The sequence below is a fragment of the Phodopus roborovskii genome, unplaced genomic scaffold (genome assembly GCF_943737965.1).
Source record: "Phodopus roborovskii unplaced genomic scaffold, PHOROB, whole genome shotgun sequence".
Lineage (NCBI taxonomy): Eukaryota > Metazoa > Chordata > Mammalia > Rodentia > Cricetidae > Phodopus > Phodopus roborovskii.
In genome coordinates, this window is record NW_026126563.1 from 12447781 (window position 1) to 12519375 (window position 71595).

General features: G+C 46.3%; 1 protein-coding gene and 1 long non-coding RNA gene across 4 annotated transcripts; one reads left to right on the forward strand and one right to left on the reverse strand.

Moving 5' to 3' along the window:
- Positions 1–6363: 6363 nt before the first annotated feature.
- On the reverse strand, positions 6364–38863 carry Gata6 (GATA binding protein 6). Of its 3 annotated transcripts, none has more exons than XM_051202030.1 (7): positions 38808–38863; positions 36346–37502; positions 32449–32615; positions 29017–29142; positions 27490–27577; positions 27297–27400; positions 6364–7758 (listed from the first exon to the last, which is right to left on the reverse strand). In XM_051202030.1, the coding sequence occupies exons 2-7, from the start codon at positions 37463–37465 to the stop codon at positions 7600–7602; spliced, it is 1764 nt and encodes a 587-aa protein (XP_051057987.1). In that variant the 5' UTR covers positions 37466–37502; positions 38808–38863; the 3' UTR covers positions 6364–7599. The 3 variants fall into 3 exon arrangements, with proteins under 3 accessions (XP_051057987.1, XP_051057988.1, XP_051057990.1); XM_051202031.1 differs by lacking the exon at positions 38808–38863 and adding an exon at positions 38181–38249; XM_051202033.1 differs by lacking the exon at positions 38808–38863 and adding an exon at positions 37975–38090.
- An 80-nt stretch (positions 38864–38943) lies between these two features.
- Positions 38944–40616, forward strand: LOC127234940 (uncharacterized). The gene is made up of 3 exons (XR_007835663.1): positions 38944–39086; positions 40253–40353; positions 40464–40616. It is a non-coding gene; the product is annotated as an uncharacterized LOC127234940 (long non-coding RNA).
- The last annotated feature ends 30979 nt before the right edge of the window (positions 40617–71595 follow it).

Below are 71595 nucleotides of genomic sequence, written 5' to 3' on the forward strand. Positions count from 1 at the left end.
ATGTGCTGGGGTAATGGTGGCTCAGAGTTTGTAAAAGTGCCCAACCAATGTGCGGTCTAACATGAGGCCCAAGCCACAGGAGGCGACACTTATCACTGCCTGGATGACCAGGAACTGGAAGCTGAATGGCTTAGAGACCTAAGGTGGAGCCAAACACAACTGACCAAAAAAAGAAAGCCAATAAGCCAATGAAATTATTTCTTATGATATTCTACTATACTCATAGATCTGTGCCTAGTTCAATAGACATCAGAGAGGCTTCTTCCGGCAGCTGATGGGAGCAGTTGCAGAGACTCTCACTAGACATTAGGCAGTGCTCTGGGAACTCTGCAGAAGAGGGGGAGGAAGGATTGTAGGAGCCAGTGTAGTCAAGGACAGCAGGAGACCATGACCCACAGAGTCAACTCTAAGCAGGGCTCATAGGGGCTCACAGAGCCGGCATGGGTCTGTGGCAGGTCCTCTGTATACATGCTGAGCTTGTTTAGCTTGGTGTTCTGTAGGACTCCTAACAGTGGGAGAGAGGGTAACTTTGACTCTTTTGCCTGCTCTTGGGACCCTTTTCCTCCTACTGGGTTGCCTCATATAGCCTTGATATGAGGGCATATAAGGGTTTGTGCTTAGTCTTACTGCATCACTGGGAGGTTTGCTTTTTTCTGAAGGGAAGTGGACAAACACTGGGTCTAGAGGCGAGGAGATGTGGAGGACTGGACGGGAGGCTGCAGATAGGATGTATTGTATATTAGAGAAGAATAGATTTTAAAAACAAAAGAAAATACAAAAAGAGCAGATTGGGGAAAAGACACAATTATCCAGAATGCTGCTGTAGTCAAGCATATGCTGGGAACACTGATCCAAGCCTGTGATCCTCGGCTGCCCCACAAGTGTGTTGGGTTCAAGGGCTACTCTGCTTCAGAAAAAGCAAGTGCAGGTTCAAAAGATGGTTCGGCAGTTAGGAACACAGGCTGCTCTTCCACAGGACCCAGGTTCAATCCTCAGCACCTACAAGGTGGCTCATAACCATCTCTAACTCCAGTTTCAGGAGGTCCAACACCCTCTTCTGGCCTCTGCAGGCCTGAACATGGCACACAGCAAAACATACATACACATAAAGAAATCTTTAAGGCAAGGAGAAGGAAAGAAATTAACCCGAAATTAAGAAGTATTGTACAACCAGAAAGAAACTTAACCAGAAACATACACAAGACCTGTGTGAAGAAGGAGGAATAAAAGGGTGATGTGCACCCTTAATTTCAATATTAGCAGGAAGGAAAAAATTAGGTTGCCATTTGGGAAAACATACGGTTGAATTAATACATATTCTACATGGTATAATAAAAATTTCACATGGAAAAAAATGCAAACCAGCAGCCTAGGAGATGGGTCTGCTGGTAAGAGCTCTGTCCCACAAGCTTCATAACTCATGTCAACATACCAAAGCGGTGTTGTGCATCTATAATCATAACACTCCTACTAAGAAATGGACTTGGAGACAGAAGAATTACCTGGAAGCCCTCTGGCCAGCTATCCTGGGGCCCAAAAGTCCTCAGAATGAGGCAAGAGAGAAACAGCCAGAGCTGTCCTGGCCTGCATATGCACACATGCTCTCTCTCTCTCTCCCTCCCTCTCTCTCTCTCTTTCTCTCTCACACACACACACACACACACACACAGAAACTTACTGATTAATTTTTAAAAATAAATAAAGAAAATATATCAAAAAAGCACATTTTTAAAACCAATCTTTAAAATCTTTATTAATTTTTTTTGTTTTTGTATGTACGGTGGTATGCATGTGTGGATAACTCAGGCTGTTAGACCCTTTACCCACAGCCCTTAAAAATATTCTTAGCAGTAAGGAAGCTCTTTATAACCCTGTATAAACTCTCACAGAGGTTCTCAATCTTCCTAAGCTGCCCCTTCAATACCATTCTTCATATTGTAGTGACCATCAGCCTTGAAATTATTTTCATTGTTACTTCATAACTGTAATTTTGCTACTGTTGTGAATTGTAATTAAATACTGTGTTTTATGGTGGTCTTGGGTAGTTCACTCAACTTCCAAATAGGTCAAAACCCACAGATTGATGACAGCTGCTTTAAAGCCAAAAACACCACTAAATTGAACTATCTTTTTTTAACAGAAAAGACCAAATCTGTTCATAGACTGATTTATAATTCCAGAACCCAAAAGGGTGAGGCAGCAAGATACTGAATTTGTGTTACACAGCAAGTGACAGGCTAGCCCGAGCTGTATGAGCACCTGTAAGGATTCTGGCATTATGCTGGCCTGACCCTGTTAACTGGCAGAATGCCCTCAGGCAGTATCCTGGTCAGCCCAGGTGCAAAGGACCCCTATAAAACAAAGACCTCCGCCCATTTCCGCTTTCTTTCCCTGCTCTCTTTCCTACTGTTCTCCTAGGGCAGAAACGACTTTTCCTGTCTCCTTCTTCCCTTTCTCTCTATGAGTCTGAAGCCAGCCTGATCTACATAGTGAGTTCTAAGACAACTAGGGCTATATATCATAGAAAAAGAGAGAGGGAGGGAGGCAGGAAGAGGGGGGAGGGGAGGAGAGAGCCCTCCAGGCTCTGGGTGTGGTTTTATAGTAGGGCACCTGCCTAGCATCCATTAGGCTGTGGATTTTATCCCCAGCACTGTAGAAAGAGAAAGGAAAGATTATCTGGATATGTGTGCACACATCTGTAATCCCTGCATTCAGGAGGTAGAAGCAGAAAGATCACTGTGTTTGAGGCCCACTTTGTCTACATAGGAAGTTCAAGTTCCAGGCCAGACAGAGCTCCAAGTCAAGTCTGTGTCTAAGAAACAATTAAAGCACTGTGAAAGGCCCTTTAATCACTCTTAATCACAGGAAAAGGCATTCAAGAGAAATACTAAACAAAACTCAAAGATACTAGAGGCTAGATCAGAACGGTTGATAGCAGGTCATGTGACTAAGGGAAAATAGACATTCTTGCACACTGCCAGTGGGGGTTTAAACTTGGATAATCTCTGTAAGAGCAACTTGGCACAGCTAGGAGAGAAGTCTGGCTGGGGTGTGGCTCAGCCATGCCTTAGCAGGGTATAGCTACACCAGCCTGGAGTCCCAGCTCTCAGAAGGTGGACAGCCATCCTCAGCTACACGGCAAGTATGAGGCCAACTCAGGATCCAAGAGACCCTGCTCCGGTAAGTAAATGGTCAAAACGCTTGAGTCAGCCACCCTAGCTCTAGAAGTGCATCTTAGGTTCCACTTGCATATTGTGAAATGACAAAAATGTGGTATCAATTGCAGCATTACCTAAAGGCAAAACAATAGAAAACTGATGAGATAATGAGCACACATACACTAAGAGAAAAGCTCAGAGCAGTGTTCAGAGTCTGCCACCACATCCATAAAACTGTGAAATGGGTGCTGTTACATGCCCGTGTGTGCACCCCTAGCCAATGGGCTTCATCTATGTGACCACTAAGATGGGCACCGTGGCTCAGGCCTGTAATCCTAGCACTTAGCTGGCTGAGGCAGTAGGTTTGGTGCAAGCCAGAGGCCAACCTGGCCTATATAGTAAAAAGCTCCAGCACATAGACACGCACCTGGGGAATGGGGGTGGAGAAAAGAGGAGAGGGGGGAGGGGAAGAAGGGGAAGAGGGAGCAAGGGGTAAAAGATGGAAACAAAAAGGGAGATGAATGGAAAGGAACGAAATGGAAGAGAAACAGGAGCAGAGACAGCCAAAGTGCAGAAGTGAAGCCAACCATTGCCTCTATCGCCTGGATTCTGTTTTAGTCAGGCGATGTTAGCCAGGTGGTGGTGGTTCATGCTTTTAATCCCAGCACTCAGGAGACGAGCAGAGGGATCAATGTGAGTTCAAGGGCAGCCTGGTCTACAGATTGAGTTTCAGGGCGGCCCAGACTAAATAGAAAGAGAACCCCATCTTTTATCTTTTTTTTTAATCTTTTTATTTTATTTTTATTTATGTTTTATTTTTTAAGAACCCCCATCTTTAAAAAAATAATAATAATAACAACGACCTAAAGCTAATTAACACAAAGGCCAAAACGTGTAGCTTCCCTAACCTTACACAAACCCTGTAAATCCAGATGCTGGGGGGGGGGGTGAGGTATGGACCCACGGATCAGTGCACATCTTTCAACTACTGTGTGCAGTTCTGCTGCGCCCAGAGTCACTGTCAATGAGGTTATTAAAGTAATGATAGCAACAGTTGTGTAAACTGCAAATGCACTCACCAAAGGAGATAGAGCCCAAAACACCACTGCCAAGATCTTGTAGAAGTCAAGGGGGGAGGGGGTGAACACAACAAAACTCAAAGGACTTTGCACCAGTGAGAGATTCTTATATTTTTGGGAGGTGGAGGCAGAAGGACCAAGAGTTCAAGGCCAATCTTGTCAAGTTAGGAGGTAATGTGGGCTATGTGAGAGTCTCCCAAAAGCCCAACCACACTAAATGAAAACAAACTCTCAAACTCCAAACAGCCAATCCTCCCAAGTGCCTGGAGTACAGGCCTGCCCCAGAGTGGCCACCTTTAAGTGGACATGGAAAGGTAAGGGGTTCAAATGTACGCTGGGACCATGGGACCAGGCTGTAGACTTTGTGTGAGTCCCTTCTCTTGCCTGGTATCACACATCTAGGTTTTTTTTTTTTTTTTGGTCTGAGACAAGCTTGTTTGTGTGCAGAACTTGGTATAGGAATCAGCACACAGGCTGGGGAAAGGCTTCCTTGTTTTTTTGTTTGTTTGTTTTGTTTTTGTAAGATGCTGGTTATGTAAACAGGAAGATCTGAGTTCAGATCCCAGTATAGCTCAGGTGTGTGAGCTGAGCATCAGACAGAGAGGCAGAGGTTTGCTGACTGGTACATTCTAGGTTTAATGAGAGATGCTACCTCAAAGCTAAGGTTATTTTATAAGATCATTCCCAAACAATACAGGAAATTGCCTAACATTGCTCTCTCCAGCCTCCCCATGTGTACACAGCAGCCAGTGTACCCTTTCCGACATGCATGCACCACACAAACACATCACTCCAGAAGTGTCACATGGATTTACTATTTCCTCAGGCTGGCCTTGGAATGTTAAAGGAAAAGAATCCATTAAAAAAAATAGCTGAATATGCTGGGGATATATGTTGGCAAGACCGGCACACAAAGCCTGGGCTTGACTTGCAGCACCACAGCAAAATGGAAGCAGGGTTTGGTGGCACAAGCCTGTTAATCCTAGCATTCAGGAGGTAGAGGCAGAAGCATCGGTTCAAGGCCACCCTCTGCTACATAGGCAATTCCCAGCCATGAGACTGTCCCAAAGATAAACTATTTCTATAGCTATATATAAAGTGCACAAAAGGTGTCGTGTTCTGTTGTAGAAACTGGAACACAGCAAGTGTTATCTAAGTACAATTGTATTTCCTCAGTCTGTTAAAGGAGCAAACACAAAAATATTGAGAAAGCCCATAGACGGAGGTGGGGGGAAGGGAGAGGAAACTCTGTGATAGCTAAGAAGACACAGAAGGGAAACAATGACAAATTAGCTGTTTCTAAGAAATAAAGCACACACTGAAAGACACTGAACTGATGAGCTAAGCAAAGCAAAGCTGGTTTTTTGTTTTTTTTTTTTTTTTTTTCTTCCCCTAGTTCTGCAGACCCAGAGGCTGCCAGACTTTTCCATTTCCCGGTCTGGGTCCATATGGATGTGTAAATTTTCTCTGAAGGACTGCAGACCAACAGGGTCACAGTGAGGGGCAGTGGCAAGTCTCACCAACCAAACCATCCTCTTGAACCTGATAGGATACATTCTCCCTGGACCTCCAAGACCAATGCTTGGCGTGGAGAACAGGACCGTTCACTGATGGTCTGATTCCACCAGCTTCCCTGGTTTGGAGGGCCCTTTCAGACTTGGAGACTCCAAACAAACTGGGCTACAGGCCCACTATTGCCTTAAACACAATATGCCGGTAGGACTGTGGGTCACACATACAGATGGAGGCAACTCATTCTAAAGCTGAAAAGATGTCTGGACCTTAAGAGATGGCCATTAATAACAGAAGTGGGAACATTTCTGCTAAACAGTTTATCTGTAATTGCTATAGTGTAACCACTCATTCACAAGGAACTCCTGGGCTGGCTAGGATGTTGTCATTTGAGCAGTGGTCCTAAACAGAATGCTCATAATCTCAGACAGTGCCGTCGTTGCCAACCTAAAAGGGAAGTGCTAGCTCACTGCACGTGCTAATAACATCAAATAAACCAACATGCTCCCAAAGGTCTCAAGGCAGCTTGCAAACACCACGGGCACTGTGTTCTGTGTAACCATTTATAGACACACAGCAACAAAATTAAGATGAAAAGGAAGGAACTCACTGTACAGAACACAAAAACAATTCCCTTTTTATTTCTTAAAACTCTGGTGAAATAGGTTTCCATACGACATCCCATTTAAAAAAAAAAAAACAAAAACAAAACAAAACTTAATGTAAACCAACCTGTGGGTTAGTCACACGGTACAGACTTCAAGAGTGTTTACAGATGCTTAGAATATTTACAAATGCTGTTCTTTAGGTAGTAAAGGTTTGTTGCAATTTCCAGCACTTTTTTTCCTCGGTAAAAGAAAGGGGGCTGTGTTGGTGTAGTGTTCTTGTATAAAAATTCATAAATGGAGAAAAGGCAATTTTCCTGAGAGAAGATTTGTTCTTGAAATTTTTTTTTTGTTATTGGTTTTTTTTTTCTTTTTTCTTTTTTTTTTTTTTTTCTTTTTCTTTTTTAAACAATTGGGAATACAGAAATGGGCCGTGGGTGTAAGAAGCATATGTCTAAGTTAACATTTTTTTTTAAATTATTTTAAGTACCATTAAGTTAAAATGTTTACATTCATTATAAAAAATGCTGTTAAATCTTATGCAAATGATTTAACACTGATTGCTGCAACGCAAATTGCACTTAAAAAAATTATTGTGTACATGGAAGAAAAATATCTTGTTTGCTACCCTGTTTACAAATTCCAAGTGGCCTCAGATCAGCCACTACAATGAACGCTGAGAAACATCAGTCAGCATCTGTCCGTTATAATTCGGTCTTGCAAACTAATATTCTTGTCGAGACCCCAGGACTGCATTCAGCCTCCGGGATGTACCGAATGGCTTCAATGCTCCTCTCCACGAATGCTTGTGAAATGTGCACATCAATCAGGTATGAAGAAATTCTGGGATAACCAAGGTTGATCACAAGAAGCGCATGATTTGGGGTAATTTGCATAAAACATTTTAAATCTTTCAGTCTTCCTTAGCAGACAAGGCCTCAGTCACTGGTGCAGTTTCTGCCACTGGTGCGGGCAGACCCAGAGGCAGGCTGGCTGGAGGTGGCCCAGGCTGGCGGGAGCAGGCCTTGTACCTGCCATGATGTCCCTTCCTGCAGGAGCTGTCTCTTCTTACTTCAGCAAGCTTCTTGGGAAATATATCTCTTTCAAAACAAAGGCACGGAAATCATGCATCGAAGGAATGTTATGTCTGCATTTTTGCTGCCGTCTGGACCGCTGGACAAACTCAGGCAAGGGGCACGAGGCCCTCAGAGCCCTCCTGGCCTCTTGTCATTTGTCAGCACCATCTCAGGCCAGGGCCAGAGCACACCAAGAATCCTGCCGTACGGAGGATGTGACTTCGGTGGGAGAGGACAGGCTGACACCTATGTAGAGGCCATCTTGACCTGAATACTTGAGGTCACTGTTCTCGGAGTTGGTACCCTCTCCTACTGCAGAGGCGCCGGCCTGGTAGAAGAGGAGAGCAGAGAAGGAGAGACAGTTAAACATCGATCCATTAGCTGGCCCAGTCCTCCGGCCTCAACCTCTGGGAACAAATGATATGACGGGGACAACTAAGGCCAGAGTTGACCCAGAGAACCCAGGAGGAATAAAGCCAGTTTCGTCCTTTCTTGCTCAGTGCCAGCCAGTGCCGTTCGCCTGGCGAGACGCACATGTGACAGAGGACTCCAGTTTGTCAGAGTGATGCGTGAAATACCAGAGAGGTAAAACACTATGTAGGTGTAGGTCAGACACTGTCAGAACCTGACATACACATTACAAAACATCGTAGGATGAACCCAGACAACTGGAACATTTACCTGGAATCCGCTTAGACTACAGCTTAAGGGACAAGTTTGGAAGTATCTCAAAACTCCAGGCATAACCATATACTCTCTAGTCTTCCCAAATTTCAGGCACCCTAAGTTCTTCCATTAGGGCTCTGTTCCATACTGTATACTTGAAACAGGTTATGATTCCTTAAAACTTTTTAAATATTATTTTCTGGAAGCGCCACCCCTAAAATTCCTCAGCCACACTGATGTTCTGGCTATTTCTCAGAAACTCAGGGCGCAGTTTGAACAGGGGTGTGCTAGGGTTCTGTGTGGCCTGGAGACGATGCAGTCCTATGGACGCCTTTTCTCAAGGGGGCTCTGCATTGTTTCCAACCCTCACATACCTGCGTGGAGCTGTAAGGCAGTGCTCTAGGAGAAAACTTTACCGGTCCAGTCATGTGACCTGTCTCCTCCTCACCCAAGCTTTCCAACAGGACAGACCAAACCCAACTATCCACGTCGTCTGAGTTACTCGGGTCTGAGCCAGGGGGACTGAGAGTTCAAGGTCTGGGGTTAGGCGTGAATGCCTGTAAGCCCAGCACCCAAGGGTCCAAGGCAAACCAGGCTAGCACAGTACGTCCTAGGCCAACCCAGACTATGAAATACGACCCTGATGCTCTCTATTAAGATATCTCTTTCATTGCTCTTCCACTGCATCCCTCCCTGCCTTTGGAGCCCACTCTCCACGGTGGGATTCCATGCTCAGTCTTAAAGCATGGGAAGGGGACCTGGCCCTGCCCCAATCTACTGTACCAGGCTATGTTGACTCCTCATGGGAGCCCTTACCCATACCCATGAGGGATAGACTGGGGGGGGGGGAGGACTGGGGGGGAGGACTGGGGGGGAGAACTGTGGCTGGAATGTAAAATGAAATTTTAAAAAATTGAAATGGAAAAATAAAAAACTACAATTAAGATTAAAAAATACAACCCTGAAGGGAGAGGGGAAGACAAAAATACAGTCCATTCGGGGCCAGTCTTGGCAATTTAGCAACATTCAAAGTCAAAAGTAGGCATGAGAAGGGAAAGGATGAGCAAGAGGGAGGAGGGGAGGGAAAAAACGGCACACTTAAAATTTAAATGTAGTAAGCATGAAACCATTTTGTAATGTGCATGTACAAACGGAGTGAAACTTCACGAAGTTGTTGAGATGTCAAAACTTTTGTGTTGTTGGTTTTGCTTTGTTTTGTTGTTTGAGATGGTTTCTATGTGTAGCCCTGACTGTCCCGGAACTCGCTCTGTAGGCTAGGCTGGCCTCGAATTCGAGCCACCCATGCCCAGTTTGAGATATCCAAAATTTAATAGATATTCTTGTGAAATTGTTGAGATAACTGCAATAATGTTGCCAAGCAAGTGGATGCTGCCGATAGCACGGCACTTGTAATTCTGAGGAGTACCTTCAGATCTTAATTCCAGAAACTCCATTACAAGCAAATCGAGGGCGGATCTACATTTAAGTGACACAAGACTGAGAGCCAACTGTCAAAGAATCCCTTGTGTTAGAAAGGCATTCTACAATAGGATCAGAGGATACGGGGAGATTTCCGTTACAGCCAAATTCTCACCAATCTGCTTAGTCCAGAAACAGCAAATCTGCTGGTTTCTGGCTGTGCCTGAAATGCAGTGTGCTTGGACTGCCCATATAGCAGGGTTGGCTGAGCACAAGGCTGGGAGCTCCCAGGAGCCAGTGTGTAAGGCTGGGCAGCAAGGAGCTTAACCGCCTGTCCTAGCTGACAGCTTAAGACCAGTGGAAGGGCAAGAGTCAGAAAAGGAATCAGAGGCCAAAGGCTTCTGGGTTAGGACCGAAATCAGCCTGCTTGGTGGGGACAGGTTGAATTCCAAAGTTCTGGGTGGGTCATGCAGAGGGTGCAGCGTCTCCCTAGGTCTCCTGTGTATACTGATTACCTGGCTTAGATATGGCTCAGGAGGTCATGTCTGTAATCACATCAGCATGCTGCCTTACTATGTGAGCATTACACAGGGAAGCTATGTTCTCTAATATTTCTTTATTGACATGTGTATGTGTGCATGTGCACATGTGTGCAAATAGATGTGTTCTCCACAGCATACATGTATCAGTCAAATTTACAGGAGTCGGGGTTCTCTCCTACTACCCTGGGCCTTTCCTCATTTAGCCCCCCGCTACTGTTACTAGTGAGATAGGGGTCTTCAAGAAAAGGGGTCTGCGTGAGATGGGATGGCTTGAGAATGCAGAAAAGAGAGATATGGCTGGAGAGCAGACTAGAAAGACTGGTATCAAATGCCCTGAGCCTGATTCCTCATCTATAAAATAGATTATCCAGGGCTGGAGATAGATGGCTGAGCAATTGAGAGCACCGGCTGCCCATACAGAGGTCCTGGGGTTCAGTTCCCAGCACCCACATGGTAGCTCCCAACTGTCTGTAGCTCCAGTTCCAGGGGGCTGAACACCCTCATACAGATAACACATGCAGTCAAAATGCTACATGCATAAAAATAAATGAATAAATAGTTCTCTGGGGAGGGAAGGAGGACAGAAAGGGAGAAAAGGAGGGAAATAGTCGGGTATGGTGACATATACCGTTAATCCCAGCACTCAGGAGGGAGGCAGAGGCAGGCTGATCTTAGAGTTTGAGGCCAGCCTGGTCTACAGAATGAGTATCAGGCTAGCCAGGGCTACAGTGCTTTTGTTCCTGGACAATGATTATTGTAGTCACCTGGGCTCAGGGGAGAGAATACACAGGAGAGAGTATCTTAACAACAACTTAACAACAGTACTTTCTATGTGTGTAGCCTTTACTACAGTGGAGACTTTATATACAGATGTTAGCCACTAACAATGACCGACATAGGTGCATTTAGATGTCCATTTCATTTTACTTCATTTTTTTTTTCCAGACAGCGTTTCTCTGTGTGGCCCTGGCTGTCCTGGAACTCTGTAGACCAGGCTTGCCTCAAAAACAGCAGTGGGAGTAAAAGCCAAGGGCCAAGCTATGCACTTGTCTGTCTGTCTGTCTGAGAAAGGGGTCTTACTATGCAGTCCTAACTGGCCTGTAATTCACTATTTAGACCAGAGCTCTGTTGTTCTTTTGTTACAGTTATAAGAATAAAAGCTGGAGAAGGGGTGGGGTTGAGTGGTCCTGGGTGAGGGTCCCAAGTGAGTGGGGTCCCAAAGTAAGGGACCACGTGGGAGAGCATAGCAGGTTCCAAAGGGTGACCGAGGCAGAGGGAATAACACGCCAGGCAGAGAGAGCTTGAATGAGGAGTTTATTTAGGAAGGGGAGTGAGGGGGAAGGGAACAGAAGAGGAGAGGGGGGGAGAGGGAGAGGGAGACAGGGAGGGGGAGTGAAAAAAGGAAAGCAAAAGCGATCATAAGTGGGCAGGGGTCTGGCATTTAAAGGGGTCCTTTGCACCTGCCTGCAGACTAGAACTCTTGGAACCCTGGGCTGACCAGAGCACTGCCTGAGTGCATTCTGCCAAGTGACAGGGGCAGGCCAGCGTAATGCCTGAATCCTTACAAGCTCTACCTGCCTCTGTCTCCCAAAGCTTTGCATTTTAATTTTAGTGACCGTTCTTCAGGAAACACAAGACGCTCAACAGCTGCTCAAAAGGACCCTTGGGTCCTGGCATTATTTTTCAAATAAATCATGTTTTAAAAGAAAATCTTTGGAGGCACAGTTCTTTGGAGTCTGGGGCTGGAGGAATACCATGATTTGGAGGCCAGCTGGGATACCTAATGGGATCCAAGTCAGCCTATGTTGGGGTCCTTCCTCAATGAAACAGAGAAGAGGAAGCCTCAGGCTTTCCCACGCAAACACAAGAGCAAGGAAACAGCCTTTTTAGTACTCTTCTATGTCTGAACAATGACTCCAAGTTTCTGAGTAGTAACTGTCTTCTCTGTGAATATTAAGCTACATAGGTAAGATCAGTCCTGAAAGGCCCTGCCAACCCCGAATGAGGATACGTGCTCCTGAGAAACATCAGCCCTGTGGGAGTTAAAAGCAACAGCTGAACCTTCCAGGAAACAAAGAATCATACCTTTCCTCTGTGTGTGTGTGGGGGGGGGGAGAGGAGAGGAGGGAGAGAGAGAGATTATGGGGTGTGACTATGCCACACCATGTATGTGGGCAGACAACTTCATGGAATCCATTTTTCTCTTTCTCTCTCCTTCCAACTTTATATGCTTTCTAGGAATAGAACTCAGGACACCGGGCTTGTACTGCAAACGTCTTTAGCTACTGGACCGTCTTGCTAGCCCTAAGAACAGAATACTTAAACATGAACTACAATACAAGAAGTCTCGGGGCTCAGATGTGCTGCAGTGGGGGATGCTCAGGTTTTTCTGGCACCAGAGGGGAAGAGGGAGTCTTTATAATGCTTCGAAAGGCTGGTGTCAATTAAATATGCCAGTCCATTTGTCTGTAGTCCTTGAGACTACAGTTTGATTTTGACAAAAGGCAATTAACATTAGTGCCCAGGGTCACTGAGAAGTTTATGCCCTGCTGAACTCTGCAATTTCACCTCTGGAAATTCATCATAAGGAAAGGAAAGGTGTTACAAAGGAAGCCATCCATTACTGGATGTACTTAAAATAGTTGAAATCCTGGGAATGGTCTGGAAAAGCTGGGTCATCCGCTCCATCAACTGTTATGCAATTAAAAATAATAAGATCACGTAGCAAAATGGAAAAACTCCCGTCATACAATGGTAAGTGAAAAACAGCAGGACATGAATTAATTCTATGTCCCGCGCAATAAGCCTGAGTAACACAAGGGAACCTGGACAGCTGAGAGGACTAGGCCCATCTGCCAGCTGCTCCTCCTTGAGGATTCACCTTTAACTGTTGTAACACAGCAGGCTTCAGAAACCAGAGGCCTAAGTTAAAGGTCAGCAAAGTAGATCAAATGAGAGAATGGGCGCGAATGAAGGGGCTACTGAATGGGGAGAGGCCAGAGGGTCAAGTGCATCCCCGAAACCAGCAGAGGCCTGACCACCCAAGCCTGGGGGAAAGATACTGCTCCAGCTCCAGAGCATCTGTGTCCTGCCTGGAATATTCTCACAGCTGGGGAAAATGGCAGGAAGAGTCACTAACTCCCCTGAAGAGACCTAGCTCACTACTGGTTTCCATCTTAGTCCTTTCCCCTCTTAGGTCTTATTCACGGAGCGTCTGAGGGGAAGAAAAAATTCAGAAAGCATTCATGATAACCTTGGAACCAAGTCTGTCCATGCATATTCACTGAGTATGGGTCATGCCAGTTATCTCTACACTTCGGAAATGGTGGCTGTGAGACCAGCATGGACTAATATAGTAAGGCCCAGTCTGTCTGTCTGTCTGCTTCTCTCTGTCTCTCTCTGTCTCTCTCTTTCTCTCTCTCTCTCTCTGTCTCTCTCTGTCTGTCTCTGTCTCTCTCTCTCTCTCTCTCTCTCTCTGGCACAGTATCTCATACCCAGTACTGAAGCTGGGAAAGAGACCAGCCTGGGTTTTGTCGAACAAGGAAAAGAGGGGAGAGCTGGGCACCGTGGTGAACCTCTGTGATCCCAGGACCCCGGAAGTGGAGGCAGGACGATAGGGGTCCACGCTCATCCTCCTCAGCTGTACGCTGGATTGGAGGCTACTATGGGTTATGAGACACTGTCCCGCCAGGAAAAAAGAAAAGAAGGAAGGAAGGAAGAAAGAAAGAGAGAGAGAATGAACCTGAAACAAAAAAGCAACAACAATTATCCGGTAAGAGTCTTAGTGGTGACACACGCCTTTAGTCCCAGCCCAAGGGACAGGCAGGCTGAACTGAGTTCAGAACAACCAGGGCTACATACTGAGACCCTACATCACAACAACCAAATCAAAGAATGTCCATGAGTTAACCATTTCCCACATCTAATTAAGCCCTTCAAAGCACTTTATCAAATGGTGGGCCTCTCGGTATAGCAGAAGGCTCTTCTGGAACGGAAACAAATGTTCCTGAGGGAAAACAGAGAAGAGCACTTATGGATACCCAGAGCCTAACTGTCCTTTCTCCCTCCCCCAGGCAGAAGCCCCCCCCCTCCCAGATCAAAGTGCAATGAGGGTGGAGTAGAAATCTGTTCTGTGTTTCCATTCACAGCTTATCTGCCCTCCACCCTCCCACGGACAACTGAAAATGGAGGCACTTCCTGTTGAAAGGACGCGTTATCAGCGCCAGGCTCTGCCTGGGCTTAGCATAGCAAGCAGGCAGGGTAGGTGGGAAACAGCCACACCACCAGGCTGGAAAGAAAGAAGTGCTTGCTTCCAGGGAGAACTTGAGCAGCATGGAAAATGTTCATTAGCCGGGGAGGCAGAGGGAGTCGGCCTCACCCACCGGCCTCCTCGGAGGATAAAGCCACTCTGCCCTGAACATGGCCAGGAACGTTAGTAAAGACAGGCTTGGCGCTCCCAGGCTGTCAAGCGCTCAGTGTCTATAGCAGCCGGCTCCTGGCACTAATGCTCTTTCTTGTCCTTGCTGTCACATGGTTCAGTGATGGATAACTAGGGAGAGCCTCCATGGGAATGGAACGGGAAAGACAGGCAATGCGCTGAGCAATCCTGACAACCTCAGTTCAATTTATAAACCACGCAAAAAAAGGAGAAAACCACTCTTGAAAGCTGTCCCCCACAGGGAGGGCGGAGGAGTACTTATAAACACAGCACACGTACAGGAAAAATTCCAATTTGAAAAAGAACAGGATGCTGGGCCCAGCGTCGCATGCCTTTGGGGAGGCAGAAGCAAGAGAAGCTGTGAGTTCCAGGTGACCCTGGTGTACATAGTAAGACACTATTTGAAAAAGAAAAACAACAACACAGAGTTAAAGGCAACAGAAAAAGAAAGTTTTCTGACTTAAGAAATTATATGTGCATAGGCACTTTGGAGATGGGGTTGTGCTATGAGCTCAGGCTAGCCCTGACTCACTCACCTTCCTCCTGGTATCACAGAGGTGTGCTACTGTATGACCCTAAATTTAATTTTGTAAGGAAACCCCCCCCAAAAAAAAAGATGTTAAAGAGATAGCTCAGTTAGTTGAGTGCTTGCCAAGAGTACAAGAAACCCCAGGTTCAGTCCCTCCCCCAAGTGAGCCAGGCCCCTGGCCTGTAATCCCAGCACCGGCAAGAGGGAGGGTCAAAGGGCTCAGGGGTTCAGTGTCCTCTCAAGCAGAAGCCAGCAGGAGTGGGCCCCAAGGGGCACTGTGTCTGTCAGACCAAGGGCACAGAGGAGCTCCACTCTGCAGATAGAAAGTGCTGTGCCCAGGCCAAGGTGCAGGGAATGTGGTCATTCGTGCCCAGAATGGGGCCTAGTGGACATCACACTCTAACCTTCAAGACCTTGATGCCTCCCTGTGCATCCTCAGTCTGTGGTCTTGACTCCTGTGTGAGGGGAAGCCAGTCTTCACCCCGCCTCACCACCCCCCGGTTAAACTCCTGTGGGCTCTAGCTCCATTGTGCAAAACAAAAAGTTACGTCTGAATCCCAGCAAAGGGAAAATACTTGCTTGGAAACCTTCACTTGCACTAGAAAAGTAAGAAGGATCGTTCAGGCAGAGGGGAAAATAAGACAAGACTCAAGGGTGACTCGGTAAGTCCCTTCCCAAGGTGACATGTAACAGTCATATTCCTTGAGGACATCTGAGAATTGTCCCTCACAGTACAGTCCTAATTCTCTATAAAAGCTTTAGAACGCCAGCCAGTCTGAACACCTCCCTGCCCAACAAGCAGCCAGTAACCTCAACCGCTTACCTAGCTCAGCATGCTGATTCCTTCCTGCAATGTCACTGTTTGCCCTGGGATCCTGGCTCCACTCACGCTGTAGGCCACCGCCCTTCTCTAGAGAGGAAATGATTCTGGAGCCAGGAACCATCCATGGTGAGGAAGGCTGCCAGTTCAAGACTATGCTGAGAGGCATCTATACACTGCGAGGATCTGCCCTTAACTTGAAGTCAATCCGGAAACACTCTCAATCAAAGGCTTGTGAAATCAGAATGGATTATTCTATTTTAGTCATTAATGAAGCTGCACAGGACCCTGAGGCAAACATTTAAAACCCTGTGAGTCATCGTCTTCACGGGCTTTTCAGGAGCTGGGTGAGGATCCTAAACTCTGGGCTTCGGTGCAAAAATACGCAAGCGAGGTCAGAAGACCAGACACACAGCCACCATGGCAGGAACCAAGGAGACACTGTGAAGATGCTATCGAGAAATAGAAATCTTGAAAACAAGGCTACTTCGTACAACACAGGAACCCTACATCCTTATGATTCCCTTCTAGAGAGTAAATATCTATTTTCGGAGTCTTGGGGGGTGGCATTCCATGAAAACATTGCTGTCAACATTCAAGCTTCCATTAAGTGCTGCTATTCTTCTTGGGCTTCAAAGCAATCTGTGCCATCTCCCATTTATGCAAAACAATATTCCTAAGGACCAGATGGGGGGAATGACTCTTCCCATGAAGGAGGACAGGCCTTGCCAGTTAGTTCCCTGTGGTCACAGGGAGCTGCAGCTAGCTCTTGGCTGTCCGAACCTGCCTCCTCCCAGCAACTAATCCATGAACCCCAAAGTAAATTTCAGATCATATCCAGGCTTCACTACAAATCAAGTACTAAATTTAGTGACAACATTAAACATAAAGTCTTGGTTCTTGATATAATAAAATATGGCTTGTTGTAACGCTGGTGGAAAATTATTGTAACTATGGTGAAAACTGGCCATGCCAACATATCAGACAGGCAGCAGGCTGGAGTTGATCCCCCAGAAACATCAGGTACTGTCTTGGAATTCTGTTCATCACATGACATGGCTGGTGACGGATACTTGTCACTGCTCTTAGGAAATAGAAGCAGGAAAATCGTAGAGTTCCTGGCCAGTCTCAGCTACACAGCAAGTCTGAGGCCAGCCTGGCCTATGTAAGATGCTGTCACAGACACACAAACTAGGTAGGCCATCATAAAGCCAGTTATGACAGTAGCTGAATTACAAGCCATTAAGCTTGACAACACCTGTCTATAAGGTACCTGAAAAGTGTTGGCAGTTCAGAGAAAACAGGTAACCCTAAACATGGGTGGTGCCATCAGACTGTGTCTAATGCAGGCCCATTACAGGTAACCCTAAACAGGAGCAGGGCCAGACTGTGTCTAATTTAGACCCATTAAATCTTCATTTTGCTAGTAACCCTTTTGGCAGACACCCATGAAATACATAATAAATTACTTCAATTCCAGTAAAAGAATTCATCTCAGACCACCCTAAGCCAGATTTCGTGTGTTTAGCCTTGTTTTCCCGTAACATTATTTCATTCTGTGACAATTTTGTATAATTTTATAGAGGGATTTAAAAAAATAGGTAAAGAATCTTTAATTTGGGTTCCAATCTTTAATTCCCAAATTAAAGATTAAAAAAGAATCTTCAATCTTTATTAACCCTTAATAACATCTGCCTGCACTTACTCTGGCTTTTAGAACTGAGTGGCCAGGGTCGCTTAGGAAATCGGCCTTAGTTTCAAGGTAACTGGGTGGACGCGCGTGTTACAGCAACACGAGACCTGTCTTTAACAGACACTCAAAAGCCGAGGCTATTAAAGACATAGTGGGCGTTCTTCTTCCTACTCCTCCCGTAACATACGCACACACTCTCTCACTCACAAGTTTAGAAAATGAAAGTATAAAAATCCAACTACTGACTCTGCTAGGGTGACTCTGTGAAGGCCAGTGTGCTCTCGTAGGGTTAGAAGTTACTAGAAAGGCTGAGAAGCAGCCGAGTGAGAGGTGCCTGGTACATAGGGAATGTGAAGATAAAATGCCAACAAAATATTTATGCTAATGGTTTGCAGCATGTGGCGAGTGGGATATTAATAACTGAGTTGATTGGCCAGGCTTTACAGCCCTGACTTAGATAGGAGACGTTAGTTCCAGTCCCCGCTTCAACACCCGTCTTGTGTGTGACCTCAGGGAGTCAGCACCCTGCTTTATAAATGACACAGACAGTTACAGTGCCCAAGCCCCGTGCCCACGAGCCTACTGAAAATGTCTGTTTAATGATTTCATAAAACTGAGGGCTGTCTCGGTGCTCAGTAGGAAAAGGCACTTGCTAGCAGGCCTGATGATGTGAGTTTATTCTGTGACATCTGCATATGGGGGGGGGGACTTCTGCAAGTTGTCCTCTTACCTCTCTATGCAAGCTATCGTCATATGCGCATACTCATGCACACTCTGCCATCAAAATCAAAATCATAATTACCGCACAGAGCAATTTCCTGTTTTGTAATACTCTTACAAATAAAATAATAATTTCTACCTAATATCTCCCCTCTTCATCTACAATTCATTCTATTTTCTATATGTAAAGACTTAATTTAGATTGAGAGGATCTGCTTACTAGGCAGTGGTAGCACACACCTTTAATCCCAGCACTTGGGAGGCAGAGACAGCTGATCTCTGTGAGTTTTCGAGGCCAGCCTGGTCTAGTGAGTTCCAGGGCAGCCTCCAAAGCTACAGATAATCCCTGTCTTTAAAAAAAGAGAGAGAGTGTTCATTGGTAAAGTCCTTGCTTAGAGCTCACACGGGTCTTGGGTTCAACTCCTAGTACTGAACACAGAGCAAAGCTTAAGGGTGCATGCCTGCAACCCTAGCCTTTGAGGTGGAGGAGGGTGGAGTTCAAGGCCATGGGCTGCAGAAATGGCTCAGTTAAGAGTGATTGCTGCTATGTCATGAGGACCAGAGTTACAGTCCCAGAAACCATTAGACACCACCCGAACACCTGTAACTCCAGGCCCAGCCAGGGCTTCCCAGACACATGTGCTGGCACATTTGCACCTCTGTGCACACACAAGCACACACACCTGTACATGCAATAAACTTTCAAATGGGGCTGGAGAGATGGCTCAGTGATTAAAAGCACACACTGACTGCTCTTGCAGAGGTACCAAGTTTGGTTCCCAGGACCCAAATTGGAGAACTCACAAATGTTTGACTCCAGCTCCTCGGCAAAGAGGCTTTCTTCTGGCTTCCATGGACACTTGCACTCACGAGCATATGCCCACAAAAAAAAAAACATACCTAGCACAGACATACACCTAAGACCAAACACGTACTCTTGATTCCAGGGGAAGCAGAGGCAGCAGACGAAGCTCCATGAGCTTACAGCCATATTGTTCGCAGTCATACAGGACCCCAAGGCCAGCCTTGTGCACAAAGACACACACGGTCACTATTTACTAATTATTATTTTAATGGGAAGCTATTTGATTCTTAAATTACTCATTAAGACCGGTGAAATGTAAGAAAACATTATTTTTGTCTAAAGATTTTTGAAGAAAGCAGTAAGGCACACCTAGTCACAAACCAAATCCATGACCATTAATCTTGCCACATGTTCTTGAACCTCTTCCTTGCCTTTGTGACCCCTTAGAGTATGTAAGATACTTGATGGAAATTAAACTCTTACCCCGCCCCCAACTATATCCACTCACTTGTAAGTGAGAAAGTGGGTGATAAAATAAGGCTGGGTGGACCCTCATCTGTTCAGAGCACTTGTTGCTTTTACAGAAGACCTAAGTTTTATTCCCAGCACACATACAGCAGTGCACAAGCATCCATAACTCCAGATCTGGGGATGGGATGATCTTCCTGAGCTCCATGGGTAGCAGGCACATGGAGTGGTAACAGATTTCCAGAACATGCATGCATACTACATACATACATACATGCAGAGCAACACTCAGACACACAAATAAAACAATTCTTTAGGGAAAATATAGATTTTAGTTTGAGCACCTGAGGCTCTTGTGGAACACTCAAATGAAGGAGAAGGCAGAGCTATGCTGCATCCAGCTCCTCAGGAGGCTGGGACAGGAGAACCATTTTCACCCAGAGCATAGGGAAACCCTGCTATGATGGATGGACGGACGGACAGACAGGCAGATGAAGAGGCAGGCTAGAGAGATGACTCAGTAGTTAGAATCACTTACTACTTTCCCACCATCTAGTTCGGCTCCCAGCACCCACCCAGCTGGCTCAGAACCACCTGCAGCTCCAGAAGATCTGACACCCTCTTCTGGCCTCCATCAGTTCACACATATGTGTAATACACTTACAACCATACATTGACATAAATACAATAATTAAAAACAAACATAGCAGGCCTTGGGTTGTCATTCAGGTTGTAAGTGCTAGCCCAGCATCCTCCAAACCCTAGGTAGGGTACCCCACACTAAGGTAGATGAGGGGGTGGGAAGAGAAGCAGCTAAAGTGATAACTTTCTGGCCCGGGGCCAGCAAAAGCAAGTCACACTGTCCGTCCAGGCAGTCCTTCATGGACGTGCCTCCCGATGCCTGTGCAGGACAATTGGTCTGTTTACACCTTGGTAAACTCAAGTAATTCCAACACAGTAGAGAAAAACCTTCAAATAAAAAACTTTACTCTGGTAATCCCAGCACTCAGGAGGCACAGGCAGGCGGGTCTCTGAGTTGATGACAGCCTGGTCTACAGAGTGAGTTCCAGGACAGCCAGGGATATACACACACAGAAAGCCTGTCTCCAAAGAAAAAACAAGAAAGAAAAAGAAAAAAGAAAGGAGAAAACTTTTCAGCTGACAAGTGAAATCATAAACTAAGGAACGGATGCAATGTTTTCTAATTTCACCACAGGTTGCAAACACTTCTGGGAGGCCAAAAAACAAAACAAAACAAAACCCACAGGAGGATGAGAAGTTCAAGGCCAGGTTCAGATAGATATATAGGAGAATTTGAGGCCAGCCTGGACACATGAGGCCATGTCACAAGAAGGCAAAAATGTCAAGGCTGGAGAGATGCTTCCATGACTTGTTGCTCTTGCAGGGGACCTGGAGTTCAGTTCCCAGCAGCCACATGGTGGCTCACAACCATCCATGACTCCAAGGGGATCCATAGCCCTCGTGGACCACTCGAGGTACCAGGTACACGTGCATACACGCAGACAAAATATTCATACACATCAAATAAACAATTTTTTTTAATGTCTATGAAGAGAACTTCAGATACTACTCTACGCAAGTATCTCTACTTTTTCTGAAGCTTATTCTGCTCCATCCTAAAAAGTACCTGTCCCTAAGTCACCGTCGCTGTTGAAAAGCATGTAGGGGTGCGTGTATGCCACACAGCTCAAGGGTGCCTGCAGCAGAAAAAGAGGGCGGTGAGGTACAGAACACCTCAGAGACAGGGAGAGGGGGGCTTGACACCTATTAATACTCAAAACTGATCCAAGAGGGGAGGCCAAGGCCCAGACAGTGTCGTGAATGAGATTCAGGCTCTTCTGCCTCTCTGTGTCACCCAACATGTCAGAACTCCTGTCCGTTCTGGGGTACAGTGTACACCAGCCCTGCCCACCCTTGAGAAAGTGCGCTGTAAGGGTGTTAGTTCAGGGCACATAATGTGTTTCCACGAGGGAAGAAAAATGCGCCAGTGAGACAGGAAAGCAACATCGTGCAGGCATTGTTTGTTTCAATTATCAAAATATTCCCAATCAAAACCATGGCAACTGCTGGATTCTAACATACAGGCGTACAATGCAGCTGTCATGGGAGCCGGGGCTGGCTAAAGCTCCTAATTTACAAATGAACACAGTTCCTGCCTCCTTACTGTTGACTTGATACCCCTGGCCTCTACACACCCAAGCCCTGCATTCTAACCACACCAAATTCAATCAGCCAGCCTTTGGCGCCATGACTGCTGCTCCCCCTTCCTCCACACTCCTGTCGACATTTTGTTCTCTTCATTCTTAGTTCCTTACTGATTGGGAGGGGTGCTTATGTGAATGCCACTTCATTGGTGTGGACATCAGGGCAGCTTTGGGGGGGCTTTTATCTCACGCCCGCCCTCTGCATCCCTGGGACTGAATTCAAGTTTATCAGGCTAGACTGTGTAAGCACCTTTCCCAGATAACTGATCTCACTGGCTGTCTATCCCTATATCCCTATTTTACCCGGCAAAAGCCCTACACGATTGAGGGTAGAGGATACATGAACAAAATACCTCATACAAAACCCTCAAAGAACTTTTTTTTTCTTAATGAGAAAACTACCCAACTAGTGAGACATGGCACATGCCGGGAATCCTCGCAAGGAAATCAGGAGTTCAGCGTCATCACTAGCTACATAGGACCCTGTTTTTAAAAAAAAAAAAATCAAAAACCAAAAAACTAACTGGGGCTGAACAGATGGCTCAGCGCCTAAAGGCACTGACTGCTGTTCCAGGGTTCCAGCACCCCATGGTGGGGCACAGCTGTCTGCAACTCCACTTGCAGAGACCCCAGCCTCCTCTACCCCCTCAGGGCTCCTTAGGCACCAGGCACACACATGCAGGTGAAACACACCCCATACATGAAACAAACATTTTAAAAAACTACCTAGATGAGCATTACCCACGTCAGGGTTCTTCTACTACTCCACAAGCCTTTCCCAGCTCTGCAGCCAGAGCTGACGGCCCCCCCTCCCACCCCTCCACTTTCCAAGTCTGACTGGCAGAGAATCGCTATGTATGCCTGCATTCCTCCACCACCACCTCCCCGTTATGAACGGTTCCAGGCAAGACCTTTTCCGAAATACTTCAACAACATCCAGCAAAGCAGAGGACAGTTAGATGTTTCCCAAGGCAGAGTGCAGCGCTAAAAGTTTACCGATGCCTATAATATTATAGTTTCAATATAATCACGTTTTTAAGTAATTACTGCTACTATTTCTAGGCAGGCAAAATATGTCCATTGATTCTTTACGCTCACAATTAATTCTCTCTACATAACCCAAGTTGGCCTCAACCTGGACAATCTCCTGCCTCAATGTCTGAAGGTTTGAGGTTACAGGTATGGGTCTCCACTCTAAGCGGATGGGTGTCACAGATGTGTGCACACACAGTATTATTTTCCTGTGTTAGCATTTTAAGTCAGAGGAGAGAAAAGGCTATTATTATTTACAGGATGTAGTAAGTCTCTAAACAATCACTGAAACTGAACAGGTTAAAAACATGTTAACATCTTACCCCAAATAAAAGTAATGAAAGAGTCTACATAACTCAGCCAACAACTGGAATTGTTTTGTTTTAGTTTGGGGTTTGTGGGGGGTGGTTTTGTTTTGTTTTTGTGTGTGTGTGGGGGGGTGAGACAGGGTTTCTGTGTGTAGCACTGGTTATCCTAGAACTCACTCTCAAACTCAGATCTGCCACCTTTGCCTCCTGAGTACTAGGATTAAAGGTGTGTGCCCCTACACCTAGCCAAAATAATTCTTGTTTTGTTTTTTGGTTTTTAGAGACAAGGGTTTCTCTGTGGCTTTGGAGCCTGTCCTGGAACTAGCTCTTGAAGACCAGGCTGGTCTCGAACTCACAGAGATGTGTACTCTCGTCAATGCCAAGCTGCACACAAGGGAGTCTCCCCAGTACTGGATAGGAAACCCCTGCCTCCTCCTCCCTTCGGTCCATGCATCTCACACCAGTGCAACTTCCCACAAGGAGAAACCGAGTCATAGAGTGACTGGACTATGACTGGATGACTCACAGAAGTCTCTCTGATTCTCCCAGACAAAGGGTTCATTAAAGCACACAAATCAAGATGGGAATGAATGAACAAAAGGGAGCCTCGGAGCTCGAGTGATTTCCTAGCACTGTGCTCGCTGGGAAGACAGGTTTGGCCGAGCCAGGACTGGTGGCATTCTGAAGGCTTGCCTGGGAGACAGAGTTCAAGGGCAGCCTGGCAACTTAGGAAGATGACAAACACATTTTAAAGGCCAGACATGGTGGCCCACACCTTTAATTCCAACACTTGGGAGGTGGATCTCTGGGAGTTCAAGGTCAGCCTGGTCTACACAGGGAGTTTTAGCACAGTCATGGCTACATAATGAGGCCCTGCCTCAACAAACATTTTTTTTTTTTTTTTTTTTTTTTGTTAAATTGATGGTTAGCCACATTTTAAAAGGGTTGGGGACATCATACAGTATATTAACACTTGCCTAGCATCCACAAAGGCCTGGATTCAAAACTTAGTAAAAAAAAAAAAAAAAAAAAGTAAAGATTGGGCAGTTAAGATGGCCAGCTGGAAAACTGCGGGCCACACAAGCCTGTCTTCCCAGTGTGATCTCTAGAACCCCAAGGGGGAGAGAAGTGGCTCCCCAAAGCTGTGCTCTGATAGGCCCATGACCACCTCACCATGGCATAGGCACATACACAGCAGGAACACAGCAACAATGAGTTACATTAAGTATCTCAGAGTGGCAGAGGATGCTGGGAAAGGACCTGGGGTCTAGCTCGCATTTACAGCAGTAGACAAGACAGCCTCACTGCCCCTTGGTTCCCTTGGTCCTAAGGACCCTTGGCCAAGAGCCCCCAGGAAACTGATGCCCATGTAAACGGCCCACAGGCAAGAAGTCAGCTAGAAATGCCAGCAGTTCTGCCACCACAGGTTCCTAAAGTGACACTAAGGAGAAGACGGGTGGGGGTGGGGTGCTGCACCCCAGTGACAGTATTTGACTTCTCATGTAACTCAGGACCACTAAAGAGAGGCAGACACGCCCTTTCCATCCTCACTCAGTAGAGGGACTGTGGCTCCAGCTCCATCATCTATGGAGACTGCCTGGTATCTCCCTCCATCATAGTCCAATTGTCTCGTTCCGATCTCCACCACACACACACTGAACTTTCCACTACATCCATCCTCACAGGCAGCAATGGAAACCAATAGAGGCGATCGATCCACTCTTTGGAGATCTGTGCCCTACGCCAGTGAAGACATGTAACACCAGACAGCCTTGTATGGGGAATCCCATGTTCTCTTCAACCAGAATGTTTCTGATCTGCAGTGGATCAGTCACAGGTAGCTGCTTACCAACAGACACACAACCCAGCTGGGAAAAAGACACATTTCTAATGTCAAGCTTCTGCCAGCTTGTTCACAGGTCATTCCCAGCATCCTGTCCAGAGGCTCAGCTGCCACAGTGTCACACACACACACACACACACACACACACACAAATACAAGTTCAGCACAGCCAGAGAAGGTACTGGAAAGTGCTAAGGGACCGAGAGGTGAGTGCTCCTTGGGAATAATCTGGAGAAAGCACCCTAGCCTCCTCTTTAAGTAAAACAATAAATATCCAAAGGTGGCCAACAGTTAGTTCAGCAGCTGCCAGGTACTGATTCCTCACAGCCAAGTCAGGAGCAGCTGATGGGGACAGCTATGGTAGGGTTGCCATAAAAGAGAGCCTAATGCAAGCCTGGTACTCTCCACAGGAGGCTGGTCAAGAGCAACCAACCCCAACTAGGGCTGTCAACCAGCTCCAACCCCAGCAGCTGCCACAGGCTCCCAGGTCCCATGAAGGTTTCAGGGCTTAGAGCTTGCATGCAGGTCTGCAGCCTTGTAAATAAAGAGCCTCTCAGGTGTCCCCACTAAAACCCCTTACTTCTCTGCCTCCTGGTCTCCATCTAAGAAGCTAGTCTCTCCTCTTAAGGGCCCAAGCCACTAACAGCAAGCCTAGAAGCAACCCAGTCCCTAGGACCCTCATCCAGTCACTTTAGGCTCCTTTTTTGGTTTCTTTGCAACAGACTGGATATATTAAGAGCACAGAGCAAACCTGACTCCATCCACAACAGCACTGTTCCCTAAGCAAACACAGAAACCTCGAATAAGACAGTGGTCCCAAACCTGGCTGCTACTTAGTACCCCAGAAAAAACAAGACATCATTTTGCCTCATTTAGCTACATAATCTGAGGACTGGGGGGTAGGAGGAGAAACAGGTGTAAGTAATCTTAGCCTTCCATTTCCCAGCAAGTTAACAAAATCTATTTACCACTTGATATGATTAGAGTTCCATGCAATACTCCAGTTTAATTTATACAGGAGCCAGAAGTGGCTCCGCAGGTAAAATTGCCTGCTGAGAGCCTGGCTGCCTGAATTCTACCATCAAACCCACACAAAGGGAGAGAGAATGAACTCCACAAAGCTGTCTACTGATTTCCACATGTGTGCGATAGCATACATACATGTGGACACATGAATATCCCACACATATACACAGATATGTGTGTGCATGCATTCAGACACGCTCCCGTGCACACACTCCCGTGCACACATGGAGGCATGATCTAAATAGAGTTCTGTGCCACAGATAAAAGCTTTGCTACCTTTAGCGTTACAGTCTCCAACTATGTCCATTCAACAGATATTTACAGGAAAGCGTTATAAGCCAGTTACAATTTGCTTAACTCTTTGACAGTGGCATATGTATAGGATAATGCTTGATTATTTAAATCTGTTTGCATTAAAGGAATTTGGTCCACAAAGAGACACTATGCAGTACTGTTTTAAATATGTTAATTTGGACTTGTGACTGTGGTAAGACCAAAACAGAAAGTCCACTTGCTGTCCCCAAACACCTCCAGGGCAGCTTTCAGTTTCACCAGCGCCTGTTGTATGGAAACACAAATTTCTAGGCCCCACACCCAGAAATTTTGACTAAAAAAATCCAGGGTGGGGCTTAGAAATCTGCAGAATTTCGGAAGTACCCTAAACAACCCATGGCCAAACTAAACATAGCCTACAGCTAGTCTAGTCCTGGCTGAAAAGGAAGGGCTTGGCTTAGAGTTCCACGTGAGGGCTGAAGGTGTATCTCCTGTCCTGCCTGAAAGTCGTCGTCGTCATCGTCATCGTCCCCCCCCCCCTCCGTGTACGCAGACTGAGGTCTGAGGGAGGCCAGGGGATTAGAGACTTTATAAAGTGGGGGGAAACGTTGAGTAAAACTGAGTTCCCATCACTGGAGAGAAAACAGCAGGCATCATTTGTCATGGTGCTGAAATAATGCTTCAGAATTAATAGCCCCTGGAAGGCAGCAAGTTCTCCCAGCAAGCGGGCACAGGTTACAGAAAAAGCAGGACCACAGCCCCAAGACCTTTGCCTTCTGTGGCTCTGAAAACCTAAAGCTGGAGTTGATAGAGACTACAATCAATCCCAGTCTTTTCCACACTTCTTAGACTGATCTAACCACTAAAAATGTTGCATCTTAATTAAGAGGTTTGTAAAGTACTTAAGTGCCGTTTTGTTGACATTCAAACATAATTTACTCTAAAAACTGTTCTTCGGGACCAGTTCACCAAGGTGTTGGTTCAGATTATTACACTGCTGATAAGATAAAATGTAAGATACTGTAAAGTCTTCTCCTGAGCCCTGGCTGTTTCACTTACCCCTGAGGCTGTCGGTTGTGTTGAAGGAGATGTGTTTTTGGTACAGTCATCTGAATTAGAAGAGGAGGAAGTTGGAGTCATAGGAACAGAGTTACTGCTGTTACCTGCAAGAGACAAGCCATGAGGACATCTACCTCTGCTGTCAAAGCTGGAAAATACTTGCCAGATAAGGTCGGCATTTTATTATACTCACCAGAGCAAGCCTTTGACTTATTTATGTTTTTAGGTTTTCGTTTCCTGGTTTGAATCCCTTCCTTTTTCATAGCAAGTGGTCGAGGCACCTAAAAAACGTTCACAAAAGACCTAAGTATATTATACTGAAGGAAACTAGTACTGAAAGATTTTAGTACTGAAAGCCCTTCCTTCAAAGAACCTGGGATAAAACTCAGTAGTGGAACAGTTGCTTGGCTACGTGAGGCCTTGGGTTCCATCTCCAGTACCACACAGGAGATGCGTCATTTTCTCAGTGCTAAGGGCTGAGGTAAGCTAGGAAAGGACACTGAGCCACATCTCCAGCTTTAAACTAATGAAAGACTTTATTGTAAATTCATCCATATATATATCCATATATATGTTGATATTTATTAGTGTGTGTAAATATTACATACATATTCTAAATGCATAAAGATTTACACTCCCCCCCCCAAAAAAAAGATTCTTTCAAGGGAAAATGTCGTTTACCATGGACAATTTATATTTTCAACTGCATGAATATTATCTGAAATAACTTATAAATGAAATATTTATTTATGAATATTTCCTTTTAATATCCTTACTTAAAAGAGATAAAATACCTTCTCCCTACAACAGTTTATTTCCTTGTAAAATGAGCCATTATTAGGCAGGCCAGTGGCTAATGCCGAGAAGTCTGGCACTCAGGAAGGCTGGCTAAGGCAGAGGGTTGCAGCAACCTGGGCAAGTGAATTCGAAGTCAGCCTAGGCTATAGAATGAGACCTTGTCTCAAAACCAACCTAAGATTGAGATTTATAATAGCCTCCACAGTCCTTCAATGAAATACAGACTGAAGACATCAGATATAACTTCTTCAGACAAAAATCCCCACCACGTTTCTTAAACCTTAAGATCTGAAGTAATCGCTTCGTATCATCACTTCTAAAGTGTACCTTTTACATTCTTACATTTCCTTTTTTCTTTTCTTCTTGATATAAATAAGGTTTCTCTGTGTAGCCCTGGCTATCTTGTACTAAAGGCATGCACCACCACACCTGCTTCATTCCTTCTTTCTTTCTTTCTTTTTCTTTCTTTCTTTCTTTCTTTCTTTCTTTCTTTCTCTCTTCCTTTCTTTCTTTTCTTACTTAGTTTTTATTCATAAACTTAACTCTGTGATCCAGTTAGACTTGGAGGGGAATGAGGAAAATATGGAACCCAAAGGATTTCAGTGAGAGCAGAGATTACAGGGCACTGCGAGCAGATGATTTTCTAAAATCAAGATGTTTCACTAAAAAAAAAAACACCGGTCAGTGTCACATTAATCAGTTGAGCATTTTATTTATTGGCCCCTCGGTGGCTGATATGACTGGCCCACGTTACAGTTGATAGCAGCTTGGGCTTCAATGCAGTGCACACACAATACACTCTCAATTTTCCACTGTCATACCCTTTGATACCTTTTATTCGCTTGCTGATTCTGCATTACAATGGAAAACATGCAGTTCCGATAGTAAATGTACGTATTCATAAACGGATCAAATGGCATACCCCATGGAGTTTCATATAGAGTCCGCAAGCATTGCACACAGGTTCACCCTCGGCATTTCTACGCCATAAGGTGGTGGTTGTTGTGTGACAGTTAGCACAGGATAATCCAAGCCGCCGGGATGAAGGCTAGAAAACAGCACATAAGACTAAGTAAAGAAACATGATTTTACATATTTTAATGCTTTTGTATGTACAGTGTGTACCTATCTTCAAAAAGAGAACACATTCCCAGTTAGTTATACATTTAAATGTCCCTTCAGAACAAAATTTGCAACTAGGTAAACCTTTTTGAACCAGAAATCTGTTTTGCATAGTGTGCCTGATCCCACAGACCTTTATTCTCAGCACCAGAGAAGCAGGGGCAGTCAGTCTCTGAGTTCTAGGTCAGCCTAGCCTAGAGAAAACCTGTCTAGAAAAAAATAAAAATAAAGAAAGAAAAAGCTGAGGATCTGAGTGAGTGAAGAAATACACCTGGAATGGTCGTCCTGGTGTCTGAATTCTGTTGTATCTGTTTTATCAAAGATACAAACTCATTGGACAACATCTTTTAATGTTAACCCTGCCTTGTGTACGGTAAGGTTGACAGTCCCAATTTTTCTTCATATAAATAGTTAATTGGTATCACAAGGGCAAGCTGCGTCTAATGCTAACCTTTATGATCCTAAAATTCTCGAAGGAACATATTTCCTCCAAATCCCACATAAGGGTGGGGAGGGCAGTGAAAATATAACCCTCTTCCAGAAAGGCAAGAAAAACAGATAAACTGTTTAAAATTAATAAAATCAAGTTGCACTAATGCCACATCTTACATGTTAATATATACAAATACATTAATTGAAAATATGGGAATCAAAGCAAATATTAAGTGACAAAACTCAAGGTGTTGCTAGTTTCAATTCATTTCAGAAAGAAAAATAACAACTCATTTGATAAACAATTATGAAGAACAGAGGAAGAGCAGGGCAGTGGAAACCCTCTAATCCCAGCACTTAGGAGGCACAGGCATTCGAGCTCCAGAACAACTAAGGCTACACAGAGAAACCCTATCTCAAAGAGAAAAAGAGGAGGAGGAGGAGAATAGAAGGATATGTTGGGTACATATTGGATATTCATGGGTCAGAGAACCAGGTTTCCAAGTTCTTTGAAGACAAATATAAATGATCAAACAGCATTTTGCATTTCTAGCTCATACCTGTCCTGTTAGGTTAGTAGTATCCTTTACAATCGCTGTGTAGATCAGAGGCACTTTCGTGGACCCTGTAGCCCTGAAACATTTCTTAAAAACTTAGAGCTAATAATTCCCAAGATTTGGTGAAAATGAACATGTTGGCTGATAGAACTACTAGAGAAATTGCTTTGCTAAAAACAAAAACAACAAAAAATCTCAACAAAACCTTAAGACACCAATGGCTGCTTTTCACTCCACCTTCTTTGGGTTAGAGAGAAAAAAGTTGCAGGTGAGCACTCCTCTCCATAAATATGACATTAGTACAGGGGCAGGACGGTCCGTTTATAAACGAGCCATTTATGAAAGGCTCCAGTGGAATTTGGAGCCAATGTGGAGCGAACTTGTTATCAGAATTATAACAAAGAGCTTTATGACTGTCAACCGCGGATCATAAGTGAAGGCAGTCTCCATAAATGTGAAATGAAGGTGAGGGTTATAAAAGCTCCTTTAACAGGGCGAGCTCAGTTCTATTCCTCACCAACAAGGAATTCAAGCTACACCATAAATCGCTTATTTTGTAATGTATTACAAGTTCAAATTCACAGTGATTGGTTCTGTCCTGCTGTCTTAACAAACTGGGGTTCAATATTCTGTTTCTGAGAACTAAGCCACCAAAACTATAAGCCCTCAAGGAGAACTAATTGATAGTGACACACCTACAATTGGTATCATTTATTACTCATTCACAAAGCATATTGGCTGACCTTGGTTACTGCCAAGACACCTGCCACAGAAAGAAAACTAATCTATTCACAAACATTTAAATTGTTTTTCTTGTGGGTAACAATTTTTACTGGTAAGTGTGTGAAATAAATGGCACTACCTAAATACGATTACTAGTTGATCAAATTTGTAATTCAACATGTACAAAGGTTTTGCTCAAACTTGGAAAAAAAATATATTACCTTTCAGAGCTCAGCTAGGACTCTGCACGAATAAACCCTTAACTCCAGAAAGCAATGTTTCATTGTTCATGCTTTGTCTGGTAAGTGAAGGCAAGAGCTTCCTTGGAATATTTTCTGATTACTTTCTTCTTAATAAAATACATAAGGGTTATGAAAGCCAGTGAGTTGGTCACATCCTGAATTTAAGAATACCATGTAAAGAAAACCCTAAACTGGGGAAATTGTAAGGAGCTTAAAACACATTCCACTTAAATTAACCTTAGCTACTTTATTTTAAATACATTAAAAAGAAAACAATCATAAAACTAATTGCCTTTCCTTAAGGTGTCAGACTTACCTTGTGATGCAATTTCGCTCTAATCTAGTTAACACAAACAACATGCATAACGTTTGTTCTGCTAATTAGAGTATAACAATTAAATAAATTACCTGGGTCCTTAAGATGTCTGGCATCTAATTGCAAAGCATCTACTTTAAATGGCATTTAGAACACTATCAGTTGTGGCTAGACAAACGTTAGCCTTAAGAAGCGGTTCACGAAAGCTTTCTTCCTTTTTTTTTCCCATTTCATCTTTAAATGTCTCAACAAATGACAAAAAGTTTAATCACAAAACAATTAAGAACTCCCCATCCTTATTTTAAAATTGGTAAACATGTTAGAATCGGTAAAGTAGACAATTTTAGAAGTTCAAGCTCTGTCTGTGCCATTCTTTGCAACAGCCAGATTTCAAAATAACTATTTGACCAGACACATTTTCACCATACTCAGGGCAATTTAAAAGGCAGAGGAATCCGGCTCTGTCAGGAAGGGCATTGGGCCCAGAGAGGCTGGCAAGGCAGGGCTGCACTGACCATGCATGGAGGAGTGGGTCATGCCTTTCTTCTCCTTTGGCTGTTCGGGAATTGAAAGGGAGCTTGCTTTCTCAAATCTGCCCAGAGAGTCGCCTTCCCTTGTTCTGGGGATGGTACCTGCGGCCCCAATTTCTTCAGTATTCTCTCTGTACACTGTCCAAGAATATGTGTAATTTCATTTTTTTTTTTTTTTTTCTAAACTGAAAAGTAAAAAGGTGGTACAGACGCCAAGGAGGCAGGCAATTCAGCAGCAAACTCTAGTTTGCCCAGCGTTGTTTTCCACCCTTGGTACAGAGCGGAAAGGAGGCTGTTACCAGCCACGATTTCCCTTGTTGCCTTTGGAAAGGCCGGCGGGGTTCTTTCTCTTGGGGAAGGGGTAGTTCTGGCGCGGGAGGAGGAGGTGGGTAGTGGAGGTGCCGCAGGTCTGCACCCTGCGGTGACACTCACCACGCGCTTCTGCGGCTTGATGAGGGGCCGGCTGAGGCCGTTCATCTTGCTGTAGAGGCCGCACGCATTGCACAGGTAGTGGCCTGTGCCATCTCGTCGCCACAGTGGCGTCTGGATGGAGCCGCAGTTCACGCACTCGCGGCTCTCGGACAGATCCTCCAGCAGGTCTGTAGGGAGAGCGAGGACCAGAGATCGGTGAGGTCGCCCGCCCCGCGTTCACCAGAAGCTGGAGACACCACCCCAGGCTCCCCAAGTCCTGGCCTTGGTCGCCTTAGATCAGCTAACCACTGTCCTACACTCCAATCCGGTAGAAAAACCCCAGCGAAGTCAGAGACCCTAAAAATGACGTATCTGGAGAACGGTCAGTCGGGTGGCCTTACTGCTCTTCCCGACTGTGTAAGGTAAAACTGGATCGTACTAATATAAAATGGAGCTTGCCAAACCCAATCGTGCAATATTCACTGATTACTGACCTTCCCTAAAACTCACAAATAGCCGAGACTCACTGCCCAGTTATTGTTATCCTAAGTAGTTTTAAAAGTGCCTATCACACTTCTTAACGGTTTTTTTATCTTAAAAAAAAATTTAAAAATATTGTTCTTAACATTTGTATTAATTAATTATAATTTAAAAACATTAAAAAGACTGCTTGTAGCATTCATATCAATTATAGTTATGAATAAGAAAATGAAGGTTTTTCTTGAGGAAGGAAAAGGCTTGGAAACTACATTTTATTTTCATTTCATGAGGGTCTAAAACCGAAATATTCTGATTTCTATCTAAAATCTATTTTTTAAATGGCTTTATGGTTCTTTTCATAGCAGACTGTGTATTTTAAATACAGGTTTCCATCTTTCAGATTATGTGGTTAGTTTTTGAAATTAACCTAAAGCTAATTAAAAACAAATCAAACAATAATCTGAACAGAAATGATAACATTTGCTATTTTTTAAACATGAAATAACATCGGTCATCTAAAATTAAATTATATTACATATAGACTTTGTGAAAACAGATGTTACCTACTGTGTGATCCCTTTCTGTTACAGAGGGTTTGAATGTTCTTGGTTGGGATTCTTCTAGGAGCAGTTGAGTCATTATGAAATTGAATAAACATTGCACTTTAGCCTTTTATTTGAAGAGTATTCTGCCAGATCTCTGTAAGCCTCACTCCCCTGATGTTCATAGTTTGTGTCTACAGTCGGTAATGTGGTAAAGATATTTAAATGTGGTTTTAGCATTAAAATGCTTTCAACATTAATTTTTACCTTACCCAAAAAAAAAGTGTCCTTCATTTCTAGAGTTATGTCTTAGATTTAAAGGAAGCTAACATCCCACAAAGTGAGTTCAAAGTTATCCTGGGGACACTGGAACTTAAAACACATCACAAAGATTTATTCTTCTCCGCCCTAAAAGCCACTATTGACCACAGTAATCAGTAAAATACTCAGGACTTCAAGGACACTGAAGTTAAACAAGGCATTTGTCTTTGCTGTTGACTTTAAAATGTTACCTATCAGAGAGCACCTCTTCTAGAGTGGAGCATTCCCTGGAATACCTAACCCTAGGTCTGGCCTCCTTCACTGGGCTAGGAACAATGGGCTAGGGTCCCTGGAGAATGTGGACACCCTAGGTATAACATAGTCCTGGGGAGCCCCAGAAATAAAATTTCAAGTTCTAAAAAGCTTTTTTTTTTTTTTTTAACTAAATAAAATTCTGGTTCCTTTTCTGTCTCTCGGCAAGGGCCAGACAGCAATAATTCTAAAATGACAAAAGAAAATACGCTGCAATTATAAAATCTGATTTGCTGGAGGTTGGCACCTCTGTCCTAAGTGGTTTCTTGGGGAGCTCCTGGGAAGTGACAGACTCCAATCAGGTGTGATTCCTGGAGCCAAAGACTGGAGCTCTGCTCAGTGGGGGCTTAGAGAGGCCAAGGGACTGGGCCTTGAGGACCTCATCTCATCTCAGGGTAAGCTATTTAGATCAGTCCACCAGGCTGTGGAGGGTTAGAAAGCACAACACTCAAGTTTTAGCCTTGGTGTTTGCTCAAACTTAAGAGTCTACCTCCAAATGTGGTTTGAACTAATACTAAATAATAAAGGATAATAATGATGATTGCAAAGACAGGAAGATGGCTGCAAATCCAAGGCTATCCAAGGACTACACAGGGAGGGGGTGCTATCAAGGTGATCAAACTTGGAGCCACCCTCCTACCCAATTGTGCTTTAGTTGCTGCTTTTCTTAGCAGACTATAAAACCTGTATGCTCACCAAATCCCTTCACTCCTCTTGAGAAACACACTGAGCCTTGAGACTGGGTGATGGGGGGGGGGGTGATCGAGGAAAATATAGGCTACATTCAAAGGGTGCCTGTAACTGCATTTCCCAATGGAACCCATTGCTGTCAACATCTAAAGAAGGCACTCTGCCTGTTCATGAGCTATCTCAGTCAAGTGACATGGCTCCAGCCTACAGAATAGGAATTTGGAGAGCAGTGGAGTGGACTCTAGCAGCAGGCATCCTGCCCCCATAAACTCTTTGGGATTCCCTACCTACCTCCAGACAAAAGCTTCACACCCAAACCACAACTCTCTTCTCATCATTTGAGGAATTTTAGTCTCTGTGACTCTACCATTGGGAGCCAAACATAGCTTTTATATAGTAGGAAGGGTGATGGCCCCCAGCCACCAGGGCCCAGCAACAAGGTCCTCCCCAAGCCTCTCTTAGCAGTAAAGCTGCAGGAGTAAGAAGGAGGGCAACTAGAGTCCCCCGCACACTACCCTGCCTCTCAGCAAGGCCAAGGGCGCCTGAGATCAGAGTCTCCACTCTCAAGACACTAGGTTTTCTGAACACACACGAGCTAAGCAACTCCCACTCAGTCTAACCGTCCAGGGGCCCTGCAAGGACAGTCCCTAAACAGAAGTGGGGAGGGGCCCCTAAATAATGCAAAAGATTCGTGGGAAGGACAGTTTGGACCAACTACCCTCAAAAAAGTTACATTTCCCCCCCCCCCTTATAAGAAAAGTTATCAAATGGGCGGAAACCCCAGGAGAGGGAGCCTACAGATGAACTCAGGGGCTTAAAACTGGATAGTCGAGGGAAGAAATCAAGCCTGGCTCACAGTTGCCCCTGCTAACAGCTAACAGCGGGGCCACTTTACAAAATAAGGAAGTAATGTCTTTCCAAGGTAGCTGATGATTTTATTTTCTCACTTTACACTTAAATAGTTCCTACACAGAAGAGTGCGCTGAACTTGTTTGTCCTAAACTCTGAAGGTTCTCTCTCCCCAAAGTGGGAAAGCTATCACAGAAACCCAAGCAACAGATGCCAAGCCTGAAAGGCTGCCAAGTGGATAGGTCCACTGGCTATCCTTAGGGATACATATGGTTGGGGATCTTTCTCATCCTCCACCCCCCCCACCCCCGCCTCCGCCATTGTTTGAGGGTGACCTGGACGGGACGCCAAGTAGACACCTGGATCTTAGGGTTTTGGGTGTCCCATTTCCATCCTCTCGTCCAAAGAAGCTCCTCACCTAGCACTGAATCAGGTGAGGTTGAATATGCCCACGTGCCTCTCTGATCAAGAGTCCAATATTTCAAACGCACCCAGTCCTACTCACCCAAAGCAGGACACAGGCGGAGCTCCGACCGACCCCACGTATCTAAAAGACATGCTTTCTCAATTGCTTAACTACCCTCCCCAAGGCCCTGAGGTAACAGATACGCATTCACCCTCTTTCCCGGACACGAGTACCCCCAGAGCATCGCTGCTAGCCTTAGTGTCCTGCTACTGACTTAAAACCTTTCCCGGGGACAGGTGGACAGCTTTTTCAGACCGGCTTGCGCCCCAGCATCCCTGACCCACACACACCTCCTCCACCCCGCGGCGCGGTCCTTACCTGCGCTGGGGCCTCGTGGCACCGGGAGCGGGGCTCCCGCGCGGCTCTGTAAGCTGTGCAGCACGGGCGTTTCGAAGGGTCCGGCTGGCCAGGCAGGCGTCAGCGGAGCCCCCATGTAGGGCGAGTAAGTGGGATGATGGTGATGATGGTGATGGTACGTCCCGTTCAGCTGCCGAGCCGCGGACAACGAGCTGTACTGGTGCTCCCTGCCGCCCATGGCCGCCAGGCTGCCGCCGCCGCCACTCACGCCGCCCGCTCCCCCGCTGCCCGCAGCCACGTAGCCCCCGGGGTCCCGCGCGCCGCCGTTGGTCATGGGCGGGCTAGGCGAGTAGGGGAAGCGCGCCGAGGCGTGAGCCGAGGCCGAGCCCGCACCTCCGGGCCCCGCCGCCCCGCCGCCCGCTGCGCCGCCCCCGCCGTACGGGGGGCTGTCGGCCGAGGCCTGGGGCCAGCCGGGGGGAGCTCCCGCGCCACCCGCGTGGTTGTTGGGCCCGCTGCTCGCCCCTTGCAGGTACGGCAGCCCGGGCAGCATGGACCCCACGCGCGTGGTGGGGACGTAGACGGGAGAGCTGGCCGCCGCCGCCGCCGCCGCTGCCGCCGCCGCCGCGGAGTGCACGAATCCGCCGGGCGCGCCGTCGTAAGCGGCCGGCCCCTGGCTGGACAGGGCGGCGAGGGTCTGGTACATTTCCTCGGGCTGCTCGGGCGCGAAGGGGCTCAGCTTGGCGCCCCGGCTGGGCCACAGCAGCTTGCTGGCGGTCGCGGCCTGGTCGAGTTCGGTAAAGAGCAACAAGTCCTCCCAACTAGACAGGGCGCTCCCGGGGCCAGGGACCCCGGGCGCCGAAGGTCCGTGGGCAGCCGCGAAGGGATGCGAGGCGTAGGGGTTGAGCAACAGCGAGCGGCCCGGAGGTCCCGCCACCGCCTCGGTGTCGAGCTGCGGCGTCCCGCAGTTGCTGGCGCCGCAGGGACCGCGATCCCCGCCCCGGGAGCAGGAGGAAGACGAGGAAGAGATCGGGGAAGGCGGGGAGGAGGGCTCCCGCGCTGGAAAGGCCCCAGAGTCACCGGTGTCCGCAGCAGCAGCCACGAAACGCTTCGGCAGGCACCAGCCGCCGTCAGTCAAGGCCATCCACTGTCCGGCGCTGCTCCAATCTGACTTTTGTCTCCTGGGGTGGGATTGAGGAAAGAGACAGGAAGAGAGATAAAGTGGGTTTGCCAAAAGCATGGACAGTCTACCAACAAGCTTCACTGCCTTTCCATCTCCCAGCCCGGGGCATCCCTTAAAGATGCCGAGTCTCCCCAGTGTTTACGGGGTAAGGAAACGGGAAGTGGGACCTGTGGAGCAACCGCAGGGTTGTCGACGACCGGGGTGCCCTCCTCTGTCACCCAGGACGGCCGTCCCTGCGCCCTCCCAGACCACCCATCGACAGCACCCTTCTCTCAAAGCGCGCCAGATCCCGGGAGTGACCACAAAGCTGGCCGAGGTTTTCCTTCTGTCCCAGCTTGGCTAACCCTGGCCGGATGACACGAAAAACTTCATGTCAGTACTGTCGCATCCTGCCCCTCTCCTGGTAGGTGCCCCTCTCCTGGGATGCCTCCGTGAGAGTTTCCCGCGTGAAAATAGCTAGCAAAGGCAACCTGTCTCCGAAAACGAAACCGCCTCTTTTTCTCTGAGCTTCCCGGTCCTCGCTGACCAGATCCAACGCGAACTCCAGAAAAAAAGCACCAGCTCAGAAAACATGGGACACCCGGGCAGACGCTCTGGGCTTGGGAAGTAGTGCCGGAAACCCACCGAGCAAAGAAAGCCTCACGCCCAACCGAGTCCAGGCCGGCCGACGGCACACCTTAGGTACAGATCGCGTCAAAGGCACCAGCGTGCGCGCTCACGCCGGCCGGGCCACCCCGTGGTCAACCCCAGCGGGGGGAAAGGCCAGATCATTCCGGAATTGAACATAGTAGGGTGGAGCAGAGCACAGAGAAAAGGAGGGGGAAACGCACAGGGGGAGGGGGTGAGACCGCCCCAGAGCCGAGGCCACCCCAAAGGGGAGAGCAGGAAGAATGACAGGGAGACTTGAGGGGGTGGGGAGCCGGGCAGGCCTCTGCCAGGCTGCTTTCCCAAATCACCAGGGCTCATCGGAGATAGCCACACTAAAATTAATGCCCACACACAGACCCAGGCAAGATAGCAAGAAATAAGTTTCTCTGCCCACTGGACTACGGGCTCCCGCCCCTTGGCGCTCAGATAACTCGGAGATAAGGCTGCGGGCAGATAAGCATTAGGGGGTGGCAGGGCTGGCCCGGAGTACCCCGGGAACCTGGGATTCCCTGAAATCCTCCAGGAGCGAAGGAGGGGAACACCCTCCGAGCCGATCGCGGCCGGAGAAAGGCCGGAGAGCTGGAGGCCCAAGAGCCTGCGACTGTTAGGGGAAGGAGGAAGAAGAGCGGACAAACAAAAGAGGAAGCAGCCGAACCTCGGGAGAGCGACGAGCGCGAAGAACGGCCGCGGCGGCGGCGGAGGGTGCTCCCAGGCGCGGAGTGAGGCCGAGGGCGCCGGCGGGAGAGCGCGAGTCCGGGGTCTGCCAGAGGCTGCTGGTGAATAAAAAGGAGAGAGGAGGCGCCTCTCACTGCTCTGCCGGAAAACTGCAGCCTGCGCTCCTGATTGGACTCACCGAGCCCTAAACAAACAGCGCTCGCCGAAGGGTGCCAGGCTGTGGGTCGGAACTGCTCTCTCCAGGCTGCTGGGTGCGGAGGTGAAGAGGAGGAGGGATCGAGGGGGAGGAGAAAAAAAGCGGGTGGGGAGGGGACGGCGAGGGGGAGGGGAGTGAGCAGCCCTAGCAGACAATAAGTGCTAGGCAGCCCGCGGGCGTGGGCTGAGCCGCAAACCCTGTCCCCTGGGTGGGGGCGAGTCCACCCAGGGGGCGCCCAGCTCGGGGACACGAGGAGACGGGCAGAGGCAGCAGCATGCCTGACCTGGCTAGCGACCCATATTCATCCAGCAGTGGAACACACCCTTGGGTCCCCGGTCTCTCTCTCTCTCTCTCTCTCTCTCTCTCTCTCTCTCTCTCTCTCTCTCTCTCTCTCTCTCTCTCTCTCTCTCACACACACACACACACACACACACACACACACGGCAGAAGGGAAACTTGGCACGGGAGGAGCTGGATCTTTGTAGCCCCGCACTGACCGCGCCGCAAACGGACGCGCCACCTCCCAGGTCAGCGCGCCTCTAAAGTCAGTGCAGAAAGTGCCCAAGTGACCCTCCCAACTCCCCCTTCAAATTAAACCCCTCCTCCCCGCGCGGTTGCTTGTGACCGACCTTAAACTTTCTCCACTCTATTTCAGGATGCTCAGGTTATGCCGGCCATTTGGGATCCAGGGTGTCATCTGGGAAAGCCACCCTTGTGCCCACTCCTACCTCGCCAGCTCTTAACACACACACTAAATTCCTGGGAGGTTTTGTAGAGCTCAGGGCGACATTCCCCAGCTAACCTTTGGGTCGTGGTGTACGGAAAGGTTAAATCTATGAGACGCTGGTGGCCGGCACGGGATTTAAACACTGGTGTCCCTGGACGCCAGTCTGGTTGTCCCGTTGGCTCTAAGTTTTTCCAAAACGTCAGGTAACTCATAAATAAACGCGTTGGAAAGGAACAGGGTATATGCTCGGGTCCCAGAGAGAAACACCGGTTCTCCACCCCCGCCCCCCAAGTCTCTCGCTCTCACACACACACACCCCTTAGTCGCTCCCTCCAAATGGTTATCACAACTGTGTACAAACTGATAGGGCCCTTAGCGGGCCAAGGACTGGAAATGAACATTGGCGGGGTTATCAGTGCCGATCTGTCAGCAGCGAGTGGCGCACAGCTCGTCCCAGGCAGCAGCAGTGATATACGTCTTGTTCCTTCGTGCTCACAAAAAGGATTTCTTCCGACAAGCTGGACACTGGAAGGCTGCAGAAGGGGAACTAACTGGACAGGAGGAACTCTCTTATTGGAATGGATTTTTACACACACGCCCCAGGTAAATCAAAGTCAATGTTTTCTATAGCTCTTACTGAAAGCACTGCGGCTGCTTTTGTCTCTGTTATTTCAGTTTCGTTTGATATTTATTTTCTGTTTTTTTTTTTCCAGTTGGAGAAAGGAGAGCGGTCCAAGCAGAGTTGAACATGAATACATGGGTGCGCTGTAAAATACGATTTCGAGAAGGTGCGAGACCTCGCTGCGAAGAGGTCGTTTCCTTGAACTGTACCTGTGCGCTGGCGGAGAAGGGGCAGAACTTGCTGGGGAGGGGGAGGGGGACTCCGAATCCAGGAAGTTAGAGAGAATTCTGCGTTTTCATTCTTCGTTGTAAATTGCGGCCAAACACTTCTGAATTTTAAACCTGCTACTGACCACTCTTATCTAACTGCGTCACTTTTACCGCGTTCCTTTTTGGGCGCCCACCCCCAAGTCACTGTGACTTCAGTGTGGCTGCCTTCTGAAAGGCTGAAGATAGAAAACTCTGGAATGGAGAGGCTGGCGGCTGGAGTAGGATTCGGAGGCTTTAAATTTTAACCCGTGTTCGATCGAAACTTACTACCACATGAGACTGGCATTGGCCGGCCCAATTCCCACCGTAGGTTCCAGCGGTTTGCTTTGGGTTGTTCGGTAAGTTCTGACCAAACTTTTAAGCGAACTGGATTCTGCCAAGATCATTTGTAAGCAATTCATTAAAACTCTGGACATCGTTTTTCCTTCAAATCCAATTGTTGGGAAATAATGTCTCAAGTTTTCTCTAGCAAACAATTTTTACAGTGGCTAACTAAATTTGGCGTCCTGGCTGTGAACGGCCTTCAAGGCTAAGGAAGATCGACCCCAGTGCGAGCCTGATTCTTGTCCCGAGTTTTATTTGATTATTATGATTATAATTATTTGAAAGTTCAGGGTTATCCTGCGTAAATTTCCTGGGACAATCGCAAACCCCCACACTGGTCCTGCCTTCCGGACGCAGCTAAGCAGCCGAGCCTGGGGAACACACTGGTCCCGGCGCTGGCGCCGCTGGGCCAGAGGTGAAAAGCCGCCCCATATTGACAGATTCGACAACGATCGGGCTCTAGGGGCTCGGGAACCGACTCGTAATTTTATCATCCACATTCCCAATTATTTTAGGAGTGTCCCCAAACAAAGAGGAAGATAGGTCATTGCTTTTTCTTTCAGGGCCACAAAATTCACCTTAAAAAAAAAAAAAAAAAAAAAAAAAAGACTGGCTTTCTGAACGAGAAATGGGTTAGGGAAATAATTTCTCATGACAGTTCATGTAAAAATAAAACTGCTTTTAACCTGTCCGGTTGACTAAGACAAAAACCTGAGCTGCCTGGAGACGCGGGTTTGCTTTTTTCGGACTCACTGACTCTGTCAACAACACCCCCGCGGCAAAAGCACTTTTCAAAGCCGTCCCTACTGGCCTCAGGCTAGACGCTCCAGGGGAACGGAAGGCCCCAAAGTCCAGGGTGCCGAGGGAAGAGAAGCACCCCAAACTAGGGGGAACCCCAAGAGTTGGAGACGGCCCCCATCATGCCCCAGATAGCTCCGAAAGGTTGCTTTGTAGTCTTTTTCTGCTTTCTTTTGTTTCTCTTTCTTTTCAATGCCTTTCCTCTTGCTCCTCCTGTCTTCCCTCGCCGGATTTGCTGATCTTGAACGAAATCGTTTCGCGGGGAACTATTTCGGCTGTGGGAGCAGGCCCTCCGCACCAAACTCTATTCCTACCCCGAAAAAGGACTGGTTCTGGGGCGCCGCCGCCTGTTCCCCTGGGCTCATTTATTTGGGCCGGGCCACACTACCAGTCGCCTTTCAACTAGAACACAGCAGCCAATTGGGCAGGGGGCGGGGGCTCTGTAGCTGAAACGGAAGGGGTGTTTGGGGGACTCAGTGCGGCGCGACTTCCGGGGGCACCGCAGACCTGGGCCTGGATGCCTGTTGCTGTACACCTTTGGCCTTGCAAACTCAAGCTCATTGTCTTGTCATTTCACGAAGCTTCTGTTTGCTCCAACGTCGAGTCAGAAGTTGGGGAGGGAAGGGCGGAGGGAGACACAAGCAATAAGCAATTTCTATCTTAAACATGGTTTGACCTTCAGATTTAAAAATATCAGGTTGAGGCTATACCTCACTGGTAAGTCACTTTTTGTGCAAGGATGTGGGTTCAGTTCCCCCGCATTCTAAAAAGAAAAGGAAATACGCATGTGTAAAGCCTCGTTGGTTTCTTACTGTCTCTCGGGGGCTCTTTCACCCAACTGTACAGGTCGTCTTGGCTCCCCCCATTCTCTCCAGTGGCCCAGGCCAGGGCTTGGGCCATGCTCCCTTTGGGAAAGCCAGCCCTCAACCAGGGTACCCTGCTTGCCTCCCTTCCCTTCCTCGCTGGTGCTCCCTTCCTTTTCCTTTCTTTTAAGCCTGCTTTTTCCTTTCCCTCCCTCCCTTTTATTCTTAATTTCCTATAAACAAACAAAACCGCGACAGACTGGATCAGGTGGCGGTGGAGGAGCGAAGGTCGCCCCAATTCCGGGTGTCGGCCGCCCTCCCACTTGGCCTGAGGATTCAGGCTGACGCAGTCCCCAGCGGTGGGAATCAAGCTACACGAGGGACTCTGCCCCGCGTGCGCCCAGCCCCGGGTGACCCCGGCCAACTCAGCGCCGCCGAGGTGGGCTCGCGCCTGCCCAAAAGGTCACCGCAGCGGCCTCCCTCTCTGCGCGCTGTTTACGCGACTTAATGTACTTCTTAGGCAGCAGTAAGTCGGGGTGGCGATAAGGGAGTAGCCAGGAAGGGTCGCCCGTAAAAGCCCCACGCTGGGCGCCTGAGGCCCACCCTCGGCCATTAACCTTTTTACTTTCTTCTTCCCTCTCTCTCTCGCTCTTAAAGCTTGTTATCTGGGCCACCCAATGACCGACGAAAGATCTTCCCTCCCCATCGCCGCTTTAAACCAAATAAATTTAGCTATTAAAGGACAAGACGTCTGACAAAAGATCGAAAGGTGTCTCTCTGGGATCGCTTAAACGACCGAAGAAGCTGGCTGCTCTCGAATCCCGATAAGAAATTCCACGCTGGCGCCGGCCTCCCTCTCCAGCCTGCTTGCATCCATCCATCCGACACCCTGAGATCAGAACGCAAAGGTCCACTGGGACCTGTGGCTACAACCGAGGCAATATCTAGGGTCCCGGGCCTGAGGTCCACGAGCAGTGGGAACTAAAATATTCCTGCCAAGCTCCAGAAGAACCGAGGCCAAGGAAATCCAAAGTAGCATTTAACTTTGCTCCCCTTTTCCTTTGAGGCAGACACAGTGTCTCATTATGTATAGTAGGCTGGCCTCAAACTCATGATCCTCAAGTCTCAGTTCCCTCCATATCTGACCCTGGATTGTTATTATCTAGACCAATTAAGAAGCCCATTTACGCTGTGGAGTACTGAGATTACAAGTATAGCCTTGTCCTGCCTTTATTATTATTATTATTATTATTATTATTATTATTATTATTTTAATACTAAGCATTAAAGACAAAGCCCAATCATGCCCATCTACCTTCGCCATGGTTCACTGTAGGAGCAGAAAAGCACCCCTCGTTTCCTGGGGTCACAAGCAGAGCTTCTGACCCCCCTCCCGTAGAAATGGTGATGGGTCTGCACCCTGGGCTTGAACCCAGAAGGGTGTAGACTTTCCAAGGTTGGTTTGGCCAAATGCAGTATTTAGAGTAATGATTAATCACAGCCAGCATGGCTACTTGAAGCCCAGGGCTTGTGCTAGCCAGAATCACCACCCACCTCTCAGAGGGTGAAGCCAGTGGCCCTACTTCTCAGGCTTCACTCTCTGGGGAGGCAGCTGGGGTGGTCAGACATGTCTTTGGGTTTTCTAGTGCTTTGAAATAGGGCTGACAGAGGTTGCGGGGAGGTGGGCAATGGGCAGGACTTGTCTGTCCATCAGTCTACTCTCTGGCAGATGCTGGACTCATTCTGAGTGTCACCATATGCTGGGGTGTGAGCTTCCAGGTACCCCTTTTCCTATCCCTTCAAACAGTTTCCTTCCCAAACACCCTCTTTATGTAATGCAGCCTCTGAAAAGGGAGAAAAAGGGACATTCTGCTCCCAAGAAGGAGACATAGATTTCCAGCCCCCTAGGGTGAACTAGACCGAGGTCTCCTTGGATGTGTCTGGCATCCCAGGAGTGCAGACCCAATGAATTATGGGATCTAGACCCATGTCTGTTCTGAGCCCTTCCTCCCTGTTGGGTAGCATTTGCGCTTTTACTTTAAGGCCAGGCAGGATTGATAAAAAGATATAGAAAAAGAAAGGAAGAAGAAAGGAAGAAAGGCCAGTTTTTAAAAAATGAGTTTTGAAAGATTTGCTAAATTACAAATGCCATCCTTGAGTCAATGATGGGGGAGTGACCAAGAAAACTTACTACTCAGAAATATGACCTTTCCATTCAGCTATGTTGCAAATATGCAGGGAATTAGGACCAAAGGGTTTGTCTCCCACTGCACAGCCCTCCAGCTTCCTGCCACTGAGCATGCTTTGCAGGGAGAAGAAAGAAATAGAAGAGGCTGCTTCAAGCTCGGAAGTGTTTGCAGTCTAGGGGGTTGGCACCTCTATGCAGTCAGTTAGGCCAAGTCCCACAAGCAACTCCGTGGCTTTCTCTGAAAGGGCACTCAGGTTGCAGTCGTCCTCTGGTCTGCAAAGTGGGTTTGGAAAGTTGCAAGTTCCTCTAGCTCATGAACTTAGGGGATTTCTAAGAGACACTGGGCCAGCCCAGGACTTGATCCTAATATCTGCCACCCTCTATTGCCTGTGTGAGGATGACAAGTGTACCCAACTTCTCTGAGCCAGTCCACTCTTGAGTAAAAGAAAGTTAAAACACCAAGCAGGGTGTAAGGACTATGCGTGCCTGTATTCACTGTGCTCAGAGGCTGAGGCAGGGGGATTATATGATTCTCACACCAGCCAAAGCTGCCCAGTAAGATCCTGTCTCCAAAAAAACAAATGGAGAGGGGGTGGGGGAGCTCTAAGGGCGAAGGTGTTTGCTAACCAGATAAACCAATGACCTGACTTTCATTAGGACACACTAAGATACTCAAATCTCATAACTCCCACAACATTTCCTCGGACCTCCACCTATATGCTGTGACTTATGTGCATGTGTGGGCACATACATAAATGCAATGAACTACTTAAGGAAAGAAAGGATAGAAGGAAGGAAAAGAAAGGAGAGGAGAGGGGAAAGAGGAGGAGGAACTCCCTTTTGGGGTCATTGCAAAGACTAAAGCCTTGGCTTTAGTAATTCCGGCACATGCTAAGTTGTATGATGTGTTACTAACACCCTCACATACACTGCACCAAATCTCAACTTCATGCGTGACCTAACGGCCCCTGTACTGAACTAAATGAACTCTCTGGAGAGGGCAGCTGCTTGCAGAGCTGTCACAGCACCAGGACTTCCCTTTATTGCATTATGGTAGGGAAGAGGGTGAGGGGTGAGACAAACATGGACCCTTTGCTGGCTCTTGGTGCCTTTGAAGAGGAGACATTCCTCGTTCTGCCCCCCTTTCAAATGCCAGGAGCAGACTCCAGCATCTTCTGCAGGGCCAAGATAGCAATCTTGAGGCTTCTCAAAAAAAGAATCCCAGTGTCTCACAGCAGCCTCCCTGGCAGCTCCTCTCTGGAGATAGATAGGAGGGAATTAGACCCAGCCATTAAGAAAGGCGAAGGAGATTATGGGGGCCAAAGGAGCTCTCAAACTTTTTAGTTACTGTTTTGTGGGTTTCATTTTTCTCTCCTACCCCCCCCCTTCCAGGTCTCCCCCACTTTTTTTTTTTTTTTTTTTTTTTGTGCTGGAGATGGAGCCCAGGGCCTCGTGAATGCTAGGTACGTGGTAAGGCAGAGCTACACCAGCCACAGAAGCACACTATCCGTCACAGGCCACTCTAGACATTTTCAGCCTCCTTTTCTTTCCGGTCCTTCTCTTCCTCCTTCCAGTGTGTACTCTTAACAAGATCCAACCCTCAACAAAGCCTACTCTCTAGTAAGAGGACAGTGAAAGAGAGACGCATCCTCCACAGGGTGTGAAAGTCTCTCTCTTCCATCTGGGCCCAGGGACTGGTCTTCCATGGTCCTGCTCTTTGATTTACTGAGTGCTGTCATTTCTCCGCTCTTTACTTTCACAATCACACATTCAAACCTGATAAAGTTCAAGACCCTGAGTGCTTGCAGCTTCCCAAGATTGACAGCCCTCCTGCCCTCCACCCCAGCCAGCCAGCCGAGGCTGATTGAATCCTCATGGACAGAAGCCTCCAGGGAAGGGTAAGAAGAAGCAGCTAGTCCAAGAGGGCCCGGGAATGCTAGTGTCCCCTGCTACCCCAGCAAACCTCAGGCCCTTCTTCCCCGGAGACAGACTGGCAAAGGGAGGTGAAAGACCTGAGCCTGCCACTTGCAGAACTGGCTCAGATGGGATGCAGAGCTCATGGACAGCTGGAGGCAGAGCTGGGTTTCCTGAATCTACTAAACAGCAATGGAATCAAGGTCAAGACACTTAACCTCAAGGTGCCTCAGTTGCTCCATCCATAAAATGGTAAAAATATTGCTTTGCACAAGCATTCATCACAGACTAATGACCAGGGCCCTCGTTTCAGGCTCCATGGAGACGGCATGCGTGTATCTATCTGGCCTGGATCTTTGGTTCTTGTCAGGTTCAATACAAATTTAGACGATAATCTAAATACTATGCCAGTGGGCCAAACAAAAGGAATGATTCATTTCCAAAGGCTGAACAGTTAACTCAGACTCACGTTCCCAGATCACCGAACTGTCTTCCAATGAAAGATGCTTTCCAAATACTTTATTTTCTTCCCATAAATACAAGTGAGCAAAACCAAAGAACACAGACTAAATGTGGTCACCAAGGATAGAAACCCTTTCCTCTTAGTGTGGATACTGTGACAGTGGTGTAGTTACTAGAATTTTCTAGGGTGGGCCAGTGGCCCTTGGCCCAGGTGCCAGGCTGGTGGTTTAATACCTAGCACCACAAACCAACCAACCAACCAGCAAACAAATACATAAATCTAACTGAGGAAAAGTAACTAAGGTAGTGGTGACTCAAGTGGGGTGGCTGCCAGTCTGAGTGCTCTCGCCTTGGTTATTGTAAAAAGGAGAGAAGGCTGTCCCTGGACTAACTGATAGTGCTGTGCCTTGGTGGCTGGGGCCCCAGACAGAGAGCTTGCACAATCCAAAGCTCTGTAAAGGTGTCTGCCAGCATGCTGTGAGAAAACCCTGAATAAAGAAGGTAAGAAGCCCAGGACCAATGTCCCCAGCATACAGTGACTTGTCACACCAGCTGACACACAGCGGAAACACCAAGGCTCTGAAGAAATAATCCAAGAAAAAATGAGGAGGAGGCTGAAGGACCTAACAAATTTTGGCCAAGAGAATGAAAGGTGCTCAAGGAAAAGATCACCAAGAGATGTCACTGTCCTCTCTGAGAGCTTCTACTTCCGAGGCCGAGTCCAGGCAAAAATAAGTTTTTCAGTAAGAAATAATAAAACCTTGGGGGGGGGGAAGAAGAAAAAGGTCAGGCAGTGGTGACCCAGCACTCAGGAGGCAGAAAGAGGCAGGAAAATCTGAGTTTGAGGCCAGATGCACTGATTAACACAGTGAGCTCCAGGACAGCCAGGACTAGAGACTATACATACACCCTGTCTCAAGCAAAACAACAAAAATGAAAACCAAAGCTGGGAAGGCGGCTCAGAAGTTAAGAGCACTGGCTGTTCTTGCAGAGAAGCTCCAGGTTCGGCTCCCAGCACTCACGATGGCTGACAACCATCTGTAACTCCAAGGGATCCAATACCCTTTTCCAGGCTCTGTGGGTGTGTAGTGCACAGGCATACACTGCACATAAAATAAACAGACCTCAAAATGAAGAGAATAAAATAAAAGCCAGAAGGCCTTTTCGCCTCTCTAGTCAGGAGACACATTCATATATTAAACTTGCTGCTTTCTGACTATAGCTGACTATAGCCCCAACCCCTGCGGAGGTGCTGTAGACAGTTTATATCAAATGACCTCTCCTGGCACATCCTGAGTCAGATTACTACTCCGTTTACAGTACCACAAATTAAAGGGTTGTAATTATAGAACACAAATGGTATAAATATTACATCATTTATGAAGACTACCCCATAGCAGCACCTAGCTAAAGTCTAGCCAAAACCACAATGTAGATCCACAAAGAAAGTTGTCAGCCTTCAAACTTTCTTTCTCTCTCTCTCTCTCTCTCTCTCTCTCTCTCTCTCTCTCTCTCTCTCAGCAGGGTTTCTCTGGCTGTCCTTGAACTCACTCTGTAAACCAGGCTACTCACACTCAAAGATCCACCTGCCTCTGCCTCCTGAGTGCTGGGATTAAAGGCATGTGCCAACACCACCAGGCTCTGCCTTCAAACTTCAAAGGCACCCCTCTGACAATAGTTAGGCATATCCAAAGCAGCTGTGGAAATCCTTGAGAGAGAGAAAGCTCACAGCAACCAACACGAAAGCTGAAAGCCTTCCCAGAGACGAGGTTTGCTGTCTTTCTCTGGCTGTGAGCCCTTATGCAAATCCTTTACTATCACTGTTTCTCACTGTCTTCCATCTATATCAACTCAATAAGAAGAGCTTCCTCTATACCCCGTGTAGACTGTTTAAACTGTTTGGCAAGAAAAATGATTAGGCTAATTACTGGGGATGGGACTGAGGGGAAAGGAGTATCAAAGGCTCAGGAAGGTAAAAGAGCGAAGTTGAGTTGATCAAAGGCACTATGGGAAGACCAGAGACAAGGCCTTTGAGAAGAAGAGTGTAGGCTACTGTGGAACACAGAAGGCCATAAAAAGCCTCGGTGTGTTGATGGAGTTTGAGGAGGAGCAGTGTTTGAGGTCAACCTGGACTATATAAACAACCAAAAATTCTTGGTCAATGGCTGATTGTGATGAATAAAGGCAGTTGCTACCAAGTTGAATGTATTAGTCACTGTTGTCTAAGGGAACGTAACGAATAGAACAAAGACAGATAAGTAGATGCATCTATATTATATGATATATATTACATGATATAGATGATATAGACAATATAGATTGACTTACAGGATGGGCTCCGAGTAGTTCAACAGTGAATGCATCACACTGGAGAGGCAGAGAACCTGGTTAATAATCCAGAGGATGGCTGTCTCCACAGGCTCAATCTGGAAATGCAGACATGGAAGATTCCTGGAGAACTGCTCCAAGTGCACATTGGATGCCCCCAAAAGCAGCTTCAACAGCAGAGCTAGACCTCTTCCTCCGCTTCCTTTCATGAGAACTGCGACCGAGCACCTTTACTTGTTTTCTGTCTTGTTTCCTTCAGAACAGGGTTTCTCTGTGTAGCCCTGGCTGTCCTGAAACTTTTTATTTACACCGGGGTGGCCTTGAACTCAGGACTCTGCCCACTGAGTTCTGGGATTAAAGGCGTGTGCCACTATGTTCAAAATATCAGTTCAAGAAAGTCTTTCCCAAGAGTACCCAGAAGCTTGTATTTTAGTAAATCCCAGACCTAGTCATGCCAACAAGAGACCACATCCTGAGACCACAAAAGTGGAAGGAGAGATTCGACTCCCACAGTTGCCCTCTGACCTCCACAAGAGCATCATGACACATGCTGAATATTTTAAACCTCCATCCAGGGCTGTTCTGAGCAGGTATGGTTTCAGACCTTAGTAGGATTTGTGTGGTAGAGGCAGGGGGTTCAGTTCAAGACCCCTCTTGGTCACATACTGAGTTCAAGGCCAACCTAATGTATATGAGGCTAATCAATAAATCAATCAATAAAAGAAATGAGGTTACAGGTTGTTTCACTATAAAAGTTATTATATACTGGTCGTTAGTGGCACACACCTTTAATCCCAGGACTTGGGAGACAGAGGCAGGCAAATTTCTGTGACTTCAAGGTCAGCCTGGTCTACAGAGCAAGTTCCAGGACAGGTTCCAAAGCTATAGAGAAACCCTGTCTCGGAAAAAAAGTTATACTATCCTGGCACTCCCGTGCAGGAGCAAGCAGAGTATGGACTACACAGTGAATTCCAGGCTAGCCAGACAGAGCAACTTAATGAAACTATGTCTCAAAAAAGAAAAAAACAAACCAAAACTAAACTGTGTCCTTTAGGACACATGGTAACTATCAACTAAGAAGAAAGAAATTATCAAATCTCTAATCAGTTGACTAGAAAATTTACTTTAATTAAGGATGAGCCCTTGAGTAGAGACAAGCATACCAATGAGGACTGAGCTACAGTTGAGTCTCCCAAAGCCATTTGTATGAGATTTGAAACATTAAAATGAATCCCAAAACAGTGACATTAGGATGTGATATTAGAATTCAGGCTCAATAATGCTGACGGGGCTGTTTCCCCTGCTCAAGGGTTTCCCCAGAGTCCAGCACATAGTAGGTATACGCTTATGAATGAATGTCACACTAAGACATATGGAGTTCCCCACCCTGTGAGTTTGCCATTTACTTTCCTCACACAAAGACACTGTGTCACCAGTCTCCTGGAGATGCCATCATAGGTGTGTCTGGGAAGCTAGCTCTCAGACCTGTGTGCTCAGTGGTGCTTGTCGAGGGAGGCCTTTGAGAGGTAATTCAGGTTGGATGGGCTCACGAGGGCAATGCATTACTGAGAAGCCAGTACCCTACAGAAGGCCCTCCCCAGATGCCATCGTATGCCTTTCTAGCTTCCAAATAAATGCATAAGTATTTTTTTCAGATTCTCTAATCTCAGGCATCCATCTTTTTTTTTGTCTGGGGGTGGGGAGGATAATTATTAATAATATGAGCTCCTATTTTAAAGATTTTTTTTTACTTATTTTTTTTGGTTTCATTTTACATTCCAACCATAGTTCTCCCTCCCATCTCTCCTCCTGCCCCCTTGCCATCCCCCAGCCCACCTCTCCTATCCACTCCTAAAAGGTAAGGCCTCCTACTATGGGGATTCAACAAAGTCTGGCACATTAAGATGGGACAGGACCAATCCCTTTCCCCACTGCATCAAGGCTGAGCATAGTATCCCACCACAGGAAATGGGCTCCCATAAGCCGGCTCATGCACCAGGGCTATCCTGGTCCCAACCGCCAGGGCCCCCTCAGATAAACACAGCTACACAACACAACTGTGTCCCACATGTAGAGGACCAGTTCCGTCCCATTGAAGATGCACAGATGTGGGTCCAGTGTTCATGAGTTGCCGCCAACTTGATTCAGTCGTCTCTGTGGACTTCTCCATTGTGATCTTGGCCTCCCTTGCTCATGTATTCCCTCCTCCCTCTCCTCAGCTGGATTCCCAGAGCTCCGCCTGGTACTTGGTTGTGGATGTCTGCATCTGGTTTAATCAATTACTGATGTGGGTTCTATGATGACAGTTGGGGTACTCATCAATCAGATTACAGGGGAAGGCCAGTTCAGGTGCCCTCTCCACTATTGTTAGGAGTCTTAGCTGGGGTCCTCCTTGTGGATTCTTAGGAATGCCCCTACCACTAGGTTTCTCTCTAACCCCTTAATGGTTCCCTCTATCAAGATATCTCTTTCATTGCTCTCCCCCTCCTTCTCTCCCCCAACTCGACATTCCCTTCCCTTATCCTCTCCCCTTTACCCCCCACCCCAGTTTACCCAAGAAATCTCATCTGTTTCCCCTTCCCAGGCTGATCCACGCGTCCCTCTTAGGGTCCTCCTTGTTACCTAGCTTCTCTGGAGGTATTGATTGTAGTCTGATTATTTTTTGCGTCACATCTAATATCCATTTCTGAGTGTACATACCATGTTTGTCTTTCTGAGTCTGGGTTACATCACTCAGGATGGCTGTTTCTACTTCCATTCATTTGCCTGCAAATTTCATGATATCATTTTTTGTTTGTTTGTTTGTTTGTTTGTCTGTTTGTTTTGTTTTTCTGCTGAGCAGTACTCCACTGTGTAAATGTACTGCATTTTTCCTTATCCATTCTTGCAGTTGAAGGACATCTAGGTTGTTTCCAGTTTCTGGCTATTGTGAATAAAGCGTTCTATGAACATAGTTGAGCAAGTGTCTTTGTGATGTGAATGTGCCTCCTTTGGGTATGTGCCATGTGCCCAAGAGTGCTATCACTGGATCTAGAAGTAGATTGAGTCCCAGTTTTCTGAGTAACTGCCATACTGATTTCCCAAGTGGCTGTACAAGTTTTTACTCCCACCAACAATGGAGAAGTGTTCCCCTTACCCTGCATCCTCTCCAGCATAGGCTGCCATCAGTGTTTTGGGTCTTTGCCATTCTGACAGGTGTAAGATGGTATCTCAGAGTCATTTTGATTTGCATTTCCCTGATGGTTAAGGATGTTGAACAATTCCTTAAATGTCTTTTGGCCATTTGAGATTCTTCTGTTGAGAATTCTCTGTTTGGCTCTGTACCCCATTTTTACATTGGATTATTTTGTATTTGATGTCTAGTTTCTTCAGTTCTTTATGTATCTTGGAGATCAGCCCTCTGTCAGATGTGGGATTGGTGAAGATCTTTTCCCATTCTGTAGGCTGTCGTTTTGTCTTATTGACTGTGTCCTTTGCCTCACAGAAGCTTCTCTGTTTCAGGAGGCCCCGTTTATTGATTGTTGCTCTCAGTGTGTGTGCTACTGGTGCTATGTTCAGGAAGTAGGCTCCTGTACTACTTCCCACTTCCTCTTCATTCAGGTTCAATGTAACTGGATTATATTGAGGTCTTTGATCTACTTGCTCTTGAGTTCTGTGCATGGGGATAGATATGGATCTATTTGCAGTCTTCTACATGTTGACATCCAGTTATGCCAGCACCATTTGTTGAAGATGATTTCTTTTTTCCATGGTATAATTGTAGCTTCTTGTAAAAAATCAGGTATTCATAGTTGTCTGAATTAATGTTAGGGTCTTCAATTCGATTCCATTGGTCCACTTGTCTGTTTTTATACCAATACTTTCATTACTGCTTTCATATACTTCATTACTATAGCTCTGTAGTAGAGCTTGAAGTCGGGGATGGTGATGCCTCCAGAAGTTCCTTTATTGTACAGGGTTTTTTTGTTTGTTTGTTTTTCCATATGAAGTTGAGGGTTGTTCTTCCCAGGTCTGTGAAGAATTGTGTTGGGGTTTTGATGGGGATTACATTGAATCTGTAGATTGCTTTTGGTAAGATTCAGGCATCTAGTTTTAACAACAGACTAAGAGGGCCAGTAACACACACAAGTAAGTAAATAAATGTAATCAAATGTTTTTCAAAGGAAGAAAACAGACTAAGACATCACCCTTCCACCTTGGTTTTTGAACCTATTGTGGCCTGGAATTTGATAAATAGCCTAGGATGGCTTTGAACATATCCTTCTGACTGAGCCTTCTGAGTGCACCAGCCTGTTGCCCAATTCCTAGGCTCATGGGGGAGGGAGAAGAGAGAGGGGAGCTGAGACAGGGTGTGGTAGCTGATCTTGGTTGCCAGTTTGGCACATCTGGAACAAGGGACCCTCAATTTAAAAACTGTTTGCATCAGATTATGGGCCTTGTCTAGATGGATGTGGAAGGGTGGAGCCCACTGAGGGGGCGGGGCAGTCCTGGTCAGGTGGTCCACAGCTGTATAAGAAAGCTGGCTTCAGGAGAGCCGCTTCAGTTCCTGTACCCTAGAAACTAAAATACTCACCCAGGCTGTGTTTTCTTGTTTGTATGTTTTGCTTTGTCATGGTGTTTATCACAGCAACAGAAACAAAACTGGAATAAAAAGTCTGTGGTGCAGTCCTGGCTGGCTTGGAACTTTCTATGTTAGCCAAACTGACCTAAAACTGGAAGTAATTCTCCTGCCTCTGACAACCAAGTGCTAATTAAGATCACAGGGGTGTGCTATCACACCTTGCTCTGCTATTGTTTGCCTGTTTATTCATTTATTTGTGTGTATGAGAGGGGAAGAGAAGGCAGAGGCAGGAGAGAGGGAGAGGGAGAGGGAGAGAGGGAGAGGGAGAGAGAGAGAGAGAGAGAGAGAACAATAGCTACAGATGAAATTTCTGATTGGCTCTTCTGTCCCTCACCTCCTGCCTCATCACAGGAGAGCCCCCCACGAACTTGGACCATCTCTCTTGTGCAACTAGTGTGTTTACCTGCTGAGCCTTCCTCCCTGGCCCCTATTGTTTCTTTCTGGTTTTTTGTTTGTTTGTTTGTTTGTTTGTTTGTTTGTTTTATTTTGTTTGTTTCGATACAGGGTTTCTTTGTATTGTTTTGGAGCCTGGCTGGCCTGGACAATTCACAGAGATCCGCCTGCCTCTGCCTCCCTAGAGTGCCGGGATTAAAGGTATGTGCCACCAATGCCCAGCTATAGCAGACTTTTTACCTGCCATTCTTACTCTAACTACTAATCCCTAAACTCTTCATTTTCCTTTCACAGCCCAGCTCCCTCTTTTCCAACTCCCCAGGGCCTATAATTTTCCTCCTCCTGAAAACCTCACCTGGGAAATTAGGATAGACACAGTAATCGCTGACTGGGTCCCCGAAGAAACTTCCCTTCAATGGCAACTATACTCCGGTGCAAGCTTAATCCCAGCATACAAGAGCTCTCCTTGTCTCTGTGATAAACACATTGTTGAAGTTCTGACAGTCTTCTGGTTGGTTTAGATTATAGTTAATTCTCCAATTCAAATGAATGATTAATTGGCTGTAAATTTCAACATTCATGGCTTAAGTTGGTCCATTCCCTATTGATTTTCCTTCAAGGCCCATATATATATATATATATATATATATATATATATATATATATGATTTTGTTTTTGTTTTGTTTTCAGGCAGGGTTTTATCTATGTTCACATTGGCCTTAAGTTCCATGTGTAGCTAAAAATAAGCTTAAACTCCCAATTTCTCTGCCTTCTCCTGAGTGCAGGGCACATTCCCTAACCCTGGCTTATGGGATCCAGGGATGAAGTCCAGGGTTTTGTGCAGCCTAACACCCCCATTGCAGGTGAGCTACACCCCCAATAAATCCTAATTTCTTTAATTCACACTTTATTTATTGTGTCCACAGATGTGGGTGTGTGTGGATGTGTCACTGTGTGTGGAAGTCAGAGGAGACCCTGTAAGAGTGGATTCTGCCCTTCTGCCTGTGAGTCCCAGGGATTGAGGTGGTCAGGCTTGCCAGCACATGCCTTTACCTGCTGAGCCATCTTGCCAGCTCTAGACAGTCTGGTCTGCCTGGAAAGTTCTTGGCCAGCCAGAACTGCACAGCAAGGCTTTGCTTGTTTCTTTAGTGTGTTCTGTGTGTAAGCCTGTGCTATGGTGCACTGGAGGAAGTCAGAGGACTACTTATGAGAGTCCTTTTTTTCCCCTTGCAGCACGTGGGTCCTGGAGATTAAACTCAGGGAGTCAGGCTTGGTAGCAGGCACCTTTACACAATCTCCTCAGTCCTATAGCAGTAGACATTTTAGTTACATGCTTTATAGCCCAACTTAAAAATAGATTTCCCATCTTTCCTTACAGTTAAAAGGGACTAGGCTGCCAACAGTGAGTGTGTACAATCTTTGGGTCACACCCTTAAAGGGAAAAGACCCATGCTCTCCCCTCTCCCTTTCCCCAAACACACTTACCATCATGGCAATTGGAGAGGATGAGGAATTCAAGTCCAGCCTAGGCTACAGACTGAATTTGAAGCCGGTCTGGGATATTTGAGAATTTGCCTCAAAAATATATACATAATTATGGAAATTAGCTACAACCCTAGAACCACAGAGGGTAGGTATACAATAAGAGACTAGAATAGTGGTTCTCAACCTGTAGGTCACAATACCCTGTGTATCAGATATTCACATAACAATTCATAACAGTAGCAAAATTACAGGTATGAAGCAACAACAAAACTAATTTTATGATTGGGGGTCACCACAGCATGAGGAACTGTATTAAAGGGTGGCAGCAAAGGGAAGGCTGAGAACCACTGCTCTAGAGAACACAGACAAATCCCATTAGAGAATGGAATAGATAATTATGGATTGGGGGTCTGAAATAGGAGGCTCGAGTTGGAAGAGGCCAGGGGGTTGAGAGAGAGAATATGGGGAGACAGCTAAAATTAAGGCATATTTGAGGGATAGTATGGGAACCCAATACAGTAGAAAATTCTTAAAATATACATGTATATGAAGGCAATATAAATGAAATTTCCAAATAGTGGGGTAGACAGAGTCCTAACTTGCTATTTGTGCTCATCAAATGAAGCTTCCATTAGTAAGCCTGGGTCACATCTAATTGAGTTGTTGGCCAAAGGGGCTCCCATGGGAATCCCCAGCAGCCTGGGCTGTTGCCTAGATAATAGGTTACTCTTTCCAAACTGACAGCAAGGACCCTGGTGGGAAATTCACGTTCTTGTCCCTTCCATCTGTCTTCCTCTCCACCCAGCTGTAGAACTCCCGTGCTCTCAAGGTTGGTCAAACAAGGTTGTTCTCATAACTTTCCGGTGTGCAGTGCCCGTGGCTTGACCCCAGGTGTGGGTGGTGCATGATTTCCTCCTGTGCTGGGTATATACCCCTGGCTTGGGTATATAAGCCCATTACTCTCTGTAATAAAAGGCAGCAGCTTCCTCTTCACTTCTTGTGGTGGTCTGTTAAGTGTTTCAATCCCCACACCCTCTGCCAATCTCGGTCCCAGGCCGTGCAGGTGCAGCAGACCCCTTGCTAATGACAACACATAAACGACTCATTGCGCACAGAGAAGTAGAGCTGCTGCCTACACGGAGCCTTCATCCCATGCTCCGGCATCTTTGATACAGGAAGGTGCTCTGCAGGCTTCCAAAAGAGAAATGCAAACATAAAGCCAGCCACAAACCCTTTGATCTACAATGATGTCCTGCTTGCAACATATGCGATGGCAGTGGTAACACAAAGCTTGTGGGAGCAGCCACTCAATGTCTGATTTGATCTGAGGTCCACTCCTTGAGATGAAACCCATACTACTTGGGTGAAGAACAAAGAGACAGGGTAAAACCAAACACTACTAGAAGCAAACAAACAAAGAGTTGGATGTGAGTGGTGCATGTCTTTAATCCCAGCATACAGGAGGCAGAGGCAGGAGGATCTCTGTGAGTTTGAAGCCAGCCTGGACTACAGAGTAAGTCCTAGGACAGCCAGGACTGTTACACAGAGAAACCCTGTCTCAAAAACAAGACAAAACAAAAAGACAAACAAACAACAACAACAACAAAAAACTAACCAAACAAACAAAACAAATAAAAAAAACAGAAACAACCCCCCCATAAAATATATAATGATAAAATGACTCCTAATGACATTCTATTATACTCAGACCAGTGCCATCAAATTGCTCAGCCATAAGCAGAGAAGCATCCTCCTGCAGCAGATGGGAACAAACACAGAGACACACAACCAGATGTTATGAAGACTGAGAGACTTTGAAACATTCAGCCCTAAATAGAATATCTCCATCAAATCCCTCCTCTCAGAGCTCAAGGAACCTTCTTAGAAGAAGGGGAGAAAAGAGTGTGAGAGCCAGAGAGAATGGATGACACCAAGACAGGGTCTTCCTTCTAAATCAACGTGAGCAAAGGCCACATGAACTCCGAGAGTGAGACCGCATGCTCAGGTCTGCACAGGTCTGCACCAGGCCATCAGCCCTTAGGTTATGGTGTCCAGTTTAGTGTTTTTATGGGATTCCTCTGTGTTTGAACCAGTGCATCTCAGATCCTTGTGCCTTCTCTTGGATTCTTTTCTTTTAGCAGGTTTGTCTTATCCAACTTCAATGTGATAGCATATAATATAGGATATGTATCCTATCATATTTTATTTTGTTACATTTTATTATTATCTTTCTTCAACAATAAAGCAGAATTTGTTTGTTTGTTTGCTTTTTGACACAGGGTTTCTCTGTGTAGCCTTGGCTGTCCTGGAATTCCCTTTGCAGACCAGGCTGGCCTCAGAATCACTGAGACCTGCCTGCCTCTGCCTCCCAAGTGCTGGGATTAAAGGTGTGCACCACCACTACCAGGCAAGAATCTATTTTCAATAAAAGGGGAAAAACTGAAAAAAAATAGTAAAAATAGAGCAGAACACACACACACACACAAATATACACACACACAAATACATATATATCCATAGAAATTTTATCTTGGCATATATGTGTGGTTCCTCACACTGAAACAAAAACAATGTGTGTGTGTGTGTGTGTGTGTGTGTGTGAGTGTGTGTGTGTATTTCTTTAAAAATATATAGTTTGTCATTTGAGATAGAGTTTTTCTGTGTGGTCCTGGCTGACCTGGAACTCACTCATTAGACTAGGCTAACCTGGAACTTAGAGAGCTGTCTACCTCTGCCTCCTGTGCTGGAATTAAAGGTGTATACCACCAGGCCAGGCTATAAAATATTAATTAATTTTTAGCTGAGTCAGCAGTGTGGTATGCACCTGCCACCAAGCCTACCTACCTGAATTAAATTTCCAGGGCTATATAATAGAAGGAGAAAGTCAACTCCTACATGTTGTCCTTTGATTTCCACACATAAGCTGTGGCACAAGTACTCACACCCATACCACACACATGCAAAACATACATGTACATACACATAAAATAAATAACATTTAATAAATAGTTAAAAACATGGAACCACCAAGCCCTCCTTTTTGACCATTTTCCCCTCAATATCCCCAAAGCCAAAAACAATCAATACTACAAATTTTTATTTCTTCCCCAAGTCCAGCTCAGAAATCTAGTGAGTAGTATCTGGTCCAGGAAAGACCCCCTATATATGTCCTCTGTGAGTGGTTTTTTTTTTTTTTTTTTTTTTTTTTTGGAGATGGGAGTCTTTTGGGGGTCTCTATCTAAACCTTCAAGACTCAGTCCCTAAGTTCTCCAGACAGAGCTGCCACCTCCCCTACATAGAATCCCTGCTGCCCTGCTCCCCAGGGGGCACCTCCTCCCCCATGCTGACTCCTTCACCCACACAGCATCCACCCCCCACCCCCCACTCCCACCACCCACCCCCCACTCCCACCGGTCCACTGGGCAAAACAGAACTGGCAAACCATATCCCATTGGACAGTAGCTGCCTCAGAGTATTGCTGAGGAGTTTGAAGTGTCCACTCAGGCTGTCATTTATCTGACTGCTTGTCCAGAAGTCATTTAGGTTTGAAAACAAATTGCATCTATGTAACAAGCTATCCTGGGGATGGAACTGAGTCTAAACATAAAATGTATTTATGTCTCTTATATGCTTTGGACACATAGCATGACCACAATTTCCTGCGATATTCTCAATGCACCTAGCCGTGCCTGGTGGCACACGCCTGTAAGCATAGCTACTCAGAAGACTGAGGCAAGAGGATCAAAAGTTCAAGGCTAGCCTGGACAATTTAGCAAGCCCTTATCTCAAGAAAGAAAGAAAGAAAGAAAGAAAGAAAGAAAGGAAGGAAGGAAGGAAGGAAGGAAGGAAGGAAGGAAGGAAGGAAGAAGAGGGGAGAGGAGGGGAAGGGAAGGGAGGGGAGGGGAAGGGAAAGGAAAGAAAAGGAAAAAGAAAAAGGAAAAGATCTGGAAATGTAGACCAATGTGAATTGCCTCATAAACGAGGCCTAGATTCCAACTACTGGCAGTAGGAAACAATCATTGCATTTTCCTGTGCCCATCACATGAGGTCCGGTGCAGATTTCTTCATTGTGGAATTGGATCAGCACTCAAAAAGTGTCAGGATCTTTTATAACTAAGTAACAATGTATTTTAAAAGCTAGTCTCTAGCCTCTACTTCCCAAGGGCAGGGATTACAGATTTGCATAGTCATGCCTAGTTTATGAGGTGGTAGATATGACACCCAGGGCTGCCTGCACGGCAGGAAAGCACTCTACCAACTGAATTACACGCCGAGCTCCAAGTTTGGATCCGTTTTAGATTTCAATTGTTTTTTAATTGGGATTGTTCAACCTGTCTATCTATAGACATATCAAATAGCTATAATCTGTCAGCTATTAAATATACATCTAGAATCTGTCAGCTCTATTTAATTATCAGCTCCATGCATTTGTTACTTTGGCTGAGGCCAAAGGAAATTCTCATATTAATGAAGTTGATAAGCACAAACCACATACCAGCTATGGTATGCAGGGGTTTTGTTTCCTATTTGTACAACTCTGTAAATTAAGATGCTTTTACAAACTCTGCTTTAGAGTGCAGGTCCAGAGAAGCTCTGGAAATTGTCTAAGGTTGTCTGCTAGCTCAGTGACAGAGGGATCCAAGCACAAGCCTCTGTCCCAGGCCTAGACCCTGACATACTTCCTTTTACCTCTTTCCTTCAGTTTTCCAAGCAGGATCTCACCAGATTATCCAGACTGGCCTTCTGGAAACCTTCCTGCCTCAGACTTCTGAGAAGTTGAGATTACAGGCTTTGGCATCATGAGGATGTCTAAATGTATTTTTTGTTCAGTGCTAGGGACTGAATCTAAGCCCTTGCACATGCAAACAAAGCATGCTAAACTCTAATCCTCAGCCTTATGCCTAAGACTTTTGGTCTCACTTGGCTGGCCTGAAGCTCTCTGTGTAGATCAAGCTGGCCTCAACTCACAGAGGTCCACCTGCTTCTGCCTCCAGAGTCCTGGAACTATAGGCATGCCCCAGCACACCCAGCCACCTAAGACCTTCAAAGGCCTGCTATATTCTCCTATCCAATTAGCATCTAAAACCAATTCAGAAGTATTAGTCAAACCATTGATTAAATATGGGGCTGTTCCACCACATGTGGTGGTATAAAACTTAAATCCCCACCTTCTTTGGCAAAGGCAGGCAGATCTTTGAATTCCAGGCCAGTCTGGGCTACACTGAGTTTCAGACCAGCTGGGGCTAAACAGTAAAGCTACCTCAAAAAGAAAAGATGAATGTGGACAGTCAACACAGAGTGATGAGAACCAGCCCTCCAGACGAGGCTAGAACACAGCCTCACAGTTTTATACAATTGCTCTGTATAATTCAAAATTGTCTCTATAAATGTGGTAGTAGCCTGGCAGTGGTGGCACACGCCTTTAGTTCCAGCACTCGGGAGGCAGAGGCAGGAGGATCTCTGTGAGTTCGAAACCAGCCTGGTCTACAAGAGCTAGTTCCAGGACAGGCTCCAAAGACAGAGAGACCCTGTCTCGAAAATAAATAATAATAATAAAATAAATAAATGTGGTGGCTTTCATCTTTGAGCACATCAGCTTGTCCCAGTAACTCAGAAAGTTCTCATTGCTATGGAGCCCTAGTCAGTCACTTTCTGTTTTATTTGTCAATGGTTTTGTTTCTTCCTTCCTTCCTTCCTTCCTTTTCTTTTTTGGTTTCTCTGTGTTGTTTTGGAGTCTATCCTGGCACTCACTCTGTAGTCTGTAGCCTAGGCTGGCCTTGAACCTCCTGGGTGCTGGGATTAAAGGCGTGTGCCACCACCGCCCAACTCGTCAGTGGTTTTTCTAAACAAAACATATTTATAAATCCAGGACTTGGAAGAATGAGGCAGAAGGATGGCCACAGGCGGGAAGCCAGCTTGGGGCATAGCAAGATCCTGTGAAAAGAAAAAAAAAAATGTAATCAAGTCCTCCAGGCTGGTGAGCGGGTATGCTAGTAAATATGCCAGCCAGCAGGGTTGATGACCTGAATCAGTCTCCAGGACCTCCCTGGTGGAAGGAGAGAATTGAGTATCAAAAGTTGTCCTATCGTGGGGAAAACCGAATACTACTGTTCTACAAAAGGAACACAGCAATAAAATGACTCCAAATGACATCCTGCTACACTCATAGATCAGAACTTGCTCCGCTGACCTTGCTCAGCCATCATCAGAGAAGCTACCTCCTGTGGCAGACGGGAACAAATACAGAGACCCACAGCCAGACACTATGCAGAGTGAGAGATCTTGGGTCACTCAGTCCTTAAATCCCTTCCTTCCGTGTCCAGGGAACCCTTCCTAAGAGAAGGGGCAATGAATGTAAGAGCCAGAGGGGGTGGAGGACACCAAGATGCATGTGAATGAACTCAGAGCCTGAGGCAGGATGCATGGCACTGTACCAGATAGGGTCCTAGAGCACAGAGAACACACACCCATCCCTAACCAAGACGCTATCTCTCCAATGACCATCCCTAACCCGGACGCTATCTCCAATGATAGCCATTCACAAATGAAAACTTGGTACCTGGACACCAGAGAACAAATTCAAGGGAGGCTTTGGGGGTCCCTATCTCATTATCAGCCCCTCCCATGTATCTTTTTACCGTACAGGTCCTTTGCATTTATTTTGGCTTCCAGTTTTGTGGGAATTTTTTGTTGTTTGAGACATGATTTCTCTGTGTTGCCCTGGCTGTCCTGGAACTTGCTCTGTAGACCAGGATGGCCTTGAACTCAGCCATACATGCCTGGCTAAAAAAATAAAAATAAAAAACCTATTTTCAAGCTGAGTGGTGGTGATGCATACCTTTAATCCCAGGCAGAGGCAGACAGATCTCTGTGAGTTTGAGTCCAGCCTGGTTTACAGAGCTGTTCCAGGACAGCCACGGCTACACAGAGAAACCGTGTGTTGAAAACGAAGCCAAACCAAAAAGCTTATTTTCAATAAAAGAAAAAAAAAGTTGTCTATGGCCTCCCACTCAAATTTCATGTTATACACACTCATAAATAAATAAAATTAAAAACCCTCCAAAATGTGTATGTTTACATGCATAGCATTGCACAGTTACACATACAAACATTCTGTGCTGCTTACCCTTGACAGGCAGCTTGGCTGGATTTGAAGACCCCCCTGGAAACACACCTCTGCACACGTCTGTAAGGGTGCTCCCAGAAAACACAGCTGAAGTGGGAAGACAACCCTAAGCGCGGCTTGCACCATCCCGTGACCCTGTGGGCCAAGGAGACAGTGTGCGACACCTCAGGCTCCCTGCCCCTGCTGCATGCATCTTACCTTCAAACCAGGCCAAAGGGAACCCTCCTTCCCTGTGTGGGGTGTTCTGCCCTGGCAATGAGAGAGGTACACATTGCTGTCCATTCTGTAAACTTCCTACAAACCTAACTAGCATGAACACAGTTGCTGGAGAAAATAGATTATCATTGTCTTTATTACCTACTTTTCTCTGTTTTTCATCCCCCCCCCCCAAGACAGAGGGTTTCTCTGTAGCTTTGGAGGCTCTGCCTCCCGAGTGCTGGGATTAAAGGCGTGCGCCACCACCGCCCGGCTCTGTTTTTCATCTTTTATTGGTGTTTGGAGACAGGGTTAAAAGTTCCATGCTCTACCGACTGAGCCAGCCCACCTCTGTCTGTACAGACCTCCAGACTTCTATGGTTAGCTAGTGGTAAACTCCTTTCTCTGACATTCAGACAGGCTTTATTTGTACTAGCAAAATAGCAACACATGAAAATGTTTCCCCAAGTACCTAGAGATAGGAATATCCATGGTAGTAACCACAGCTAATACTTGCTGTGTGTCTAAGTTAGGGTTTCTGTTGCTGTGAAGAGACACCATGACCACGGCAACTCTCTCTCTCTCTCTCTCTCTAATTAACTTAATTTAATTTTAGTTTAGTTTATGTGCTTTGGTGTGAAGATGTCAGATCCCCTGGAACTGGCATGACAGACAATTGTAAGCTGTCACTCGGGTGCTGGGAATTGCCAGGTCTTTTGGAAGAGCAACTAGTGGGCTTAACCTCTGCTCCATCTCTCCAGCCCCCACAGCAACTCTTACAAAGAAAACATTTAATTTGGTGGCTTACATTTCCAGAGGTTCAGTCCATTATCAACATGGTGGTGTGCAGACAGACATGGGTGTCCTACATCTTGGCTTGCAGGCAACAGGAAGTGGTCTGAGGCACTGGGCATGGCTTGAGCATATATGAGACCTTGAAGTCCACCTCTACAGAATAACAATCTTCCTCTGACAAGGCCACACCTCCCAATAGTGTCAATAGTGAGCTTAAGGGGGCCAATTATATTCCAAGCTCTTTGAATATTATCTTGATGTTATCCTCCCAATGGCCCTGTGAGTTCTGTTGTTGGGCTCTGCTATATTATCCAGAGCACCCGAGGAGGAAACCAAGGCCTGAAAACTTCAGAAGCTTGGCTACAGGATGGTCACACTAGTCTTCCAGCCTGAGTTACAGGCAGGCCAGGCCAGCAGGCAATCACTTCACTGTCTTGCCTCTGTTTCGTGGATAAAAAGGCAGAAATAGGAGACCAGCATCCAGTAGAGTCAATCCACAATGGGACAAGTCTCAAAATACAGCCTACGTCATCATCCATTGGTTCCCCAAGTCTGTGAGCTCTGAAGGGCATCTGACACATCTCATTAATCTTTTCCTTCCCATTGAAACTGTGTCAGCACACAGAATTCACCGTACACTTGTGTGAGGAGCTAATGACTGATGATGAGGAAAGAAGGGTATAGATAAGACTCCAAGCTAAAAACATGAATTCATTCACAATGCGGAATTCACATTACATACGATGGACTCCGCATACAGCTTTTAAAATTTATAGTTGTTGGGCGCATGGCTGGAAAGAGGGTGCACTGGTTAAGAACATTTGTTGCTCTTCCAGAGGAAGAGTTCGATTCCAGAGATCAGTTCCCAGAATTCACATCAGGCAGTTTACAACCACCTCTAACTCCAACTCCCATGGATCTGACACCTTCGTTTGGCCTCTGTGGACACACGTCTCCCCTATAAACAACAAGAACAAAAAGTAAAATAAATAACTTGCTACACATCAACAACAACTTCAAGCCAGGCATGGTGGCACATTCCTGTCATCCCAGCAACTTGGGAGATGGAGGCAGGAAGACCACCAAAAGGGCAAAGCCAGAGTGGTCGGCAGAGTGTGTTCCAGGGCCAGCCAGAGCTATGCATCACCAAGCCCAGAAGTGCCTTCCATTTCCTTTGCTGGACACAGCTTCTTAATGTCAAGTAACCAATTTCAAGAGCAACTTCCCAGAGCCCTTAATCCATATGAATGTCCATAAGAAATGTACAATCAAAAGCTGTTCATGTTCAGGATGTTTTTCAGGATGTTTTCCCTGCAACATTAATATGTGTCCACCAAAATGATGAATTTATAGGACTGGAGATAATGAATGGCTCAGCTGTTAAAAAAAAAAAAAAAAAAAAAAACCGTACTGGGGAGGCAGGGAAATATTGGGAGAAAAGGAGCAAGGGGAGACTGTGGTTGGGGTGTAACATATGAGAGAAAATAAAGACGGGAAAGACAGAGGGAAAGGAAGGAAAAGAAAGAAGGGAGGGAGGGAGGAAGAGAGGGAGGGAGGAAGAAAGAAAGAAAGAAAGAGGACCCAAATTTGATTTCCAGCACCCACATCAGGCAGCTCACAAACATTTGTAATTCTAGCTTCGGGGATCTGATGCCTCTGACCTCCAAGAACACCCACACTCATGTGGGCACACACACACACACACACACACACACACACACACACACACACACTCACACACACGCACACACCACAAAAATTCAAATAAAAGTAACCTTAAAAAGAGGCCAACTTAAATCAATTTCTCACGCAGTGGGGAGAAAGAGCAATGCCTGCTGCTGTTGGGTGTTTGGAAGGTACGCCTTCCAAAACAAGCAAGGATGAGGCCACAGCGCAGAAGGAGAGGACAGCAGGTGCAGCGAAGGTCACCCTGAAGAGCTCACTCAAATACAACGTCAATTCTTTCATTCTTGCTGAAGTCAGCTCAGGACCATTGTTGCTTATGTTTCCCATTGTTTTGCTCGGGGTAGTCCAATTTTCTCCCACATCAGGGGGAAGCACTCCCTGTGAAAATCAGTGACTTATTTAAGGAAAGCTATTCGTCATGTGCAGTAGCAACCCTCCTGTCCTGGAAGTGTCCCCAAGTACACGGGAAACGGGTCAGGAAACAGGCCTCACACACATGCTTAAACAGCAAGGACCAAGGAGGGGTACCCTCACATAATACGGTGGAAAGCTGGGCGGGGCCTTGTAACCAGAGGCAGGAGAATCAGAAGTTCAAAGTCTTCTTCAGCTACACAGCACATTTGGCCAGCCTGGGATACCTGAGACCCAGTCTCAAAAAACAAAACAAAACAAAACAAAGGCAAGAGCTGGGCAGGGTGGCTAACACATTTAATCCCAACAACTGGGAAGCAGAGGCAGGCAGATCTCTGTGAGTTCGAGGCCATCCTGGTCTACAAAGCAAGTTCCCAGACAGCTAGGACCACAAAGAGAAACTACCAAAAAACCCAAGCAGACAAGGGAAGAACTCAGGTAGTGTCTTTTTAGTCACAATGATACACAGAGAAAGCCTAGGTCAAAGCTATGGCCCAGGACAGACAAACTGGCTCCCTGCTCCATACTCCACACTATGTAAGAACCTGGGACTCTCACTAGATCTTCTTGCTCACAGAGCTTCCAGCTGTTAGAGGCTGATTGCTTCCAGGAGGCAGTGGGCTGTGGCTTCAGTGGACAGCTACATAGCAGTGACCCATGGGTTCACCGAGTGATTGGTAGAATGCCAGGCTTTGGAGGTCAACTGGGAAAGAGTTTGGGGAGAGAGTCTTTTGTAACATCCAGATCCTCGAGAGCAAGCAAGCGCTGTCAGGCCTTTCAGAAAACCACATTGTGATAAATGATGACTGCTTACTAGACCACTTTTTAAAAATAATATTTATTACCTCTTTGAAAATTCCACATGGGTATACTATGTATTTTTATCTTATCTTCCCCCTGAAATTGCCCTCTAAAACTTCCATCTCTGCAGCCTGTCTCCTTCCTAATTTTATGAGTGATGATGATGGTGATGGGGGTGATGATGGTGATGATGGTGGGAATGCTGATGATGCTGATGCTGATGATGCTGATGATGGTGATGATGAGGATGATGATGGTGGGGATGATGGGGATGATGACAATGCTGCTGCTGCTGCTGATGATGGTGATGAAAATGATGGTGATGATGCTGATGATGGTGATGATGATGAGGATGATGATGGGGATGATGAACTCCAGAAGCCCAGTTAGTACATACTATCTACAAATGGGTAGATCACTTGTTTTTTAATGCATAACTTAAAAATTTGACCCTCTATGGTTAACTAATGCCTAGGTCTACCCTCTGATCTTCAGGCAAGCTTTATTTGTCAGAACACAAACAAAATATCACAGCAGAAACCTTTGCCATCCCCCTGAGCCTTTCAGGTAGGAGGACTTTGCCATGAGCCTAAGGCTTTGACAAGGCCACACCTAAGTCAATAATACATATTCACTTAGGACTTCATCCATTCCTTACACATTCACTCAGTCTTCCTCCCCTGACCCACATCCCTACAAACACCTGTAACTCAAGCTCCAAGAGATCCGATGCCCCCTTCCAGCCTCTACACACACAGGCTTGTATACCCTGCCTGCCCCTCCTCACTATGTGCTAAGTTCTCACAGACACATACACATGCATTATAAAATCAATCCTTTTTATAATAATAACATAAAATGTTAAAGCCAGAGGACACCATGTATATATACATACATATGTATGTATACGTGTGTGTGCGTGTGTGTGTGTGTGTGTGTGTGTGTGTGTGTGTGTGTGTGTGTGAAAGAGAGAGAGAGAGAGATCTCACTATGTAACCTGGGCCGGCCTTGAATTTCTATTCCTGCATTGGCCTCTGGAGTAGTCAGTTCTACAATACCTTTTTGAAACTGTAATTTTATTTAGGAATAAACAAATACAATCCTAAAAGCAAACACCCTTTCTTCTTCAGGCCTTTGTACTTTCTTTATTAATCCCTCTCACAAATATTTGCTCATTTTTAAATATATAGTTTTCTATTTTGCAAAGAAAAAACTGTTAAGATTTTCTTTGTTTCTTTTTTGTTTTTTTGGAGGGTGCTGTTAAGACACATCGTACATGTTGACTGCTGTCATACTAGAGTATGACCTCAAAGTCCTGGCCCTTCTGCCCTTACTTGTCAGTACTGGGATCCCACTATCCAGCACCACACTATTCATACACATGTGTGTGTGAAGGATATTTAGTGGCTTCAGAAGCAGAAGCAGGCTGAGCTCTATGAGTTTCAGGTCAGCCTGGTCTACAGAGTGAGACCCTGCCTCAAAAACAGCAACCTCCTGGGTGCTGGGATTAAAGACATGTGCCACCACTGCCCAGCTACACTTTCTCTTGTTAGCTTTTAATTATTTGTCTAGGGTATATGTGTACACTCATGTGGGCACATGCAGAGGCCAGAGGCGTTATGCACCCTGCAACTGAAATGATAAGTATGTGTGAGCTGCCTGGCGTAGGTGCTGGGAACTGAACTCAGATCCCTGCAAGAAGAGAGTGTGCTCTTAACCACTGAAACATTTTTCTAACACATTGGTTTGACTTTTTTGAGACAAAGTCCCACTATGTAGCCCAAACTAGTCTCCAGATCCCGATCCTCCTGCCTCAGCCTCCCCAGTGCTAGGTTATAGACCTGGCCACTATTCCTGACTATTGTCTCTTTCTGTTTGTGTGCTTTGGAGAAAGGTGCTGTTTGTTTGTTTGTTTGTTTGTTTGTTTGGGAGAAGGGGAGTGTCAGGGATTGACCTGAGAGTCACACACACGCTGGGCTAGCCCAGCACCACTGAGCCATACCTCAGGCCCAGAAACTCTGCTTTACAAGTTTCTGTTATGAACGTGTTTTACATTTGAGCTGAGAAAAATAATCCCAGGAATCCAGGAAAGCCAGAACTGGGCCCCTGTCTTGAGTTTGAAATCAGTTAGGCTGCCACAGGGGTCAACAGGCTCTTCAGCAAATATTTTTCCAGTGCCTAGTGTGCACCAGACCGGAGGAGACAAACACTGGCTGGCAAGATGCCTTTAAAACATCCACCAGATGAGCCATCACACCGAGGCAGAGCCACCGGATGTAAACCTAAGCGAGGTGTGACTGCACAGGGCTGTGATCTCAGCACTGGAGAGATGGAAACAGGAGGGTCAGGAGCTTAAGCCAGCTTGACAATAACTCTGAAGCCAATCTGGGCTATCAGAGACTCTGTCCCCCAAAAAACTACCATCCCGAAAACAGGAAGGAGAGAGAGAGACTCACCTGTGTGATGGAAATGACTGTTGTGATGCATGGTGAGAAATTTGATGGGTACCGTGTCAGTGTGTTAAAGTGGACACTTCTTGCAGAAGACTCTCCATTGAGTGAGGAGGACCTCATGTCAGTCTGCCAGCATGAGGATCTAGGAGAAAATTTGAGACAACCCCCCCTCCCCATAGTCCACAAAATAATTGGCCAGGACTTCAAGTGCCAGTGTGGTAAATGAAAGAAACTGTCCTAGATAAAAGGAGACCAGAGAAATAGGAAGGTGTGAGCAATGTGGTTCTGAGGGCATTCTGGACAATTGGAAAAATCAAATTGAGCTTGAGATAAGAGTGTGTGTGTGTGTGTGTGTGTGTGTATGATTTGCTCACTAACCTATTTGACATTGGGTTCTACTGTGTAGATCAGGCTCTACTTTAATGCACACACACATACACACACACTTCAGCCTCCTGATTGCTGGCTTTGGCTTTTATGTTGTTATTTGAATTGGTTTGTTCACTGTTGGACAGGGTCTCCAGTGTAGCTCTGGAGGATGTGGAACTTGCAATCCTTGTCTCAGGCTCTTAAGTGCTGGAATTATAGATGTATACCATAATGCCTTGCTTGACAGGAGTAATATATCAAATTTAGTTCCCCAGTTTTGATTACTGTATTCAGATATTGTTCTATTAGCATTAAATAAATGGTATTTATCATATCTGTGCGTGATAGAGAAGAAAATCTACTCAAGATATGGACAGTTTTCTTAAAATCATCTTGTGTGTGTGTGGGGGGGGGTGTTTTTATTTGGTTTGGTTTTTTGAGACAGAATTTCTCTGTGTAGCCTTAGCTGTCCTAGAATCAGCTCTGTAGACCAGGCTGTCCTCGAACTCAGAGATCCACCTGCCTCTGCTTCCTGAGTTCTGGGATTAAAGCCATGCCCCACTACCATTCAGCTTTATTTATTTTTAACAGAGGAAATCACCCAGATTTCCAAAACTCCTGTTAAAAGGGACAGAGGGAGAGGAGATATTCTGAGAAGTGTTTCCATTTTCCTTTGCCAGACAGAATTATAGAATCTATTGTAGAAGGGTCCTTAACGATCCTTCCGATCAGAAAGAAGCCAGCACAACCTTGTCGTTGTTGTGAATCATGGTCTCACTATGTAGACCAGGACCAGGGTGGCCTCAAACACACAGAGCTCCTCCTGAGTGCTGGGGTTAAGATGCTAGTCACCATGCCCAGATGTTCTCCACCCTCTGCCCCTAAACTGCACCCCAGCCCAGTCTGGTCTGCATGTCAGCTTGTTGGCTGGAGACTTCTCAGATGGTTCCTGCTGTCGCTGCCATTATCATGTCTAACTTTCACGGGTCTTGTCTATATTTGTGAGATTGTGTCGTTTAGGAAAGGAAACCCCTCATCATACTTTCCCCCACAGAATCTAGAGCTTTAGTTGCTCCCACACACTGATTCCTATGCTGGTGCTCAAGGACCTGCGTATGGTTCTCTTCTAAAATGTGCCTACGGAGTGTTGAGGCTACTAGTAGCTAAAAATCCCTCTAATGTATTGTGTCGTCTGTTTATCCTATTCACCCATTCAAACGTTGTTTGTTTGGGGCTTTGGAGACCAGCCTCACTGTGTAGCCTTGGCTAGTTTGAGTCCCTGCGGAGGGCTAGGGTTACTGAAGCACTTCCAGGCAAGAAGAAATCATTCAGACTTAAACATCCATATCCACCCGGGGCAAAAAAACAAAACAAAACCCAACCACTGAACTCTTTAATCCACATTCCTGCTAATCCTCTTTAATTTATTTTAATTTATACACAGAAAAGGACCTCCGCTTGTTCAAGGGACTTTGGGAGATCTATCTTGACCTGTTAGCATGTCTTAAGGGGGCCAAAGAAATCATGTGCTACTCAGAGGTCAGGAGGCCTTTCTAGAACCCCAGGATTCACATGCTAAAGGAGCATTCTAATGCTAAGAAGCCCTCCCTGTGGGTGTGGGCATGCCAGCTAACCAATAAACTCCCTCGGCTCAGCCTTGCTTCACAGGCTGCTAGGCTGCAGGGCTAAAGTGAGATCCCCTCCACCCACCCCACCCCACCTCACCCCACCCCACCTCACCCCACCCCACCCCCATGCTCTCCCTGCTAAATCTGCACATTTCTGATGTAGGGAAAAGTTA

Excerpts from the sequence above, each read along its gene's own strand:
- Gata6 (XM_051202030.1), bottom strand. The coding sequence starts at position 37,465 with ATGGCCTTGACTGACGGCGGCTGGTGCCTGCCGAAGCGTTTCGTGGCT. Across the intron at positions 32,616-36,345 it reads GCCACGAGGCCCCAGCGCAG|ACCTGCTGGAGGATCTGTCC; the intron begins GTAAGGACCGCG and ends CTCTCCCTACAG. Across the intron at positions 27,578-29,016 it reads TCTATATGAAACTCCATGGG|GTGCCTCGACCACTTGCTAT; the intron begins GTATGCCATTTG and ends AACGTTTTTTAG.